Here is a 72,089-nt window from a genome sequence, read left to right as displayed (position 1 = left end):
TGAAAAAGCTCCAATTGTCCAAGAAGAGGAGCGACGGACCTTACTTTGTATGATCTCCTGCTGTGATGGACAGAGGCTTAGTATTCACAGCTAATGACATATGATGAAGAACAGAGTGTTGTATTCAAAAGCTTGACTCTCTAAAACTTCTTTAGTAACCTTGTAGTTTATCAGTGACCGATAGAGAGGTTTCTGATACGCATTATCTTACACTTCTCACTTCAATATGCACAGACCCACAGCTGAGGCAAGAAAAACTCAATATGAAGAGAAAAATCCAGCCATTTTCTCTCTCCATTCTCTGGGCTTATCTGAGGACACCAGATAAAATTAATTTATCTCTAGGGGTGAAAAACAAACTGAAATATAATAGATACCATAGGAAATAGTGATCATTCAATTTCCGTCTAAGTCACATGATACAATGAAACACAAAGCACAGCCAATAACATTAAATGTTGGCTGAAACTGCTAGTAATTTCATATTCTGCTTTATGGTTAAGGAAATCTTGAACTGCTTAAAATAACAAGAGGAGAAGTTGTCTGCTTAATAACACCTGGTGGTCTTCTCCTCATCTAGCAGCAAGTGCTGAACAAAGATTCAATAAACACAAAACACCCTCTTTATTTTTGCTGCAATATCCTCAGTGGAAATCCAGAATTATTTAGCCAGAGGTGTTATTTGGGCTTAACATGATGAACTGACTGAGAACAGAAGGAATATTTGATATTTGCGGTCTTACCTTGAAGCATGCATCTGTAGGCCGATTCAGAGATGGCGTAGATATGAGGTGGCATTTCATGCCTCTTCTTACCCCTGTACATCTCGATGATGTTCTCGGAGTATATGGGGAGGTTTTTGTATGGATTTATGACCACGCAGAAGAGTCCTGAGTACGTCTGCACAGAGACAAGAACACAAACAAAAGATGGAAGTTCATTTATTAATGAAATCTGACAACAATTTTTGGACATCAACGTCACTAAACGATAACTGTGCTATACATGCTATATCATTTATATAAAAAAAAAAGACGAGACTAAATGTAGTTAAAAAATTAAAACTTTACCAAAACCACTAGGCTGACGATAGGACGATATGACGATGGAGCATATCGCCCAACATTAACTGACAAACAAGTAAGATGGAGTTTAGCGATCTTCGTTTGAGATATTCTGCTTGAAAGAAAGTGTCAGTCAGTCGGTGTTCCTTCACAAGCCACTTGTGCTGTTTGCTGCGAACCTTCTCGCAGATGAACTGTAATAAATCCAAACATGGATTTCAAGACTATATTTGCTGAATAGATGCACTAATTCTGTGTGACAATACAAAGTATTTTTTGCTGTTGTTTTAATAGAAAAACATTAATGTAATTTGCAATTATTGGAATTACTATTAGGAATGACTTACACTCCGGGCGTTTTCACACCTGAAAGTCCGCACCAAGGTCCGAACCAAAGTTCATGTTTTGATACATTTTATACATTCGGTTAGTTTTGGTTTGGTTTCACATTGCAATTATGCGAGCGCACTAAAGAACTTTACATGACGTACTTGCGTCCTGTCGTCATCATCTATGTGGGCTGCATCTTGACATTGATTGGTTTGTAAACGGACGTCAGTCTGTAGTCAATTCGGCGGGTAACTTTGACAAGAATGAAAAAAAAAAAATCTTGACAAGAATGAATGAACAGACGCATATTGTTGCCACTTCACTGTTATTATTACGCCATTACTACCTGCAGCACCAACTATACTCGAGGCTAGATCAAATGTGCCAAATGAACATCCTCGTTGTGCGAATATTTTATCGTCGCCGGCAGGAAAGGAGCAGAAGACTGCAAGCAATCCTGCGAGAACCACCGGAACTCGGTCTGAAAGTCCGAACCATACAGAAAATGCTTTCACACTAGAAACGAACCAAACCTTTGTTCAGTTTGATCCGGACCGAGACTACCTATTTTCGTCTGACCAAATTTCGTCTGTTTGGTCCGGACCGTGGTCCGGGGGAGGTTTCACACCTGTAATTTTGATTCGGATCAAACGGAAAAGTCTGAAAATCCGGACCAAACAAGGGCCCATAGACAAGCGTTATGATATAATGCCAACAGAATTCTTTTCTCATTTCAGAACAATTAAATAATGTAATGAGATAAAATGCAGATTATTGTTTATCATGAATTTATGATATTTTTCAAGAAGGGGCAGTGAAAATACTGATATCTGCATTAAGTGTACAGAATGAAACACAACAAAGGTGTTTTTCTTGAGAAATGCTGGTATGCTTTCAGTGCCAGTGCAGCTGTCCCGCAGTATGCACTTCATTACAGAAGACATTTACAAGTTTTATTCATGCTGTTCCACATACGAGACTATAACTGAGAGCATCTTGTGTTTGTTTGAATGTCTTTGGCCACTGCTGTGTGATCCAGACACAAGTCAGGGGAGAGGTAATCCCCGTCTGCTGAAGGGTCTTTCTATTGGCTGAGCTTGTGTTTAAGAGTGGGCATTTATATGGGTGTGCATTCAGGACAGTTGAGTCTACATCCCACTCCCAATTCCCCACTAGACAAAGCAATCCTGCCAAACTAGATCTCAGGCCAGAACAACAGACTTGGGACTCAAGAGACTTGTGGCTGGAAATTTGTTTTTCTCCAGCATCATTCTCCCATGTTTGTCAGGCTATATATGGAAGAAAACTGCTTCCCATTTATGAGATATGCATAACTGCACTCATTAACAGTTTAACACTTAAGAACTTTAATGTACTACTACTGCATGGAAATAAATGCTGTGATGTTATTTCCATCAAGAGGTGCATTGTACTGACTGACAATGCAAGAAACGAGCGCTCTGTAAAGTCTCCTCCAGCACATCCAAAGACTTTGACTCAGAGGAGCCAATTCATGTGTTAAAATTATTCTTCATGCTCCCTCCCAACCATTCTTTCACAATTTGAGCCTGATGAATCTTGACATTGTCCTCCTTGAATATGGCCATGATGTGTCTTCCTACATAGTCGTTTAAGGGATGAAAATCTACACACTCCATCAATTACAGTTAGAAGAACTGTTGCCAAACATATAACATGCTAGAAACAATAATCACTGCAATAATGATCCAATCAGAGACTCTTATTTGCCTATTTAGGCTACATCTACATTTGAAAACGCTGGTTTCATTTCAAAATGCTCTCAGTCTACACTAGCAATTTTCAAGCGTTTTCCAAAAGTTTCTCATCCACACTGAAATATGGGAAAACGCTAAATTCACCTTACTCCGCATGCATAAAACACTAAAAACTCACTGAGATGATACAGAGGGAACAGACATAATAAAGATGTCATGCTATTCTTCTGGCAGGATCATTTTATATAGCAAAATATCTCACCATTCACTAATGCGTCCAGGTCGCACTCGGTCACCTTTACATGTTTGATCTAAAACGCAATGTTTTGCCACAAGACAGCAATTGAGAACAGGCCTACATTTTCTGTCATCTTTGGAGGACTTTGATATGAAGAGTGTACAAGGTAACATATCTTTAGCAACATTGTGAAAGTGAACAGCACACAACAAACATGCATCCATAGTGATAGATGATTTTTACATTTGAGCCCCTGAGAAACTCTCTGCACAGCCATATTTACATTAGATTGATTTTAATCACTTAAATGTACTCAAAGCGTTTACCAAGGCAAGCACTAGTAAATACAAGTATCGGATCGGGACACGGTTTCAGCAGATACTCAATATTCAATTACTTGGATTGGGAGCACACACAAAAAAAACTTGATCAGGATATCTCTAATTTGTTTGTCTACGATGTGGCAACATTGGCCCAGGCGCTGTTTCAAAGGGCATATTTATACCAGGTCACTTCATGCATTTTCTCTAATGTAAGGCCATCCTTAAAAATATTCTTGTTTGCCGTAACCCGACCGACCCAATTATTTATTTATTTTTCCTTTTAGTCCGACCGACTTGCCGGTTGTAAACTTGCGTTAAGACCGGCTTATTATTTTTTTACTCTTCAAACAACTAATACAAATGCAATAAAATAATATTAATCATATTTTAGTAAGTATTGTGAATATAAAATTGCCTAGGCCTACATACAAATGTAGGCTACGTTCTTTCTTTTAAATAAAAACCCGTGGCGTCATCTATGATTATGTTTACGCATGTCACACTATGGCCTGTACGTTCGCTTCGTTTCATTCGCTGTCAATGGTTCACGCTTGGTGATGATGGCTGCGGCTGCAGTAAATAAAATGTTCGCGGTCACCGTTCAAAGTCGTACGGATTCGGGCACCATAATACAACTAGAAAATGCATTAAAACATCTCGACACCGCTTTAAGTTGGCTTAAAGACGACATAGTTTGGCCAGAGCAATGGTCAAAGGGATGTCATGTTAACAGGGTTCCTACACATTCCAGGACATATTTGTTTAATGGATGTAAACATCCCAAATGTTACAAATTAACATGTTTTTATGTTAATGCAATTAACTGTTATTTTAATTTATTTGTTTCCCTCTGAAAATCCACTTTCATTGAAATCTAGTGGCTTCTTTTTTTTCTTGATTCTTTTCCAAAATGAAAGCAGCTGGAATTAATGCGATAAACATGTTTTTTGACAAAGATTTCAAATTGTTTGTGGTCTATATAACCTGCATCAGAATGAGGTTTGCAATGGTGCGCCCGAAGGCACGGGTTGAAGACCCAGTTAGTGACGTCACGATATGCAAATTTGTTTAAATTCATACCTACGCAATCGCCATGATCAAAATTGTCCTTTTTTTTGCTGTTACTGCAAACCAAAATATTTTTAAGGATGGCCTAATTGAAGTAGGTAGAAGTACATTCGAGAGTAACAAACAGATTATCAAAAAAAGAAGACAAATATAGTGTTGTAGTGTGGGGACTTTGTTCTATGCATCTCCCATCATGCTATTCAGGAACATAGGGGCGTGGGAAGGCAGAGAGGAACGCAGCAGCTCCACGGCTCTGCCCACACAGCAGATATGAGAGCACATACCACACACACCAGCCTGAGGTCTGGTCACTATCCATGCACACAAAAGAATAGATAACCTTTAAAGGCACAGTGTGAAAGTTTCACCAATAGAGGTCGCTTATTAAAAAAAATTAACTAAGACGTAGCTTGATGACGCTGTGAATGTGCATGGAATCATGGGAGTTGTCATCTTCACCTCAACAGCTGATGGGCAGAAATCATGTTCCTGGATGAGCTGATGTATTAAAGTTTTATTAACGTTACTGTGGTATGAAGCAGGGCGGGGGCACATTATACATTGATATTTTTATTATGCTTGTTGGCCGCAGTCGGCCTCTGCCGCTTCTTTTGTTTTGTTGTTTTTTCTTTTCTTTTTTTTTACAATTAAAGTTGTTTAACATCCATCTCCTTCTTCCCTGAACTTGAACATTGTTACAGTTATGTTTGATCAGTTAAATTCACATTATTTTATTTCATTCTAATGAAATAGCCGCAATTGCTGAATTACTACTTACTCATACAGGTCAATTTATTTGATGGAATAAAATTGTGGGGTAACAGAGCACTGTTTTACTTGGTCAAAACAATCATACTAAAAACACATTTGAGTACGTTGAAAGTTGTTAACGTTACGCTGCGCGTTCGCTTTGTGGCTGGTATGAGACACTTCTTGAACACTGCAGTAAGCTAGATCAATATTAGAATATCATATTTAAAAAAGCTGGATGACTTGTGTTGCTAAATGGCATTGAATTAATTTAAATATATACTGTATGGTGGAGAAAATTCTGTATTACTGTAACTTCAAATAAAGAGCTCTCTGATTATGCTATGTTAGCAATTACTTGCTTTTGATACTTTATGTAAACCAATTATTATTGCCTCGTTGTTATTATGGGGATATTTTGGGGATATTTAATTTGATTTTATCAATCAATAAATTCCACTAGAAACAAACCTTGTTGTATTATTTTAATTTAATACTGTGAAGCTGCTTTGATACAATCTGTATTGTGAAAAGCGCTATACAAATATACTTGACTTGACTTGACTTGACTTGACTTGACTTGACTTGACTTGACTTGACTTGACTTGACTTATGCATTTTAAGTCGTTTTAAAGGGTATTCACTTCTTAGGTCTATTTTATTACCACAAAAAACTATCCGATTACTCAATTAATTGTCAAAATAATTGACCATTTGCTCAATTACCAAAATAATTGCAAGTAGGGCTGTCACTTGAGAAAAATCTAATTCGAATGGATATCAAATATCCAGCAATGCATTCGAATATATTCAAATATCAAAAAAACAAAACAAAAAAAAACACCGTAACGGACATTCAATCACAAATGTATTAACAGTCTGACAGTCATAAACAGAACTCAAAAAAAAAAAAAAAAAAATTTGACTTAATGTTTGAAACAGCAGGTTATCAACTTAATCTATATGAAGTGCCACTATGCATAGCCAATCACAAAATTAAGCTACATGGGAAAAAAGGTGCAGACCGGTTGTGCAGGAAAGTATGCAGTCATACGATGTTGGACGCCTGGCGATCCTCTGGCCGTCCGCTCTGTCTCTGACTCCGCTGCCACATTTGGATGGTAACTCGACAGGTGAGCGCGAAGATTGGATGTCGAGGATGCGTAGGTAAACCGTTTTTTGCAAATTCGGCAAACTACCTTATCTTTAACGGTGTAGAACCCAAAATATTTCCAGACACTAAAAAGTAGTAACATAGGTTTTGTAACATAGGCTACTTTTTAGATGAGTTGGGGTCGTAATTGTCCGCTCAGGCTGGCTGTTCTGTGCGTTATCTTCCATTTTCAAAACAGGGTGGCTGTTGGCTATTTTGCTGGATTTGGTCATGGGCCTACGCTACAATACGTTTAGAGCGCCTGCTACAGGATGAAATGGCAAACAATAAAATAAAAACAAACGGTCTAATCATAGACTGTAAAAAAATGCGCTACACATGGCACTTTAAAAACCGGATAGTTTATTTATAGTTCGATTACGGATATTTCACGTCATGTTCGAATGCATATTCGAATATCGAATAAAAAGTGACAGCCCTAATTGCAAGTGAAAGCACTGGATTAGTTAAATGCTAAGTAAAATGCACCTGCATTGTTTTGCATTTTGTGAATTTCAGTCAACTAAAAAACTTTTTTTTTTTGAAGATAAAAGTCAGATTTTGTCATTGAAGATTTCTTAAATATAGTGTTTCTTAAAATAAAAAAAAATAACCATCTCATGAACCCAATATCGTGTATCGTCTCATGAGCTAAGTGTATCTTCATACCCCAGTCAACAATAATTAGCCAATTAACTGAGGTACGCTGAGATATGCAGGGCTTGTCAACAGTCAGTCTGACATCTTGACATCTCGCAGATATTACGAGCCAGTTGTAACTCAATGCCAAACAAAGGTCCTGTTATTAAACTTCAGCTTTGGCTAGGCCAAGCATGGGCCTCCAGAGCTAATTACTGCAGCCTATAGGGAGGGAGCACAGCAGCCACAGACACAGGCTTAAATCACAAGGCAGCAGGGAGCAGGCCTTACAATCCAGCCGGACCGTCTTCAACTCTGCTGAGCGGGTATGGGAGAATATGGGAGTGTAATATGAATGACAACATTGCCTGCTTTCATAACGTCTTCTTAAAGTGCTGCCAGTCGAGATGATTTCTTTAACCAACGACCAGAAAACGCTTTCAGTGATGGGAAATTAAAAGCTGAACTGGATAAATTCGATCCAGTGGGGTTTTTTTTCCGGGTTTTTTGAAGTGGTGACTGGGTTGGAAGATCAACAGAAGTGGCTGGACAGTGTGAAGACAAGTGGCCCCTCTCATTGAGACTCCATAATGACCTCATAGGGAAATAAAGGAAATGATGGGGCTAAAACACCAAACAGCTTGCTTCACACTCTCTTTCTCTCTCCTGAACAATAAAAGTCCCCCAGTTTCTCTCTCTGAGTGCATGCTGTAAACCACAAGGTACTTATGAACTCAAACTAGGGCTGCAACAACTTATGCCTAATCGACAAAATCGAAAAATGAAAAAAATCAACAACAAATTGAATTATGGCTTAATCGTGCCTGTGCACAGAAAACATCCTCCAGTCGCGCCACTTTACGGTAGTGAAAAACTATGACTATGAACATCACATATCTGCAATATAGAGGACAATGACTCCTGACACTGTGAAAAAAGTGCATTAACGAAGTTATCCAAACCATGAGATGCTTTATAGTTTATATTATGCGCTTTAAACTCGTAAGCATTAAGTTTAATGCGGCTTGCCCTGTCAGGCGCTATGTCAGATGTGTGTGCTGTTTAATGTGTTTGGAGATGTGCCTTCTACACACAAATGAAATTACATTTTACTGTTATATCCTTATCTGTGAATGTTAGAAGTAGAATGTACCACGAGCATTTCCATTTTGTACAAAGGTTTGTCCTGACAGCAAGCGAGTCTCTGTTAAACTCCACAGACTTCATTGAACGAGCACCCATGTACATGTGTGTGTATATACACACATTAGACACACAGATTTTTATCCAATGAATCGACAATTAAAATAATCATTAGAAGCAGCCCTATCCCTACACTCTCAAAGAAGCCTATATACTCCTATAAAAAAAAAAAAAAAATTCCCTCAAAAACCAAAGTAGACTTCAACTTGAAAGCAAAAAAGAAAGCAAACACCATCACATCACACTTACGTATATGAGCCCAGAGTAGTAACGATCCTTCAGGTTGTGTAAAACCGACGCTTCATTCAGGCAGGTGAGCTCCGCCATATCCTCCACTTTGCTGAACTTGGGTGGGTTCATCTTCTGGATGTCATCTTTGTTCACCAGGGCCTTCTTGCCATTTTCAGCCAGCTCAACAAGCACCTCCTCTCCACGTTCCTCTCGAATGCTGGCCGCCTCGAATCCATGCCGCTCGGAAGGAACCCACACCAGCTTCTTGGCCGTCCAGTCTGCCTGTGAAGCTGGGTTGTAGACCACGGCCCGATCCACAAAGAGGTACCGCTCAGGGTCCTCTTGCCCGCTCCGCTGCGCCATCTCCGGCATGAGGAACTAAAAATAGGCCACCTGGAAAGAGAGTTAGATGGAGTTAGTAATGGAAGAGCAGAGATTCTCTCTGATACGAGACAGCATAGGCATAGGAGTATGAACAGTCAAATATTATATTGGATTTACATGGATATAGCCAAGAACGCAGATACATCATTAAGCAACATGCATTTAATCTATAATACTTGGTTAGTATTTTAAAATAGTTATCATAATAATAAAATAGTAGCTTAAATTCTCTGAATACAAAGACAATAAACTACTGAATTAATTTAAAGTGTGTGGATTTATTCCGCACACCTCACTGTTAGATGATGAATACTTAGATGAGCAAAGCTCATATTTTCAGTAAACAGCTGCTTGTAAAACAGTTTACACATAGTAGATAATATAGGTTTAATATCTCTGTACCACTGGACCACCTCAAAGATGCATTAACGGGGGGGGACCCAACAGAAGCAGAAGCCAGATGGTCTGGCCTATAACTGGACTACAGTTACTGTAATTCTCAAAGAGAGAGAGAAAAAAAAGCTAGAACTAGGCAAGCAGGGCAAAGAAAATGGGTCGTGCCTGTTATTTCACAGATAAGAGCCGTTATACGCGAGATGAATCCCCTGTAAACTGAAGCGGGACTTCAGGGCCAGTCCTTCAAAATTCATTCAATGATAAACCCCGTCCAACCAACTTTCTAACGGTCACGGTCTTACAAATAGTTTGATATTATAGTTTGGTACATATATAAACCATGCGACGGGACCGTTAACAAATAATATTTTCTCCTGCACTGGCTAAAGTTTTTGCGGCCGTCTAGCTCGTGCTCGTGCTCGTGCTCATTCCTCGCGCCTGCAAACCGGGAGCTGAACGCGCCTTCTCCTCCGCATCATCATCATCATCATCTCCCGGTATATGGCCTGTGGCGAGGCGGACAAACGTTTTATTAGTGCATTAGCCAACATATGCTGCTCGTGGCTGCCCAAAGGCAAAAGATCCTACAAATTAAACATGTATTTATCTGCTTTTAAAGGTACCGCAATAACAAGCTCGCTAACATGGGTTAGCGCGCGAGCTTAGCGCGAGCTCTCCCCGTCGCTTGAAAAGTAATGCAAAAAATAATCCGTTATACGGCAACGGGAAAAAAACGGGGCCAAAATTAAAAGACGCATGAACTTACCAAGGGCTGTCAGCGATGAGACCTACGTGCACGAAGAGATGAATGAATTGCAATCCAGCGCGTCCAGTTTTTATTATCCAGTTATTTTGAAAGTCGGCCAAATATTCCCTTGTTTCGCCCCTTCTCAGTTCTCACTGATGCCACTGTCCGCAGCCCTGCCTCTCTCTGAACTCCTCCTCAACCGAACTCAGCATCGCACTCTCTTGCGCCCGCCTCTCCGGTCACACCCACCGGGGCCCTTGTGGAACGGGGATTGGATTGTATCGGACCTTGACCACAAGCTATTGGTTTATTAGCATTACACCCCCCAACAAAACTGATTGTTCATGCAAGCTTTCTTTCTTCTAGCGGGAGCTAGCCTGTATCATATTGGTTTCAAGGCCGTGAGCGTGAAATATTTACCAAAGAGGGTAGGGTACATTATTTAATTTACAAAATAGCCTAAGAGCAAAAAAAGTTAAAAATAATTAATTAAAATTTAATATAACAAAATAAAAATGTAAAGCATGGAAAGTCTACCCATCTTGACATTTACAACCTCGTAGTTGTCTTACATTTTGCGACTCATTCCGATCGATTCTTTCGAACAATTCGTTTCAAATAACTTGCATTCGAAACAGATAAAAATACCGAAAGCTGTAAATATATTCACTACGTTGTATTTGCAATATTTCTGCTATTGGGCTATGGTAACTTACTTTTTATGAAAAAATGTACCATCATTTTACTTCAAATAAAAAATTTAATAAAAACATGATTACAGTTAAACCATGGTAACCACAAATTAACCATGGTTTTGCTGCACTAACCATAGATTAGCCATGGTATTTGTTGTAAAATTGTGGTTACAAATGGTTATCAATCCGTCAAAAAAAAAAAACATGGTTACCTCTCTTTTACTATAATAAAACTATGGTTTTAATTTTCGTAAGGGGACAGTCCCAAGCTCTCGGTTCGAATCCAGTTGTTCAGAATCAGTGATTCGTTTAAAAGATACAACTCCAAACTATGATTCGTTTTTTAAAAAAGGATCAGGCATTTTTAAGGATAAATTTATCAATACATTTCCTCACTGACATTTTAATTGCAATTTACTAAATCCAAGATGTACCTCATGTCAAAGATAAAACTTTTTTTTTTTTTTTTTTAAATAGTCTATCTCTGGTATTTATCGATTTTTATGTTTCTGTCCCTATTAAACAAAGTTATTTTGGACCAAGGATCTAAATGAACATGAGCATGGATCTGAATCATCTGACCCGCACAGCGCCCCCTGTTGCCATTTATATAAATAAATCTACCATTCAAAGTTTCCACTTTTCTTTTGGCTGGAGATTGTTAAATCGGTAGATATGTAATTACCTGGTTTATATATAGTACATCGACACAAACCTCCCAAAAGTTCCTGTTATTTTATCTTAGAGCTCTTACATTCACTTACTGCTATTGAACATAAATTAACTTAAAGGGATAGTTCATCCAAAAATGTAAAAAGCTGTACGAGTTTCCACCGTCAACGGCACCCATTGACTTCCAGAGTATTTTATTCCTACTTTGGAAGTCAATTGGTGCTGTCTGGTTACCATCATTCTTTAAAATATCTTCTTTTGTGTTTAACAGAAGAAACTCATACAGGTTTGGAACAACTTAAGAATGAGTAAATGTCCCTTTAAATGTCTTATTCATAACTTTCCATAGAAGTTGGAATTCAAATGAAAGAATCCTAGTACACCAACGATGCAAAGGCATGGCATGGTGTAATTTCTTACAATGATGACAATCTTAAAGAAATTCTATTCAAAGTTATGTTTTATTTCATTAGTTGTAAAATAGTCCCATATGATGGTTCGTACTACAAAAACAAGATTGTGTCGATTCCAAACCTCCAACCTCCTCTCCCACATAAACCTTTACAATCTGGAAACAGAACAAAAAGTCACAATAACCAACATTTCAAAAGATCTACTGAGCCAACCTCAACTAAACCCCAAATAACAGGGCTGATCCAGAAACGCTCTAGAGCTGCTTCATCGACTCTCTTGAAATAACTGCACTGACGGGATTGTAAGATAATGCTTGGAAAGCTTCTCAATCTAGTCCGAGCCTAGTTTTGATCTGAATATTCAGTCAAACAGACACACTCTATTGCTTTGTAGGAGTAAAGATAAAGTGATGATGTGTTGGCCCTTAGCAAGTGGAAGTTATAACCCGCTTCAGAGGGTAGAAGTAGCTTTAGTGTATTTTGGATCAGACCTTCAACCAAACCCCTAATAAATCGGACTTTTTAATATTAATTTGAATACATCTTAAAATTTGTTTGGAAAATCTCCCTGCATCAACAAAAGATAATTAAACACACCAAACCGTGAATAAAAGGACATGAACAAAAAAAAAAAAAAAATCCCCTAACGTTTAAAGAGTCGTCTTCAGATGCACATACGAAGCATGAAATGTTAGGGATGGCAGTTAGAAAAAAGACATGATCTTCCCTTTGGTGAGACACAATAGCTTTCACTGATTCTGTACATCGAATTCCAATTCTAAAGCCACGGCAAGCCATGAAATTCTCCATGGATGTGCTCTCAATCCTACTCGTACAAAACTACTTCTCAGATAAGGGAGATTTCGTTTTTTTTCTTCGGAACCCTGAGAAATATCTGCAAATCGAATTCGTTTATTTCTCCAAACCACTTAATCTAATCTAGCGTAATGCAGTTTCAAATGAACCTTTGGGCCAAACAAAGCATTTCAAACAGTCGTGTTTATCTCAATTCAGTACATGTGAAAAACGCAACTCTACAAAAGAATTGCGAAGTATTTTTAATTACATTTTGAAAAAGGCATTGCGTTCCAGTTGAAATGTAAATCGAGTGCTTCAAAAGAGTAAACAGATTCATTATGAAAGTACAAATTTGTTGCACTCGCTTGGAGTCCAAATCTAATTTCTCCATTTACAGGGGAAGGCAAAAATGTTTAAACGAGGCTTTAACACCGACTCTTGATTAAACATTTGTTAAAGAAGAGGTTAAAACAGTAGGGCGAGAGTGAAATGTTGAAGTTTTTGCTCTTCGGGGGTTTCATGAGAGAGTGAAGTTGTGTCGCCTCTTATTTGGCTGCAACTTCATTCTCAGCTGGTTGGCCTGTAGCGGTTTCTGCAGTTTTAGAGGCCTGTAACAGACAATACAGCAGACAGAGAAGTGAATCAAGAGACAATTGACTGATGATACAGTCAGTTATGTAAATTAACCAAAATGCTCTAACAAAAAGGTTTACAGTGCACACATAAAATTCAAGCCGTTCCTTTGTGCAGGCTGACGCTATTTTCACATAATTAAAATGAATGGGGACAGTCAGCTCCGTAATGACAAAAGCATCATAAGGCTAAAGGCCGGTTCACATCAATGACAATAACTGTAACGATAAACTATAATATTACACCTGCCAAATGCAGGTGGATTTCAGCAGTGCTTGAATTTCGACATGGGATTGCGCTCGTTCCCGCAGATTTTGCGCTTATACTCAAAGTGCGCGCACCTAAAAGCCGCCTCTCAGTACTAAATTGAGTTTGTATTTGCCGCTTATTGCGCTTAAACAGTCAAATACACACAAAATAACGTCAAAATGCCGGTCTTGGCGAGTATTCACTTAAACACAGTCAGTTATGTTTTAAGTGAACATAAATAGTTGGGAAAGAAAATGCATGTGTAACAGTATAATGGATCAGTGCGTCCGGTCTTAAAGTCAGTGCTGAATACAACGCAAAATCAACAAAATGTCGCTTTTTTTTTGCAATCCTGCATAATTTGTCATTTCAAAAATGATTTTAATCACAAAAATAATTGATAATATTATCTACATATGTATTTATTTAAAGCTGTAATGCATTATTTTCACGAGGATACAGACCATATCCATAGTAGGAAAAAAATATACTATGGAAGTCAATGAGACCAGACACTGTCTGGTTACTGATATTCTTCTAAATATCTTCCTTTCTGTTCAGCAGAAGAAAGAAATTCATAAAGGATTGAAACAACATGAGGGTGAGTATATGATGACAGAATTTTCCTTTTAAAGTGGAGTATCCCTTTAATAATGAGTGTACTCCGATTGTATTCGTCTGAAAGAAGAATGTCATATACACCTAGGATGGCTTCAGGGTGAGTAAATCATGGGCTAATTTTCATTTTTGGGTGAACTATTTCTTTAATTACTTGAGAATATTTTACTTATGTTAGGTAGTTTCTTATTGCTGTGGTTTACTGGTCATATTTCCCACATTATTGCCTTAATCCAGTGTTTCTCAACTGGTGGGTCGCAGTCAAAGTATTTCTGATGCAAGACTTTTATTTTGAAAGATGTTCATGATGACACTTCTGTCAGAGAAAAATGTGCCTGATTTTTTATCTGCGGTCAGATTAGATGTTATATGTCAGTGTCATTATTCTAACGTTATTTTCGTAACTTGTTACGAAATAAAAGTCTCTCACCTCAGAAAAGTGAAAACTTTCCTGTCCTGTCAGCCGTTATACTGTGCTCGTAGCACGCACGCTCTTCAATTGCACGCGCAAATGTGGCGGCGCGCGCTGTATATCACTTCACTATAAATAAAGCGCAAAAGAAATTACGAGCATGCAACGTCGTAGTTATGTTGTCAATTAGCAAGTCATGAAATTATCAAAAAGTACCAATAAATAATACTTTGTTTGTTAGCTGGAAAGATTCGCATGCAGGTACTGTATTCATCAGGAGCAGTTTCCATGTTTCATTAACAATTCATGTTAGTATTGTGCATTTATTTACCATGGTAACTGTTGTTTCCGTAACCCAAAAATGTCAATTTATTTTCACAGTGTCATTTTGTTTATTTTTAAATGACTGTGGTGGCTCGTACCAACTTACTAACTTTACTGTATTAACAAAAAATATTTTGGGACTGCCATTTAATAGCCTTACCATACACTGCTTGTTCATCAGTATTAGTCATATTCTTACAATTTATGTGTTTGTAAAGTGGGATGTAGTTGTGTGTCAACCATTTTTGTGAAATAAACTGGCTTGGTTTTAAAAAAAAGCAAATCTTTAGATTTAAAAAATAGATATTATAAAAAAATTATATTTTTTAAGGAGTTAGGTTAAAAAACAAAAAACAAAAAAAAACTTAGGTCACGGCTTAATGACCATAGGAAAATGTGGGTCCCATGGCCAAGCCAGTTGAGAACCACTGCCTTAATCCATACAACTTGCAGGCCATATTCTAAGTTACATGAAGCCATATAATAGCTTTGTGGGGGAAACAATGAAATAAGTTATTTGCTGAAAATTCCTGTGTATGTTGTACCCAGTTTTTTGCAAAAGTGATCTAGTAGATCTAGTATGATCTATAGATCTAGAACAGACATGGAGATTGTCGATGTATAAATGTTACATTTAGATGTTTTAAATGTTTGTTTTGTTCCTCAAAGCTTCCATACCGCTGTTGTCTGGCTTCTGAAGATTTGTAATATAGCACACAAGACATCTGGACTACCTTATGGAGCTTTAATGGTGCATTTTTGGCTCTTGACAGCATCTGTCCCCATTCATTTTTCATTGTATTGAAAAGTGCATTTAGGAGATATTACTAAAGAACAGGGATGCAAACACATGTATGGTCAAAAAAGAGAGAGGTTATCGAAGCCCTCGCCCCACTGCAAATATCCAGATACTTACATAACTGTGATGAATTTAAGTTATCATTTTGCAGTGTAAGATTACAGTTAACACCTTTAAATGTGACATAAATGTATTTTTATTAAACTTAGTGAGTGTATAAATCAGCAGCAAAAAGTAATTCTTGAGAAAATCTGCACAGTAATTTTATAAAATCTAAACATGTTAATAATTTTTTTTTACTATTAGTACTCTTATAAAATTCAATCAGGCAATCATACATTTCACAATTTTATATTTATATATGAATGTCAAGAATTCAGAAGAGTATATATTTATATAGCCTACACTACACAGAAATAATATACAATTAAATTATGCTTATTTTAAATGTATAGTGCAGGCTAGATATAAAAATATAGGCTTTTAATAATCTTTCATTGCGCAAAACCATGAAAATATGAAATGCTTCAAAACAGAGCGCACAAAGCGCGTATGCGCATCGCGGGTGCAGAATGATGTGCTCAAAGCAACATGGAATCACAGTGTGCAGCGCTGCACAAGTGCGCATTTAAAATTTCACATTATAATGTGAATATATCATATTGGAGAGAGTTTTACTGTGCACCCTGCTGTAACCGGACGAGGCGCGCGCGCTGTTTGAATACTGAATGGAGAATGATTGACAGCCGCAGAGGAGGGAAAACGAGTTTCCGTAAACTTTAATTTAATGATGTAAATAGACTTCTGTCCCTCACATTAAGCTATGGAATGGCTTCAGATGACTTTGTGAAATTATAATCAGAACCAAGTCACCCAAACTGACGTGAAAAAAGCGGGAGGCGCCGAGAAGCGCGCTGTTTGCATCCCTGAAAGAAGAAAAATTCATGTTTGGAAACATGATGAGACCTCACCTTCTTTTTCTTCTTCTTCTGTGCTTTGCGACTTGCAGAACTCTGGATCAGAGACTGAAAATGACAGAGAAGACACCAAAACATCAAGCTAGGAGAAACCTATTTAATTTAAGATTATATTGGTCTAACATACCTTTAGTTCAGGATCTTGAACATCCTGTTCAGACTTGTAGAGTTCTGGTTCAAATGGTCCACTGGTGATTCTCAAGGGCCCATTGGCCATCAGCAGCACTGTGAACTTAAACTGAGCCACGAATTCACCTAAATAGAGACAAGTGGAAAGAGGGATTTACCATTTGAGCAGGTAAAGAAAAGAGATAAAGCAGGGGAAAAAATGGTGCAATGATAATGAGACTGACCTTCTTTTTCATTCAGTACAGTAAAAGGCTGCAGAAGCTCATGTTTAGCACACTCTACCACTCCCAAACGAGCTTTCCCTTCATCCTCAAACGCCCTGTCGGACACAAAGAAGTCTTTACAACCAAATTGCCATGAATTCTTAAAGGGACAATAAGTAGCTTTTTAGGTATTTTATTATCTAAAATCAATGTTTTTATTCATAAATATGCCCTCAATGGTGTACAAATACCTATGCCAATGATCAGACTAATCCTCGTAAACGAAGAATTTATTATCTTTATATACATGGGACGGGTAGGTCCACGGAGGCTCATGTAGTTCCGCCATCTTGAAAAACTATAATAGCAGAGAGGGACAAAAAGTACTAGGCCAACGCGTTTCCACAACGCGTTTCGTTCAGAGCCAGCGTCACGTGACTGAAGCCAGCAGAAGCGGAGGAGCAGAGCAGAGAGAGGCGCTTGTCACTGCCGCGGCGAGTTTAAAAGGATGCACTGCACGGTTATTTATACACCGTTCATTCATACATATGCTGAGTCACAGGATGAGTCCTCGTCGTCGAAAAAGTCCCAAATAGACCGTAAAAGGAAACGTGACCGGAGATTACAAAAACAAGGGTTAATGTCGGGATAGCTAATGCAGGAGAAAGCTTTCAAAAGAGACCCTGAAGTTGCCTGCTTTCTTCTCGACAGGTAAGTCAATGTTACGGTCGTAATTACAAGCTTTTTTTTTCATTGCTTGGTTGTGTACTTTATTATATAGACAGTAGAACATTTATAGTTACAAGTTAAACAGGCTCTTTGATGAATAGCAGCTATTGAGTAAAGTAACGTTAGAGAAGGCACGGATGATGATGATGATATCTAACAATGCACGTACTTCAAAAATATAACGAATAAAGGCGGCATTACTACTAACTACCATAGTTAATGTTTTTCACAGTCAGTAATTTATACTGTAACATTCTTTTTTTCGTTGATTCAAGTTTCAGTTTGTTTTAAATAACAAACCTGTTCACCCGAAGGAAAACTCGAAGTGCTATTATAAGACATCCTGTCATAGCTTTTTGGTACATAACTTCTACCGTAGATGCAACGCGCATTTGAAAAAGTGAGGCGCTGGAGAGCATTATTCGTTTGAATGCAAAATACAATTTCACCACTAGATGGGGGAAATTCCTACTTAGTGTCCCTTTAACCATTGATCTATCCAGCAAGTTTTAAATTCATTCTTCTAGCATTCTCATGTGCCAATACAATTACAAATATAGAGCACATTATCAAAAACTCCAGAACATCGTTCACGAAAGTTCTCACAGCGTTCTGTACATCACCTGCTTCGTTCATTTAGGAACAGACTATCTAATGCAGGTGCAGCTCTTTGCTAGCAACATGATTTAGCCAAGTTATGAACCTAAGGACTGAAGAATGGTTCTGCCCACCTAAGAGTGAAGGGCATAGCGTCAAAGCGTCTCTCCACCTCACTGAAGAACATTCTGGAGGTCTTCATCTTTAGCCCATACTGCTTACTGGGGTCCCGTTTGTAGATGGTTGTCCTCTGGCCTCCATCTCTTGCCTATGGGAAAGATCATTCAGACTAAATGTCCCTTTGTCTCCATTGTTTGAGATCTATGGGATTACGATCAAGATTTACAATGGCAGGTGTCGTTCGTATAGTGTGGGTATCACTTACCTTCCCCTCTCCTGTGCTGATCAGCACATCCACGGCATAAACTTCATGAACCTCAAACTCTGCCTTCTCATGGTCCTTCCTGTTATGAGACAAACATGTGCTTGCAAATTTTGCTGCAAAAAGTTCTGAGTGGCATTTCATTTGTTGCTATGTGGTTGCTTGCTTTGTTAAGTCAAAAGAGCCTAGCCCGAAACTTTGTCCACAAGATTTCATCCAACAGGCAAAAATCTTACAGATAATCAGCCATTTTTAATAATACTAGAATACTTATCCCACCTTTACAAGCTGATACTGCAAGTAAACCATTTGTTGATCACTTTCCCCCAAAAAATGAAACACTATGTATCTGTGGTGGCATAAACACCTGCTTAATTGAGAAAATAAAGGAACAATATTGTGTTTTGTTCTATACCGTTGTTGATCTGTAGGGTTCTGGATAATGGTCTTCTCTCCATCAATAACATGTTGCTTTAGTTGATGGGACAGCATACCTATCCATGAGCAAAAGAGGAAAACTGTGAATAATGGCACATGCTTCAAAGAACAATGGGCAGATCACAGTCAGATATTCATATTGGCTTCTGCAGGTACTTTGAATTGCTTGGCTTTCATGTTTTGCGTGATTAAATGTGATTAACGGGTTAGTTCAGCAAAAAATTAAACATGTCTGAACTTCCATTTATCATATTGGATGTGCTCTATTGTATGCGTGTTGATCAATGTTTATATGTGAATAAAAGCCTAAATTAAATCTGTTCATCATATAAAGCAATTGTGTATTCAGAAGACTTAATTAACCTCTCAATTCATATGGATTACTTTTATGATCTCTTTATGAACTTTTAGAAGCATCAAGTTATGGATGTGTGGAATCCAGAACCCAACCAAGGAAAAAAAGTTTCATTAACTACACAATTTAGAATACACGATATCAGGCCGATTTTGGCACGGTCATTTAAAACGACAATGGGCATTGAGACACAAGAATTGATCATTTCATCTCGTATAGTGTCATAGCGGATGACATCCAACGCCACGTCTGCAACGCTTTACAGCGTCCCGACAGAAAGACTAGTATGCGAGATCCGTCACATCTGTGGCACTGACAATAGAGTGGTGCAGGTATGACGTCACTTTGTAGGCCAACCGGCAGTTAGCATCACATTGGTTCCCTTGACAAAAACCCAATAGGATTTTTCCATAAGCTTTTGGATTATCGCTAAATTAAAATTTTGTTCAACAAAAGTTTGATACTTGCACGTTTTGTCCATCGAGATAAATATCACAGATGAACACAACTTTTATGAATTTTGAAGCCTGAATGCCGTAGCCAGAAGTAAAAAGCTAAAGGTAGTCTATAAACGAACTACACCACGGTCCCACGACTTCAACATCACCATCACTAAGCTTCTGACAACTCTTTCAGTTATCATCTAAAAATATTTTCCCAGAAAGTTTAAGTTAGAATAGTTTATAAGAGCTCAGTTATAAGCATAACGAGACCGTAAAAGTGGACTGAGTTTACCAGTTCGGCGTGGTGACGTTTAATCTCCTCGACAGCCTCTGTAGTCCCATTTAGCCACTTGTTAGCAACCGCCTTTTTAACAGCCACATAACAGTTTAAAAAGAATCACAAGTGGGGTAATACTGATGTATTTTATGTCGTAGAATAAAACGTGAAAGTGTCTTGAGCTTGTGTTCACCACAGACTTTTTTCAGCCATTTAACCAAAACCCCATTCAAAAAACCCATTGACTTCAGGACGATGGAGCCGGAAGCGCTAAAACGCTAACTCGCTTCCACGTTTTGGCCAACAAAGTGATGTCATACATGCACCGCTCTATAGGAGCACAGAAGCTCTCCCGTACACCGCTTTCAAACATGGCGAAACTAAAGAGAGACGATGGTATTGGTGCTCTTAGGTGGAATTAGGCAATAGAGGAAAGGTTCATAGAGCTATGGCAAACATCACTCCTGCCTTTATGATGTTTCCTTGAGGGACTACAACGACACAGTGAAAAGGATAAATGCTGGCGAACGATAGCAGAGGCACTTCAGCAAACACGGTGAGTACCGTAATTAGTCTGTTTTAGACTGGAATTAGTCTGGAACTGGTCTGTTTAATTGTGGTTGGTCTGTCCCAAATGAAATAATAGCAATAACTCACCCTCAATTGGATTGCACTTGAATGAATGGGCAATCTTGTTCCAGGCCTCAGTTACTTGGTTGTTCTTCAAAAAGTAAATGGGGCAGATGGAGAAGATACAAGACTTTGCATGAGAAACAAACCATCACTATATTTGAATAAAAGACATACTGCCTATTCTCTACGATCTTGTGTTGAGGGGCTGGCTAATGGCTAACAGCTAATGGTCTTAGATGTTAAAGAGTTCCAACCTTATCTATTTTCCACTTTAATAGTGTGAAGTACGTACTAACCTGGTTGCCTGGTTTGACGAGACGCAAAGCTGCTTCGGCACACAGGTGTGCTGCTTTGAGGACATCAGCTTTCCTTCCTGTCACAGGTGCTTCCTAAAAGAAATCAAAATGGTATCACAGAATTAGGGGATAAAGAACAGTCAATCGAAAAGTCACTTGTTTTGTGTCTGGGTTTATGTTGCAATTGTCATGACATTTCTTACATGGACATAAAATTATTATTGAATTATTCTATTAAACAGTAGAGGAAACTAGTAACTGAAATAAACTAGTATATCTATGTAGGAATGAGGAAATTGGCTGCCTGGGAAGGGACATTTTCAAAACTTTGACCATTAAGGGACTGACCAACCAGAAATATTCCAGAGAGGCTTGTTATACTTTATTATTGCACTTTAAGAAGCTTTATAAAATAAAAAATGTAGAAACAGTGGGGGGGGGAAAAAGTATATATGCGTGCACACACACCTTGGTAGCTCCAATAACAAAGCTATGTGCCACGTTGGAGATGAAGCCATCAACATGTACTCCTAAATCACTGTTGAGAGAATAAGAGATATTTATGAGGGAACAGAGAACAGAGAATGTAGACACACAGGGAAACCTGAGCAAAGCCATTAAACTGTGTTTTCAGAGAGCATCCAAAAAAATGAACATAGTAAATCTAGCAAAGTTTTTATATATATGCGTGTGTGTGCGTGCGTATGTATATATGTATGTATATATATAAAATGTACATCTATAACACTAAACATTAAACTTCAGAAAACTAGTTAACAGCGCTGTGTTAAAACTAGTTAAGGGACTGATGGCAAATTAGACATCTTTCTCTCTTCTGACCACTTTAATCAATCTCTCGCTATTTTTTTTCCTCTTTTGGAAAGCCGTAGAAACGCCATTGTGGATTTATTTTTCTATTGCTAATTGAGCAAATGTGAATGCAAAAAATATATTTGTTGTAATTTCCATTCACCACAATAGAAGTTTACCCAACTATGACGACTTCCATCATAGTTGAGAACCCTGGGCATTTGAGAACCCTGGAAATGTGGAAATGTCCATTGCTGTAAACCTTTGAGCATCTCCAATTGAATACAATAAAAAATGCCATTTTTAAAATGACATGGTCCGTTATGGCCACTTCAATGTTTCATTTTTATTTTTGAATTTCACCCCGAATTATGATACATATTAATTTATTTGCATCTTTTTGTATTATTTACTTGTGTATTTCATGTATATTTACATGTGCTTATTGCTATTGAACTAATATTGGCACTCCTTTAGTGACATATTTAACTAGTGACAGGATATGGCACTGAACCAGTTTTCAACAGCAATGTAAATGTGCGGGTGTATGCCGTACAAAGGAAATAAGAAAACAAACTGTTTATTTCAAAGATGAATAAAGGACTGCTTGTTGATACTAGCCCCCTGATGGTAGAAGTCAAAGCTTAAAGGGATAGTTCACCCAAAAATGAAAATTGTCATCACCTAAGCCGGGCGCACACTGTACAATATATACAGTAATAGTCCTTTACAATTGTTGCTTGTCAGACTGTACGAACATGATCCTAAGCCATGTCACACTGTAAGATCCCAGCTGTCATTAATGTCAGACTGTACGACAGTCAAGACGAGTTCAAATCAGACACGCAAGGAAACTCGTCCGGAGTTTTACATCAATCAATGACACGTTCTGTGACCGTGAGATGCATCACATGCGGGATTGAAAGAAATCTCTAACGTTAATTTTGGTCATGGCTTGTCTTGAAAAGCAAAGACAATTTGACGGTCGTCATAGGAGAAGTCACACAGCAGGACTTCCACAGTAGGAAAAATACTATGGAAGTCAATGGCTACCGTCAAGTGTCTGGATAACAACAATCTTTAAAATATCTTCTTTTGTGTTCAACAGAAAAAAATAAAAAGGTTTGGAACAACTTGAGGGCGAGTAAGTTTCATTTTTGGGTGAACTATCCCTTTAATGTTCCAATGCTTCTACAAGGTCTATAAAAGAGATTTCATAACAATTGTGTTGCAGAATCTACCTAAAACACTTTATTAAAACCGATTAAGTGTGACATTAACGTGCAGTGTGAAACACAGAAAACAAGGGAACAAGCAGGAAGACACAATCGGAAGGGGCAGAGACGGCATTGGGATGTCACTGAGGGATAGAGTGGAGAACACTGCAGACAAGATGGGCAGAGGAAGGAAAAGACACGAGGAGGTCAGACAGACTCAGACGAACTGGAGAGGGGGTTTGCCTACATTTTCACCAAATCTCCATCTTTCATCGTGTAGTCTGGGTCGCTCTTCAGGGGAGAGAAGTGGCAGACACAGTTATTGACTGACACACTGGTGGGGAACGCAATGCCTGCAAGAAAGGACAACCACCAATCCTCAACAAAAAACTTCTGCATAATTTGTGAGGAGAGAAATATTTCAAATTAGACCAGCAGATTTCTCTGAAGGAGACTAAACCTGAACCGATCTATTCCAAATGGGCTCAGTAGGACGTCTCTTCATTTAAAGCCCACTCGCTCTCTTACTAAACCACAAGCGTTTAGCAACATCTACCTTTCTTCATGTCCTTCTCCTTCTTAAAGATCTTCCCAGTCTCTGCCATGATGAAAGCATCTCCTTTCTCGCAGAGGCTGAGAACTGATACTCCTGGTTTGGCTGCCTCGATGACCACCCTCAACGCCTCTAAAGAGAGAAGAACATAAAATAGAGACTAAAGGTGGGGTACAAAAATTTCAAAGAAGTTACTTTGCAAATCCATGCGACCAACTTGAACCTGCTGTGAAATTTGTGCGGGAAATCTTTCGCTCTCACTGGAAATTCCCAATAGTGTGGATTCCTACTAAAATAGCTGGATTCCGTACGAGAAAATTTCAGAATGCTAAAACTACATTTGGATTTACTTTTTCAAAAGTATCTACAGACTAAAACATGTTTCTCAAAGGGGTAGAAGTATTACAGTCCAGCAAAATATGTTTAATGGACACTGGATTCTGACAAGATGAACACTTTGGTGAATTTTCTCCTGATAGTAAAAATTTCGTATTAACTTTTAAAAGGGAGAAGAAACATTTCTCATATATTTTGTTGTTGATGCCAAAGGCTGTTCTTCAAATCAAACTGTACAGTATTTTGGTGTAAGTCTAATGCAGCATCTTTTTTAAAAACATTTAAAAAAAAATTAAGCGGGCGGTCACACTACAGTTTTTGTTCCATTGACTTCTATTCATATGCATGCAGGAGACAGGAAACACAAGCTCATGCAAAGTTTGGTGAATATATCATATCACGTGAAGACATGTGACCAAAAAAAAATTATACATCACGCCGTGATTTCTTAGCTGAATAAAAGGGGAGGGGGACTGTGAAAAAGGTGCTGTATGTAATTTTTTGAATGTACTAAAGCATTAAAATACCAGGATTAAAAAATCTTGTTGGTAACCAGACAGTTGACGGTAGCCATTGACTTCTATAGTAGAAAAAAAATACAATGGAAGTCAATTTGGTGCCGTCAACTGTACGGTTACCAACATTCTTTGGTTCAACTTGAAGGTGAATAAATGATGACAGAATTTTATTTTTTGGGTGAACTATCCCTTTAATACTTTTTAACATCAGATTTAAAGACATTGTTTACTTAACAAAAAAACAGTTCTTGCACTGTGTTGGGACGTCACTTGAAAACAACGTCCTGAAAAAAAGAAGTTGAGAACCACTTATAAAGGACCGTCACACTTTTCATTCTATTGACTTCCATTCATACTCATGCAAATGCGCGATAATCAAGATAATGTGAATTTCACTGTTTAAATGTTCAAGTTTGTTGAACTCTGACATGTGAATTCATATCACATGATGATGTGTGACCAACAGAAGAGCGTTAGTATTACAACCGTCGCAGTGTCCATAGAAATTGTGTGTGCTTGAAGTCTGCGTGGCTGAGGCTTAAAGGGTTAGTTCACCCAAAAATTAAAATTCAGTCATTAATTACTAACCCTCGTGTCGTTCCAAACCTGAAAGACTTTCGTTCATCATTGGAACACAAATGAAGATCTTTTTGATGAAATCTGAGAGCTTTCTGCCCCTCCATAGACAGCTACGCAACTACCATTGTGACGCTTCAAAACTTTCATAAAGAGATTGTAAAACTAATTTATATTAATTGAACTAATCCATGAGACCCGATCACTTTATATGATGAACAGATTTAATTTAGGCTTTTATTCACATATAAATATTGATCAGCGAACATAAACAGAAGCTCAACCAAACCTGCTTGATGCTCGAGAACAAACCTTATTGGTTCTCGCTGAAGCTCAAACGCGCTGCGTAACACGAGAATAAACCTCATTGGTTCTCGCACGTCAAGCGAACATGCTTGAGTTTCCGTTTACCACAACTGATGTGCGCACTGATGAATGTTTACGTGAATAAAAGCCTAAATTCAATCTGTTCATCATATAAATTAAAGCGATCGAGTCTCTTCAGAAAATTTGAACTAAACCACTCGATTCATATGGATTATTTTTACGATCTCTTTATGAACTTTTTGAAGTGTCAAAGTGATAGTTGCATAGCTGAGTACAGAAAGGTCTCTTTATTTGTTTTCCGAAGAAGAACGAAAATCTTACTGGTTTGGAACGACATGAGTAATTAATGACAGAATATATTACTGGGTGAACTATCCCTTTAACTCAAAGAAGATATGCAGATAACAGGTGCTTGAGCTTATATGATGGAATGAACTTCTCAACACATCTTCATTTCTTTTCAGCAAAGACGACAAATGTGGCAAAACTCAATGGAGCTCAAAGAGTAGTGCACTACCATTCAAGTTCACTGTGCAAAAAATACAATGACCTATAGTCATTGACACCAACTGCTCTGGAGTGATAATGTCAAAAGCCCCGTCAGCATCCCCTCAACATCTTCATGAAGTTCACTGTCTGTGTAAGCAATGCTGACAGATAGGATGGGAAAGCTCTCAAGGCATTGATCTGCAATAGTGGACATATACACGTAGAAAGCTCACAAATATGCCATGCCTTTGAGGACTAACCCCTAACAGCTGGCAATGCGAGAGCCACAAGTGTCCACTGACATGCACTGAGGGCTAATGCTAGCTAGCATTAGCTCCAGAAAGAGTCCCTTCATACTGTAGCACTGCAAAAAGTGCACAAGCTTTATAGACGTGCACTGGAGGAACAGCCATGCATTTAAAACAGGTCTTAAGCGGCTGCATATTGCATAAGGTCAGAGCGCTGGGATCTGATGTCCCACGCTGCTCATCTCGTCCTAACACATGGCATGCACGAGAGAGCAGCGTGGAGGCCCGTGTCACCGACCCAACACCTCCATCACTCGTAACGTCAAACTCACGGTTGGCGATGTCACCGCCCATCTTGTATTTGGTCACGACCAAGTCCTCGGCGATGGTCTGCTCTTGCTGTTCGTCGTCGGACATAGTTGCACCGGCTCTCAAAGCGTCTCTCTGTCAATACGTCGTTGAGCGGACAGCAGAAATCAGTCACGCTACCACAGCGACTCGCCGTCCGTCAGGCTCCGCCCACAGCCTCCACGCACAGCGTAGCCACGCCCACTACGCAGCCACAACTGAGGTGTCGTCATATACGATGGCGCCAAAAGCCAACCGAGGCTTTTGGATATTTTCCAACAAGGTCACAATAGTATAAAAATAAATATATTGTTTTCTTACATTTGTCCTATCTATCTATCTATGCGCAATCAGATTTCACAGTACGTTTTTTAAAACCTACACTTTAGGGGGTTAATCAGTATCTATGGCCGAGTCCGACTGCATAGCCTACTTTAGAGAGTTTTAAGGCACTCCTCTTTTTCGGTTGATTTAAGGATTGAAAATGCCACAAAACATTATTACATCTACATGTATGTAAATAAAAATGACATATAATCAAATTTATTATAGGCTATAATATATATAAATATAACAATAAGTTTAATTTGTCAACATAAGAGTACTTTTCTTTTCAATTGAAATCTATTATATAAAAATGAATCATAAAAAGGCTTGCATCTGCAAGAATATGCATTTTATTCTGTTGTAAATTACTTTAATACAGTCAGTGGCATCTGTGAAAATTAGACCAGTTCATGGGAAGCATAAAGATCATCAGAATTACTCACCCACTAATAGGTTCTCCACCTATAACCATTTGAAACACATAAACACACAGAGCATAAATCTGTCTGTTCAGGAATTGTCTTTATAGTTCTTATAAACTCATATTAAAATATGTGTTGAGAAACTACCACAACAAAACACAGAAAGCAGAAAAAATGTGGGAGTATGAGAGCAAAGGTTTCAACAGTTTAGTTCAGGTTTATATAGAAACATTTTTATTAAAAGTGTAAGACAACAGGTTTCAAACAGTAAATATAAAATAATTTCAAACTGTTACAAAGTTGAGAAAATACTTTAGTTCAATATGTCTGTACAAAACTATAGTTTCGCTGTAAAAGCTTGTTTACTGGCCATTTCATTTGAAACATAATACAAGTACTTCATTATGATTTGTTCATAAGGCATGCACAACACCTCTCAAAGAAAAACAACTTCACCCAAATTCAATCAACATGCTATTTTACTGACATTATCAAATAATTATTTTAGAAATTCCAAATGTAAATACCCCAGATTTGACATTGGGGGATAATTTTTGAGTGCAATCTGAATGGTATGGCACAGATGCACAGTGGTATGGCAGTAACAGCTGTTGACTGAATTGGGCACTTCATGAACACACTAGATAACATACATTTAAGAAGAACACTCACTCTCAAAAGCACAAACAACAAACTTATGGCTTCACTCGATGAGTTACACAAACTTGGCATTAACAGAACATTTTAAGTAACCACACACTTACATACACACATCAAGATGTAATGTAAAAATCAGTGCTTTCAATGTGAAGCTCATTAATCTGGTAATTCTGGCACCTCCACCATACACTCTTAAAAAATAAAGGTTCTAAAACAGGGTTTTCACAGTAATGCCACAGAACAGGGGTGTCCGATCCTGGAGATCAAACACACCTAACTATCAAGAGTTCAGCTGCTTCAGTTGGGTTTGATCAGGGCTGGAGCTGAACTTTGCAGGGAGGTACATCTCCAGGAACAGGATTGGACATCCTTGCCATAGAAGAACCATTTTGGGGTACCTCAAGCCAATTCACACTGCACTGACAGACGCCGACCAATGACAACAGATACTTCGTCAGGTTTGGTTGGATGTTGCTGTCGGTCGGCTTTTGTTTTTGCCGATCGATCGTGTTCAGTTGGCATTTGTTGGGTTGTGGAATGTATAAAAATTGGCGTACTGTAATCTGGTGATTGTCCGTGTTAGTCGGCGTCTGTCGGTGCAGTGTGAATTGGCCTCTAAAAAACCTTTCAGTGACTTACAAGAATATTTTTTTTTCTTAGTTGTGAAAGAACCTTTTATTCTAAAGCACTTTTATAGTTTCCACTATTGAGAACATTTTGTGGAATGGAAAGGTTCCATTAATGTGAAAGGTTCTTTATAGAACCATCAATGCCAATAAAGAACCTTTCCTTTTAAGACTTTATATTAAAAAAGAACAAAGCTGCTCTGGCTTAAAGATATTTAAACCACTTAATGGCACATTTTTTTTTACATTAAGAACACATTTTACATCAAAATACATTTATTTAGTCAAGGTTGTATCAGTTTTATCATGGATGTGTGCCAATAGAGTGCATTATTGAATAATATCCTGAACATTGGTCGCGGAAGACAGTTCAACCTGCATTGGTTCATTTGCATCAAGTTCCTTCAATCCATTCTCCGCCTCTATGTGCGGACAGCACTGGTTTTATGAAACGACCTGCTGTGCCAGTAGTCAGGATTATCAAAAGCTTTGTGTTCCATCCCTGCACGCACTTTTACATACGCTCCAGACCCCGGTCCCCCTGAACACTCTCCGTCCCTCAGTCCAACACTCTCCTCGTCTTCTCCTTCCATGTTCTGGTATTCAGCTTCCGAGGCTCCACCTGCAGCCAACGAGTCCATATCCTCATATTCATACACTTCTCCTTCCCCTTCCATTAACCCCTGCACCCTGAGCGAATTCCTCAGCCGAGGCTGGCTGTTCGTGTACTGATAGTCATCCTCCACATACTCGTCTTCATCGTCTTGTGGCGATCTTTTGAGAAGAGGGTGGGAAACTGGTCTTGGGAGGTGAAGTTTGACAACCATGTTGGTCGGTGGTGCTCCTCCTGCTCCTCCAGCACGGATGTCCATGTACTCGTACTGAACCTCCTGAAGATCTAGATCAGCATCCATGTACTCGGCTTCACTGGACAGGAAATCGCCGTCGCTGTGACTCCTTTGGTCAGTCGAGGACTGGGAGAGACCTCCGCTACTTTCTGAGCCCTCGATCGATGATCTCTTACTGGGTCTGCCGGACCCTTGAGATTTGTGATTGCTGTACAACCCGGCAGGGTTGAAGGAGGCACTGCGGTTTCGTGGCGGTCGCTGATTGTAATCTTTAAGCTGCCCTGGTATATGGCTGAGTGAGAGAGTCTGGTTGTTCATATACTCGTATTCTTCACCTGGCCCGTTGCGGGCTTCTAAAAAGTCGCCCGAATGACCTCTTGACAGTCTCCTTTGAGAACGTATTGAACGTGATGATGGTAATAGAAGAGTTTCTGAAGAAAATCATAAAACAAGAGATGTGTTAACACGAGTACTCATGAATTTGAAAGTCAATGTCCACCTCCTTATAAAAAGAAATTGCGATTACGACTTTATTTCTTAGCTTTTTCAGCAACGTTGGTTCCGGAAGTATTTTTATCCATTCATTTTTTCCCATAGGAATGTTAAAAAAAGTATTGGTTAAAGTGCCATGAACCAAGCCAACCAGCTATGATGTGAATCACAACAATTATTTGAAGCAAAAAAAGTATTTGAAAATCGGACAAAAAGACAAAAGTTCAAGACTTAACGACTTTAATGAGGGAAAGAATTACAATCCCATGAAGCATTGTGACCAACATAATCGAATTAAAAAACGATGGAGAAATATAAAACTATTCATTTAAAGTTGTTGATATGAAGTATAATAATAAGTATAAGTGTTTTGAGAATATAGGGAGACCGACTCGATTACGTCATTTGCAGTGCTTCATGGGAGTGGGTGGAGCTAAGAAGCTCTTTTGGCATGATTTTCTTGTCGCAACTCGCAACATCATGGGTAATGTAGTTTTCACCCCAAATTCAGCTGTTAAACAGCAGACTGATGGCTTTAACAAAAGCAAATACCATTGATTAACAACCTCAGGGCTCACAAAAGGGCTGTCACATCATCATTATCAATGGAGAAAATGAATGGAGTATTTACTTCCAGAACCCAACTGTTGCACTCAATTCTGAATTTAACGTAATTGACCTGTCAGGTTAGACACGATATTGAATTTAAGGGATGAGAGGGATGGACTTATGGACAGTCTTTACAATGGCATGTACTGTATTACGGTACTAGATAATCATGTAATTTTCAGAAGTCAAAACTTTCAAAACGGAGATTTTGTCTTCTGAACGGTTTTTCAGAATGGCGTTTTGTCCGCTGAACAATCAGTATATTGTTAAACAACAGTACAATGGTTTGAGTGTACTTGTCCAAGATAAAAAAAAACAGTGCAACCCTGAATAACATTCATTGTGACTTCATATGTCATAATTATATATTTATATTTCAGTGTAATTTTATATCTCACAACGTAAATGTATTTCTTATTTTAAACATTATCTCACAATATTTTTTTTACTCTAAAGGCAGAAATGGGCTTCCGCAGATATTTCATTATGGCTTCACAGGACCTTAAAAAGTTGACACATCAACATTTTGCAGAAATTAATTGATATTAATTAATTTGCTTATCCTCACCTTTCTCTGGACTTTCACCAAATCCAGGCAACACATATTCACTCTGGTCCTCTTCTCCTTGAGTGCCTGTGGAGGTTGTTTCCGGAGGCCCTGATAGGCTGTCCCGCTGCGACATGTAAGCGCTGTCCTCGCGATGTGTGACCCTCCTCATGTTGCCAACCAATGAGAAGTCATCGTTCATTTCCAGTTCCACTGCAGTTCCCTGTCCCTCCGAGCTCACAGAAACAGTGCACGCAGAGTCCAGTCGGGAACGAGAAGCCCATCCCGTCTACAGCAAAATGAGGTGGACAATATATTGAGCTATTATAAGTGGTGTGTTAAGACATATGCTGTAAGATATGTGCAAGTCCATTATATGGATGGTCTCAGCCTAAAACTATTGTACTGAAATGAGCTTTAGACATGATTGTGAAACACTGACCTGTACAGAGCCCTCCACACCAGGGGTCATTGGTAGATATCCAGCAATATTGGAGGGAGTCAGACTTGACTGGTGTAATAATAAAAAGAAAAGTGTCAAAGTTATGCTGTTTAATTTGTTATTCAAACAGCCTCCACAAATCATCTGACGATATGGGTCAGCACGTTTTTGAAAGTGTGTCTTTGAAAGAAATTATTACTTTTATTCAGCAAGCATGCATTAAATAGATCAAAAGTGACAAAAAAAAAAAACCTTATCAAAGAATTCTGGAAAAAAAATGTGTAATGATTTCCACAAAAATATTAAGCAGCACAACAGCAAATCATCATATTAGAATTATTTCTGAAGGATCATGTGACACTGAAGACTGGAGTAATGATGCTGAAATTTCAGCTTTGCCATCACAGGAATAAATTACATTTTAACATATATTAAAATAGAAAACAGTCCATGTAAATAGTAATAATATTTCACAATGTTCCTGTTTTCACTGTATGCAGCCTTACTGTGCATAAGAATCTTCTTTCAAAAACATTCAAAAATCTTATCCCACGTTTTTGAACAGTAGTGTATATTAGTCAATTTTCAAACCATTATGTATTGATCATGGTCAATATTATATAACGTACCCGATAGGAATCTAAACGCAGTCTAGAGACGTTTCTAGATGGTGTTACATAGCGTGGCATGTCTATGGTATCTTCCAAGACTTCATCTTCCTGGTCCTCCAGGGCCACCCCTAGAATGTCCATCTCAGTTCCTCTCTGATGGGACTCATCTGAGGCCGAGTCAGGAGCTCTGTACTCCTCCTAGTGGAGGAACATCAATTAACAACAGTCATCCAAACACTTCCAAGTTCTGACATGACCAGAAAACAATGAGGTACTGTGTTCGTTTGCCTTACTCTGATGACAAGAAACCGAGAAGGGTCTCTGGCCATTCGGGTAAACTCATTGGCTAGCTCCTTAAAAGTTGGCCGAACATTTTCATCAATCATCCAACCTGTTGAAACATTTGCATTAGGAATGCACTGATATATAAATATTCTGACTGATACAGATAATTATCTTCAAGTTATGGCCAATAGCCAATAGATGGAAGTTCAAAAATGTCTTGAGATGCTGAAAATTCAGCTTTGCATCACAGGAATAAATTACATTTAAAATATATATCAAATGTTTAAACTGTTTTTTACTACATTTACTATATTTTACTATATTTAAGAGACTTCTGTCAAAAATGTTTGAACGGTAGAGTAAATTCTATAATATTTTGTCAAAATCCATTAAAAATAAAACAAAATAAAACAAAAAGCAATCATTTTAAATGCTACAAGTGAATTGAGACTAACAACACTATAATGTACAGTATGAAAATGGATTACATTTAAAAATGTTATTTAATAGGCCTAATTAGTGTTTTTAAAAATTCACGTTAAGTGTGCATGAGATGACGTCAAATGTAAAAATAGCGGAGATGAGCATGCACAATTAAATGTTCCAAACTGGCCAATACAGATTTGGCACTGATATATTGTGCATCCCTAATTTGTAGGGAGCTTTCGTGCAAACATGCCCTGCTAGATGATATATGAGATGGGATCAAATTCAGAAGCATAAGATCAGTTCCACTTTGCATTATGGGCTATAAGAATACTTACATTTGACCATGACCATGTAGACATCGATGGTGCAGATCTGAGGTTGAGAAAGTCGTTCCCCTTTCTCTAACAGATCAGGTACTTCTTGTGGTCGCATAGCAGAGTATGGCTCTGCCCCATATGACATCATTTCCCAGACTGTCACACCTAGAGATAGAGAGGGCTTTTATTGATTCTCCAGCTCCAAAGTGCAGTTTTTTACAGTACCATTTTATCTTGCAACACACGGACTCACCGTAGCTCCATACATCACTCTGGTGTGTGTATCTGCGGAACAAGATGCTTTCAAGAGCCATCCACTTAATTGGCGTCTAGGATTTAAAAACATTAGGAAAAATGTCAGAGACACAGAGCAGAGATTACTGGTTCGGGAACTGATTGGAATATAGTAGCAGTACTTTTAAATGTTGTTAAAAGAAGTCTCTTCTGCTCACCAGGGCTGCATTTATTTAATCAAAAATAGAGTAAAAAGATACAGTAATATTGTAAAATGTGAACTGTTTTCTATAGTAATGTATTTTAAAATGTAATTTATTTCTGTGATGTAAAACTGAATTTTCAGCATCATTACTCCAGTCTTCAGTGTCACATGATCCTTCAGAAATCATTCTAATATGCGGATTTGATACTCAAGAACCATTTCTGATTATCATCAATGTTGAAAACAGTTGTGCTGCTTCATATTTTTGTGGAAATTGTGATTTATATATTTTTTCAGGATTCTTTGATGAACAGAAAGTTCATAAGAACAGCATTTATTTGCACTAGAAATCTTTTGTAACATTATACATTTCTTTACCGTAACTTTTGATCAATTTAATGCATCCATGCTGAATAAAAGTATTAGTTTTTTTATCTTACTTACCCCAAACTTTTGAATGGTAGTGTATTATGGTTCGAGCACAATTGCTTTCAACATTGATAATAAAAAGAAATGTTTCTTTCGAATTTATTTGTTTTTTTTATTGTAATAATACTTCACAATATTGCTGTTTCACTGTATTTTTGATCAAATAAATGCAGCCTTGGTGACCATAAGACTTTAAAAAATCTTTATTATTCCAAACTTTTGACCGGCAGTGTAACTTGTAAGTCTCCATTACCTTAATTTCATTGAAGAAGTATTTCTTGTCGTCAGGGTAAAGGAGGTCAGCGATGCCATAATCCGCTATTTGAACTATAAAGTCACTCTTGAGCAGAATGTTGCGGGCAGCCAGGTTCCTGTGGACCATTCTCTGCTCCTCTAGATAGTACATACCCTAGCAAGTGAGCAAGTGAGGAAAGACTTGAGTTTGTTTAAGTGGGCTTGAAATGATCTGAATACCTGAATACCACAAAACACAAAGCCAGACTTTCTGACCCTCTCACCTTGGCAATCTGCACACACCAGTTGAGCAGTCTCTGAGGGTTGAGGCCGTCTCTGCGCTGGCGGATGTGCTCCAGCAACGACCCCTGTGGACTGAGCTGAGTGACCAGCTGCAGACTGGGTCCCGGACAGATGCCCAAGAGCCGCACTATATACGGGTGGTCCAAACTCCCCATAGCCAACATATGCTGCAAGACAACAGAAATCATTCAGAATGTCATTTTGTGTGTACGCTGTTTTTTAATGTTTTTATTTTGTTGTCTTGTAAAAGGTATTAATGACTGGTTAACGTATAATAATACGTATTAAAGGTTGTATCAGCGATTTCATCACACAAAAACAATTGGTTTCACCAACCACTCAAAACCAAAATAAATAGTGTTCCAACCAATCACCGACAGGGGGTGGGTGTTGTGAGGTTTTGCCACCCCCTGTCGGTGATTGGTTGGAACACTATTTATTTTGGTTTTGAGTGGTTGGTGAAACCAATTGTTTTTGTGTGCAGATCTCAGAGCCTAGGCTGCCTACAGAGACGCGTTTGTTTGACGGCCTGCTTATGGGGCGGGCAGCTAGCGGATCGTTAGGAAAGATTAGATGAATGTGATCATTTATGTTTGGGCCTTTTTTGGGCCTGAAATCACTGATACAACCTTTAATAATCTTATAAATGTCTTATATATGTCACTATGAACAAATAAAAATGTAAATTAAATTAACATGAATTGTGTTCATTTATTAATCACAGTGCAACCCATTCAAAAGTTTGGGGTTGGTATGATTTTTAAATGTTTTTGAAATAAGTCTCGTAATACTCAACAAACTGCATTTATGTGATCAAAAATACAGTAGATCTGATAGAGAATTATATTTTTTAATGAAATAAAATAAAATAGTAAACAATTAATTAACATTTTAATAATATTTCAAATATTGTACAATTTAAATTGTTTTCTTATTTAATAAAAAACATTTATTTACTTTAAAATTAAAAACAGTTCAGCATCATTAGTCTTCAGTCAGTGTCACATGATTCCTCAGAAATCACACTAATATGCTGATTTGTTGCTCAAGAATCATTTCTTACAATTATCAATTTTGAAAACAGTGCTGCTTAATATTTTTTCAGTATTCTTTGATGAATAGAAAATTCAAAACAATAGCATTTATTATAAATAGAAAGTTTTTGTAACATTGAAAATGTTTTTATTGTCACTTTTGGTCAATTTAATGCATCTTTGCTGAATTAAGAAAAAAATCTTACAAGCCCAAGCTTTTGAACAGTAGCGTATATAGGCTATGTGTGTGTGTGTTTGTGTGTGTGTTGTAGTATTATTTGCTCTCTGTCTTTAGCTCACAAACATGTGCGCACACACACACATCACTCTTTCCTTGCTCATTTTTTTCACTTCTGTCTGTTGATTTTTAAATGCACTTGTAATAAATAGAAGATTGCGAGTATCTCAGTGTGTAATCCTTTTTTGAATACGCAGCAAATGAATTTCAAGTACTGAGTTTTTTTTACACTTTTTGGTGTGTGTGTGTGTGTGTGTGTGTGTCGTACATCTGTAAGTTCCTGAAAGGTCTGTCGTCCTGTACGGTCTTGGATAGTCTTGATAGCCACTGGAATCTTTACTGTGTCTCCTTCTGGTATCCAAACTCCCTGTGAAGATACAAACGAAAAAGGAGAACTATACAAGGAGCCAAAATAAGGAAGAAAACAATGTGTTAGGAAAACACCTAGAGGAAATGGTTCAGTAACTTATACGAGCTATTGTCAGGTTTCAGTATGAGCTCATGTAATGACATCAGAGTGTGTAAGTACCTTGTGCACAGAGCCAAACACTCCAGAGCCGAGAAGTTTGATCTTTCGTAGTTCAGACCCCCTCAAAATCCGAGCGTGAACTTTTACGCCTTTTTCTCCGGGTTCCAGTGGTTCAAAACTCTAAATGCATTTTTAAACGTTATAAATCCTTATATACAACACTTCAATAATTCAATTTGCTGAATTCATTTTGACTATACGTATCTCTGCACACACCTCTCCACTCTGCAGATATCTCCTCATGGCACGTTTCTGGCGGATGGCAACACTTCTGCGATACAGAACACTCAGCACAAACACTGAGAATGCGACCATCACCCCGAATATAACGCTCAGCACTATTGCTGTCACCGGCAAACTGCAACACAACATGTTTACACAATTACATGCCGGCTGGCAACTGCAGGTGATACATCGATCGCACCAGCAGAGGGAGACACTTACCCAGCAGCCGACCTGGATGAATCCACACAATCATTCTGACCTGGACCCAAACATCTGAGACAGGAAATATACAGAATTATAGTTACAATGACATGCACAACATGTATTTTATTGCACTTTAATTGGCATTCTGAGCCTCCTCACCCCAGGGTGCAGTTGGCATGGCATGGTTGGCATTTGTGCTGGCCACTGGAGAACTTATAAATGATGAGCCCATTTTCCCCCTGAACCCCCTCTGGACACGAGGAGACGCAGTACGGCCCGTCCTGCAATTGCACACATGCTTCACACTCATCAGCACCCTGCAGGACAAATGAGATGGAGAGATTATGTAATAAATCAAACAATCCGTGCAAACAGCGAGTGACATTCTACCAAAGATCAAAAGATTACCGGTCCTCTGCAGGTGTGTTTGTAGTGCTGCACCGCGCACTCCTGGTGACACGGCATACACTCTCCTTTAGGTCCTGCAAACTCTCGTTTTTCACTGTGGAGAGGTTCAGAAAATCTATTTTCTCACAGCAATGAATCATATATTGTTTTCTTATCTACAATACACACATCAAAAGGACCCTTTGTTTCAATGCCAAAATCACTGAAATGTTCATTCCAGAGAAATTCCTGTGAGCACTGATTTCTCAATAGACTGGAAATATCATAACCCCTTAAGGCTTTTTGTCATCAGAAATGGTCATACATTTTTAACAGTTACAATGATGCATGAAGATGCATGCTAAACAATACAATTCTAGTTAAATATGGTGCCGAACGTGAGATACTGACCCTGACATAAAGTTGCAGTGTGGTACACATGTTCCTCCTCTGCTGTAGTTCTTGCAAGACAGACACTGACTGGGTCCCGGACCCCAGCAGCCCTCAGATGAACACAGGGGATCACACACATGGCCTTCTTCAACTACAAACACACAGCAATACTGAATTTGAGATTTTCTTTTCAGTAGTCAGTAATGATTTGATTAGTGATACAGTTATTTAAAGGGTTAATTCATCCAAAAATTCTGTCATTAATTATTCACCCTCATGTCGTTCCAAACCTGTAAGACTTTCGTTCATCTTCGTAACACAAATGAAGATCATTTTGATGAAATCTGAGAGATTTCTGTCCTTTCATTGACAGCAACGCAACTACCACTTTGACGCTTCAAAAAGTTCATAAAGATCATAAAACTAATCCATAAATTGAGCGGTTTAGTCAAAGTTTTCTGAAGAGACTCGATCACTTTATACGACAGATTGAATATAGACTTTTATTCACATTTAAACATTGATCAGCGAACATAAACAGAAGCTCAACCGAACCGGCTTAATATGTGAGAACAAACCTCTTGCAGAAGCTCAAACGTGCAGCGAGAATGAATGAGAATGAACACAAGAATTAACCTCATTGGTTCTCGCACGTCAAGCGAACATGCTTGAGCTTCCGTTTACCACAACTGATGTGTGAGTTGATCAATGTTTATATGTGAATAAAAGCCTAAATTCAATCTGTTCATCAAATAAAGCGATCAAGTCTCTTCAGAAAATTTTGTCTAAATCGCTTAATTCATATGGATTCCTTTCACGATCTCTTCTATGAACTTTTTGAAGCGTCAAAGTGGTAGTTGCGTAGACTGTCAATGGAGGGATAGAAAACTCAGATTTCATAAAAAAGAACTATCCCTTTAATATTTCATATTCATTAATATATATTAAATTCTAAATCATGTATTTAATATTTTTAGGACACTGTCAGACTTAAAGTCGGCATAAAACAAAAGTTGCAGTAGTCTTTTCTAATTGTGGCATATATACGAGTGAAATGGCTTCTCAAACGAGAAAAAATGTTGGGTGGGACTTGATTTTGTCCGTCAGGAATTGATCGGATCGTTGTGGTTTGCTATTGGTCGATCTCATGTGAGTGACAGGTTGCCCCGCCCTCACACCAGTAAACACATCATCAGAGAAGAGAAGAGAAGTCGTTACAAGGAGAGGGGGAAGTTATTTTGATTAAAGATTATGAGGGCACATTAATAAAAAAAAATAAAGATGTGCATGGATAAATCATTTATAATAAATACTGCAATATTCCATAAAAAAAATAATTTTCCATTTGGATTTTATGGTGAATTTAAAACCACTTCCCAATGATTAACTAGTCATTCAGACAACCCACAACTAGTCGATAGTGAAAAACTCATTTTGGTAATACGCCACATGTACTCACTGCACAGCTCTTGTGGGTGGTTCTCTTTGATGTCGAGGGACTTCTGGCGGCGCGCGGCCCTGGCGCCGCTCCCGAAGAGACGTGTCCAGTTCACTGTGTGGTGATAGCACAGCTGCTTGTTTCCTGTAATGTAGATGCCTCCGTCACCGATTCGTCTGAGAGAGCGAAGACCCAGGGACTTCAGTGTGGGAATCTTCATCACCAAAAGCGAGTAACCTCTGAGAGAGAGCAAGTGGAAATGTCATTTAAAAGATAAACGAGAAATAAAATGACATGGTACTTAAAGTCAACATGAAATTAACTGACCCTATTTACTTGCTTAATACAAGTTGCTGGTTTTATTATGCACAATTTATCGGTGCACATTATTCTAAAGAAGAAATGCAAAAGTCCATAGACCCCCCCAATATAGAAAATCAAGTCTAATTGAATATCCTGTGTATGTCAGTTAGGGAGTACTGTTTAAAAGTTTGGGGTCGGTGTGATTATTTTTATGAATGTATTCAAAAACAGTAAAAACTAATCAAATATTTATCAAATACAGTAAAAACAGCAATATTCTGAAATATTATTACAATTATTACAAAATGACTGTTAAATTTAGCTAAATCTTCATCAGGCATTACTCCAGTTTTCAGTGTCACATGATCCTTCAGAAATCATTCTAATATGATAAAGAAACATTTTTCTGCTGCTTAATATTTTTCTGGAAACCATGACACATTTTTTTCAGGATTATTTGATGAATAGAAAGTTTAAATAACCCATTTATTTGAAATATAACTATTTTGTTTCATTATAAATGTATTTACTGTCACTTTTGATCAATTGAATGCATCCTTGCTGAATAAAAGTATTACTTTCTTTAAAAAATATATATTTTACTGACCCCAAACTTTTGAATAGTAGTGTATGTCAGATGGGTTGCGAACAGCATTTCATGTTGACTTTAAGACTCTTAAAAAACAAATGCAAAACTGCTGCAATGGGATAGCTGGGGATCAACTATAAAAAAATAACATTGCTCCCATGTACTGTACTTTCATGAAGACTCTACACATATTATTTAAACAACGTCTCAAGAGCTTCATTCCTGGTGATTAGGTGAAATCAACATTGTAAATGAGTTTTTTATGATAAGCAGAAAACTTTCCATGTTCTCCATGCAAGATTTCCCACCACCAATCTTTCCCACCACCGTTAAAGCACGTTTAAGCAATGCACAATGTGATATTCTAACGTTTTGTATATGAATATATAGAACAATTAAGTATAGAGAGAAAAGGGGTACAAGCTGGACACACAATCCTACCTCTTAGAGCTTACTCCTCTGGAGGAAGAACAAGACAGGAGCATGAAAATTAATAATTTATATAACACAACTTCTAGAAATATCAGGCATCAATTATTATGTTATTGTAATATTAAAAATATTTTTTATTATTAATATCACTGCTTCTAAATGGCTGCTAGGCTGCTATTTACATCTTCATCCCAGTCAAAAAAGCACACCAATATATCCTGGTCCAAACCTAATACAGTACATATCCTACCACTTTAAATGTAATTAAGGGATTTTTATTTAAATGGTTTAATTGTTGGCTAGCTAAATCCAATCTCTGTGAAAGGTTATAGCACACCTCTCCACAACAATTTGAAGTCATTGTTTGAAGTCATATCATTGTTGTTCGTAGCACAAACAGTGCACATGCTACTAGTAATAACATTAATACTTTGTTTACGCTGATGCATTCAAGTGTTAAGAAATAAGGAGACAGGTAAATTATTTTTTTCAGGCTGTATGCTCACCTGTACAGCGTTCGTCCTTGTATTGTTGCTAGATTTGAGAAGACAGAAAGATCTTCCAACTCTTCGGGCCAAGACTGAATACTCAGAATGTCTATCAAGCAGACAGAAGGGTTAGTTAGATGGTAGAAATGGCAAAAGCACACACACACACACACACACACACACACACACACACACACCTGTGATTTCTCTGACAGTGTTGAAGATCTTCAGTTTCTTTGGATCAAGAGCACTAATATTTTTGTAACTGTCTCTGTGGAGGAAAGAGAGACACATGAAAGGTTGGATGAACCATTTCCCAACACCTTCAACTATGGACACTGGCCTTGTGAACCTTTAGAAAATAAACTCCTTTCACAAGTTTATGTGCCTATATCATCCTATAGCGTATAAGTGATAAACAGATTTGGCTTGCTGTCTACTATAGAGGGGCTTGTAGAGGATATTCTACTCAAGCTCAGATTGACCCCTATTACACATAGGCAAAAAACATAAATAGTCCAGGCGTTTTAAGCCAAAATGGGGGTCAACTGTGAACAAATTGCAACAGAAGCAAACTCAACTGATTTTGTATCCTCAATATGTCCTGAGTAAGGGAAAAAAAGCCCCGAAGAATCCCATTAGGGGAAAATTCCGAAAAAGACCCAAATATATCCTATTCATACGCCTATTCATTATTTTTCTCACATGAATAGGGTAAAAAATGTAACCTTTAGATATCACCATGAAAATGACTGAGTTGATTACTTGTATCAAGACAAACAAAAAATGTATTACAAGTTTTTTTAAATTGTTTGTTAACATGGACAAACGGTGCATAATCTAATTACAGATGTGCTAATTTGCATAAATACCACAACAGATCTAAACACTGGGTATAGCCAGGTGAAAATGTCTTGTTGAATCTTGTTGACACATAACAGTAAAAGACTAAATGTTAAGGTCTGAATGGAACCCATTTAGGCTACCCATGAGCATTAATACATAGAGGCAGGAAGAAGTACTTTAAACCAGCTTTTATTAATGTTTAAGAGATGGGGTTTGGGGCTGGGTCCGTGGGACTGTTTCTGGGGGACGAGTCTGAGGCAAGAACAGGAGACAATGGTGAGTAGAATGCAGAAGACAAAAAGGTAGGTAAAATAAAAAGTGAATCCCCAGAAATAGTCCCATGGTCCCAGCCCCAAACCCCATCTCTGCAATAATAATGAATAAAGGCTGGTTTAAAGTACTTCTTCCTGCCTCTATGTATTAATGCTCATGGGTAGCCTAAATGGGTTCCATTCAGACCTTAACATTAAGTCTTTTACTGTTATGTGTCAACAAGATTCAACAAGACATTTTCACCTGGCTATACCCAGTGTTTAGATCTGTTGTTGTGGTATTTATGCAAATTAGCACATCTGTAATTAGATTATGCACCGTTTGTCCATGTTAACAAACAATTTAAAAAAACTTGTAATACATTTTTTGTTTGTCTTGATATAAGTAATCAACTCAGTAATTTTCATGGTGGTGAAGGTTACATTTTTTACCCTATTCATGTGAGAAAAATAATGAATAGGCGTATGAATAGGATATATTTGGGTCTTTTTTGGAACTTTCCCCTAATGGGATTCTTCGGGGCTTTTTTTTCCTTACTCAGGACATATTGAGGATACAAAATCAGTTGAGTTGTTGCAATTTGTTCACCCTTTTTTCTTAAAACGCCTGGACTAAAAGGAGGAGGAGAGGAGGAGGAGGGATGCCGAGGCAGTTGTAAGAGGTTGTTTTTACACCCTGGTAACAATTAGAAGATTAGATGGGCGTACTCCTCTTGAAATTACGTTTAATAACTTCACATAAAAACACCCTTCACACTCTCACTTGTTTATTTAATTTGTCCACTATTTCCAGCAGAGGATATGAAAGGAGAACTCATTTTTGTCATGAACATTTCAACCACCCGGCTTTTCAAACGATGTATTGTTTAATAGCATTCTGCGGTGGAAATGTATATGATATGCATTTTAAACATTTTCTTTGTGAGGTTCATTTCTTAGCCAGCATACTCTAAGTATTCTTAATAAACACAATGAAACAATATTTGCTAACTTGATCAAATTACAGCATGTTTGGAAATGGCACACAGTAAAAAAACTGCTTACAACTGATTTAAAATGAAAATTTACACACATTTAATTTCAGCAGATTTATTTTAAATCAGAATTTTCTTCCACTCACCCTCTAATTCCTGTTACAAGGAAATGCAGGCTGCCCTGAATCTTAGTGCAGTTTATGAAGCTGTCGATGTTCTGTGAGTCTACGGTCTGTCTGGAAGGTGTACCAGTGCCAACACATGCTGCACAAAGAGAAGAAACAAACAAGAAACACGGTTATGATTGAGAACACACTAAGATGGACATAAAGGAGATTTTATTTACTTTATTTTACAGTCCTGTTCCCTATGTACATATTATGTACTGTACTAAATCTAACCCATGTAGTTACCTTATATTACCCAATACTTTCTTAAGTTGACTGGAAGTACACGTAAGTGCACACATACTGTAAATGCAGATCATTTTGCTTATTTCTCAATGAACAGTGATGCAACTTTCAATAAAAATTCCATATGACATAAATCTATGAACAGGAGTGCCATACATTTTTGCTTGTGTTTTTTCCCAGAAATGCAAAATGCTTTTTAAGGGTTGGGTTGGAGCTAGTCTGTAGTAATTTTGATTAGGTTTACATACACTACAGGTCGAAAGTTTGGAATAATAAAGACTTATTTATGGTTTTGAACTGGTTTTGTCCTTTACAGTAAGCTCACTAAGGCTGCATTTATTTCATAAATAAATAGCCTACTGTAAAAACAGTTTTATTGTGAAAAAGAACATTATTATTACAGAGTCAAAGAATAGTTTTTCATTTTAATATATTTTAAAATGTAATTTATCCCTGTGATGCAAAGCTGAATTTTCATCATTACTCATAACATTTCTTCTTCTTATTACAACTACTAATGCTTTTTTATTATTATTATTGCGGCTAAATATTTTTGTAGAAACCATGATACATTTTTCAGGATTCTCTGATGAATAGAAAGTTCAAAAGAACAGCATTTATACATTTTGTAACATTTTAAATGGCTTTACTGTGACTTTTAATCAATTTAATATATTACAATAGAATACAATTATTTTAAATTGTGATAATATTTCACAATATTTCTGTATTTTTGATCAAATAAATACAGCCTTGGTGAGCATAAGAGACTTCTGTCAAAAACATTAAACTATTCGAAACTTTTGAAGTCGATGATATGTTCCCATTGAAGATAACTAGGTAAATAAAAGTGTGCATGTTACCTTTTGGACAGAGTCCACCACACGGCTCACATCTTTTCATCCCCTTTTTATCCACCTCCATCTTGTTTGCTGGACAGCTGCTAACACATGAACTGCCATCTACAAGAAAGTTAGCTGAGGTACAAGAGAACAGAAGTCAAACAATTAGATTACACCATAAATCCTTCAAAAAGCCTATTCAGGTTTCGAGACTCGAGAGTGCGGGATATTCAGTTGACATCAACTGAACCATAACCCATAACCCATGAAATGACATAGGAATCACTTACTTGGACAATGTGATACACACATTGTGCCGAACTGGTATTTTGCATTAGGATTCGGTTCCAATTTGAACGTCACTTTATTATAGATGAGAGCCTGGGGACACTGCGGCACACACGACCCTGAGTTGTTAAAATTTCTGCAGGCCTGTGAACACATACATAGTCAAATCAAAGCAAGCAAGGCTGTTGTTATGTTAACCTAGAGTGGTGCATGTTGAAGAACTGGTGTGAGTTTATTGAACATACAAAGCAGTTGGTGTCGAGGGGTCCGGTGCAGCCCCCGGCACACTCTATGTGACAGCACTCGCTGGGGCTGCGTCCAAAACAGCGGCCGTTACACTGCGGTGCACACACTGTCTTCGTCACTGAGAACGGGAGAGAAACAGAGTGAGTAGTGTGTGTGTGTGTATGTGTGTGTGATATACAGAAAGCTGAGCAACATGTGTGTGTGTGTGTGTGTGTTTATGTGTGTGTGTATAACTACTTAACCATGTTTTGGGGACAAATTTGTACCCAGAAACGAGCTAAACCTGATAAAACCTCATTTTCGGGATGTCCTTATTTGTAAAACAGCATAAAAATAAAGCAAATAAAGTTGTTACAAATTGTAAAAATTAAGAATGTTTTCATTAGAGTTAGTGTGTGGGTTAGGTTATAGTATTTATTGCTATATGTAAAAACAATAAAAGTTAGCTAGGTAAGTAAACTGCTGCGTCCCAATTCAGAGGCTGAATTCGAAGGCCGACTGCGTCACCGCTGCGCGACGAAGGCTGTCCCAATTCGAAGGCTCCTTCAAATGCAGCCTATAAATGCAGCCTTCGTTTCCCGTACAATGAAGAATTCAACAGACAGAGCCTTCGCAGCCCAGAATTCATTGCGTGCCAGTGACTACAGGAATTTTTTTAGAGAAATCGCGGGATTACACTTTTAACGTATTGGGTTTCAGTTTACTCAAATATCTAATGACGCAAATGTAAAAAATAAAAAAAACTTTAAAGCGGCTCAAATGTTGACATATGGTAATTAGATGCGATTATATATAGTTTATACTCTTTATTATACAGAAATGGACCATGGCGAACATATTTAGACAGTTTGTGAACCCTGATTTGTTTTTTGACAGTTTCAAAAAAGTCCAAAAGTTACTGCCACTCATCAACGGCAGCTGTCACATTTGCTAGGCGACAAGAACAATCTTCTGTAGGCTTTGACTGTCCCATTTAAAAATGCTCGGTCCAACCTTTACGGCCTTCGAAAATTGCAGCCTCTGAATTGGGACACAGCTATCGTGTGTGTGTTTGTGTGTGTGTGTGTGGTCCAGGTAAACCATACGTTATGAGGCCAAAATGTCCCCAGAAATGGCAATATCCAAAATCCCAAAAAAACATTTTTTTGTTCCCATGAGGGAAACAGCCTATTAATCAGACTAAATAATATTTTTTGAAAATGTAAAAATGCTGAAAGTTTTCTGTGATGTGTAGGGTTAGGGGTAGGTATAGGTTTAGGGGATAGAATATACAGTGTGTACACTAGTATAAAAATCATTATGTCTATGGAACGTCCCCATAAAACATGAAAAGATAACATGAGTGTGAGTGAGACTTACAGATTTGACAAGTGTCATTTCCTGGACCCCAACACCGGGCGCTACAAGACTCATGACAGGGAACTAAACAGAAAATGCATTATAATTTATACATTTCCAAATTAAAACTGTTTCTATCTATTTTGCTACAATATTAAGCCTTCTAAACTATTTAATATCAACCTTTGATCCTCTGATAACATTTATTTATTAAAATGTATTAATAAATATTCATTTAAATATAGTTATCTATTAAAAATATATACACTACCATTCTAAAGGTTGTGGTCAATAAGTATTTTGATTAAAAAAAGAAAAAAGAAAAAAAAAGACAACAAAGTTGTGCATATATTATTGTCTCCTTACATTCTGGTCCATTGTCTTGGATGATGACTTCTGCTCCACTGTCTTTCACAATATCTAACCAGTTGATCTGCGGCGCATAACTCAAGAATTTATTCTGGATGATCTGCACTCCCCCCTCCAGGATCTCTGTAGATCATAATGAATTTGAGAAATATAGAAATATCAAAGACAGAATCAAATACCTTGTAGAACTCAAAACATGTTTTCTGAACTCTCAAAAGAAATGAAACCATATTAAAGAGTTTTTACGAAGGATAGAATTTTTTTTCTCAGGATTTTAAGATTTACTGAAGACAATTTGAGTGTATCCTCAAAAGTCACTGCCGCAATACAAGGGTTTTATGAATGTTTGCTACGTTTTTGTTAGGGGATTGTTAGGGTGTTCAAGGTGGTTGCTTCAACAAGCCACATTAGAGGAATCATTTAAGTTCATAGCACAAACCGTACAGAACATTATCTGCTTATAGAGATTTTGAAAAACACCCATGAATAATCAAACATTACAGCTGTGCTCGGTTTTAAAAAATATGTAACATTCATATTGATTCTACACTTTGAGTCAGGAATTAGTAAGAGGTTAAAGGAAGGGCATTTTAAAGGATGACAAACATGTTCATTGATTCACACACTCAGAGAAACACAATGGAAAGATAAAAGCACATGGATTGTATTTCACATCAGACATGTCGTGTTTGCTGAAGCCGGTCGGGACATGCTCTAGCCTAACTGTAGCCATCTAACGTCAGTCTCCTGGAATTTTTCATGAGGAGCAATATCATAAAGGATTTTTCTATAAACTACAAGGTACTCAAGGCAGTCACAAGAATGCGTCAGTCCAGGTTTGGGTTCGTGATGGGAGAGTGCTCATTTATGGGTGAACTATTTCTTTAATAAACCACGCACAAAAAATCGTTCTTCTGTCCGTTGACTCATTCTTCCATACCACACCCTCCAGAGTGTCTTGTTGCCATGAAAACTGTGTGGGTGTTTTGACAGAATGGGTTTCTGTGGGTGAGAATGTGTCACCTGTCACGTATGTGTTAGCGCACCTGTCAAGTGTGTGAGGCCCAGCTCCTTTAGTCCATACACTCCATCCTTCTGGTAGTTGACGAGGACGGCCAGAGCAAAGCGATCTTCGTACAGTGACGTCCCTCGGATGACTCGCAACTGTTCCAGCGGTAAACGCCTGAACTGGTTTATAGCGATGAGGATGTACCCTGTTACCTCACGGATAGACTGTGAAGAGACACATCCATAAAATGAAACATATACAACACACTCAGACATGGGCCCACACATGTGAATCAGGTTGATCAGACTGATTTTGCTTTATTCATGTCATAGCAGATCTATTGTTAAATCCTTTAAATCCTACGAACGTCGTCTCTTTTCCCCACCTGTAGGAATGAGAAATCACGGTTGTGCTCCATCTGTGTGATCTCCAGGTTTCCTATGACAATCTGGCAGCCCGTGTACATCTCCTTCATGAGCTTGTACTGGACCTCTGAGGTTCCTGTCACACTCAACAAGTTCTGAGTGCCGGTGCACATCGCCACTGTAGAGAGAGAGAGAGAGAGAGAGAGAGAGAGAGAGAATGAACGTATTGTTCCAAAAACAAATACACTACCGTTCAAATGTTTGGGATCGGAAAGATTTTTAAATGTTTTTGAAAAAAGTCTCTTACACTAAAAAATTATCGTGATTTTTAACGGTAAAAAACTGTTAATTGGTTAACAGAAAGTTTCCGTACTATATACGGTAAATAACTGTGATAGATCTAATGGTACATTTAATGTGATTTTACTGTAAAATACCGTTAAATTTACCGTTTTTGAAAGTGAAAAAGAACAAGTCATTGTATAATTTACAGTGAAAAACCGTAAATTGACATTCCCACAATTCCCTGCGTGACACTAAACATTTGATCTATTTTTGTTAAAATAACTATGTTTCTTCATAGTTTTCTTAGTTTGTTCTAATCAGTTATGTACATTAGGGTTTTATGTTACATTTAATGTTGTTAAATTAATGTTTATTGCATTTTTTAAATTTCATGTGTGTTACCATGATGGTGTTTAATGTTTGTGTGAATGACACTGTGCAGCTTCTATTACATGTCTTATGTAAGAGCTGCTTGTGATGAGGTTTGATTGATCATGTGACTCTCATCACTGCTGTGATTGTTGATTATCAGTGTATTACAATAGAACAAAACAGAATATTTCAATAGGATGTTAAATTCACATTATATCAGATAATTAATTATGGTTTATTACTGTAAATTTTAAGTTAAGCCTGTAAAACCAATAATGTTGCTACTGTATTTTTTACAGTGTATGCTAACCAAGGCTGCATCTATTTAATGAAAAAATGATTTGAATATATTTTAAAATTTAATTTATTCCTGCGGTGGCAAAACTGAATTTTCAGCATCTTTACTATAGTCACATGACCTTCAGAAATATTTCGAATATGCTGATTTACTGCTCAAGAAACATTGTTATCAATGTTTAACACAGTAGTGCTGCTTAATATTTTCCAATATTATTTGAAATATAAATATATTTTTTATATGTATTTACTATCACTTTTGATCAATTTAATGGATCTTTGATGAATAAAACGATTACATTCTTTAAAAAATAAAATAGAATAAAAAGTTTGTACTGTCCCAACACTTTTAAATGGTTGTGTATATAATACATTTCTATTTAAAAGAAATATGTATGTTCATTTATAACTGCATAATGATTGCTAAAGTGCATCATGTCTATCTCAATACTCCCAGCTAATATTTAACATGCACATTTATATATTTATGCAGTAAGAAGCCTTGAATTAGGTGGATAATGATGAGGGGTCATTTTTTTAATAATAACCGACTGACAGCACATTATGCCTTATTTAATGCAAAAAAATCTTAAAATGTGCATCAGCCGATGATAACGCTGATACAGCTGTAGTAATTTCTCTTGCATTGTTGTTCATTTAGTGACATCAGGAAAGACTGAGGTAGTTTGAGGTGAAGCTGTTTTGCATTTCAAATTTTGCCCTTGGTTCTGTCACGGTCAAAACAAAGCATTACCGAGTGGGAGTCTAGGAAAGAATATTCCCGCTAATACTCCAATAGTTACTCAGAAAAGGCCCCAGGAGCTTTTACAAATTAAAACTCAAAGAAACAGAGTTCTTAGGAAACTGGTCCATTTATGATGCATTAGGATCAGAATGCAGGTTAAATAATAAAGCATTTGATATAGCAGAATCACTCGTCGATGATGGCAGGTGTGTAAAAATGTTTTGGTTAGAGCTATGGTGTAACTTTGCCATCAATCTCCCATTTATATGACCAGTATCTACAATCAAAAAACAGTGTTGGGCGAAACACATTACAAGTAACGTGGGTTAGAAAATCAGATTACTTTTTCAAAGTAACTAGTAAAGTAACGCTATACTTTTAAATGTACAACAAAATATCTAAGTTACTTTTTCAAATAATTAATGCACGTGTTTCCATGTATTGGCTTATTCATTTAACTTTTGATGTGAAAGGGCCTTTGCATTTACAAAATAGGATTTTTGTCATTAAAAACAAGCAAGAAAACCCAGCCCAGCCCAGGTGAGAAAAAGTATCACAAAAGTAATAAATATAAAGTAACTAAGTAACACGATTAGTTACTTTTTTAGGGAGTAATGCAATATTGTAACGATTATTACATTTTTAAAAGTAACTTTCCCCAACACTTTCTATATATATGTCTAATCTCAAAAATAAAGCAATGCATCTCTTCATTTCATAGGACCTGAGAAACACAGACACTTACTGATAACTCATAACTCATAAACTGTTAACACTACAGCATTACAGAGTCCAACAAATGAACTTAAAAATCTCTTGTGAAATGCAAACAGGTGTTCAGTCCACGAAGGTGTGATGTGTGGGTCAGACATCGCGCTGATATGCTTTTCAGAAAGAATTCCCATCAGTCCAGGCTCGGAAACCTTTTAGCTCTTATCAAACTTCTTTTGTAAACGCAGTGAATGTTTCACACAGACATACACCCATACACACAACACAGTGCAAACACAATTCACAGCAGTGTTATACTAATTTGTTAATATTTTAAATTAGATTTTATGTTTATAATTTCTGTTTTCTCTTTTGGTTAGTAATTTTGTGGTGTTTAAAAATGTTGTGGTATTTTAGTGCTTCACGTTCAACTAAATAAGAAATGTTTTCTTGGCAACTAGCTGAAATAAAATAAGTGTAATTTTCTTTTTATCTTTTATTTTATTTCAGTTAACCTTTATATTGTTTCAAATAACAAAAATGTTTTAACTGTAATATTAGTTAACAATAAAAACCTTGAATCATAGAACACTGAGATCCTGAAATGAATATATGGTCTTAAATGTGTCTTTCCACTGGGTACAAAATACATGTTAAAACAAATTCAGTATTTCCTTTATCCTTTATCCTATAGATAAGTGAACTGAGAACCTGAACTGATAAGATCTTGAGTTAAAGCTCAGACCTTAGGGTGAAATGGCCAACAATGGGCCAGTAATGTCAGAAACGGCTTCAAACCAGTCAAACCAGACGTTTGCATTTCTAAAGTTAAAAACGTATTGAACTTTTGCTTGCTCAGATTATCTTGAGGAAAACGACCCCAGTAATCTCACACGTCTCCTCGGAAGTTTCAGAACATAAAGTGTTACACACTGTGCTCAGATCTCCCAAAACACTAAAGTCTGCAATCAAAAGTCTTCAATATGAAACTTGTCATCACGTTGAAGCTATATGCTATTCCCATCCATGTATGCCAACATTTGTTTAAAAATGTTTTCCCTTAAGGAACTTTAGGAGAAACATTTGATGTACTTAGTCGCTACCTAAATGAACCACAACTGCCCAAACTCCATTACGTCTCCTGCGTTATGAAATAGCAATTCTCCTTTAAGTTCACAGAAATCATTCAATGGAAGCAGCAACTCTGCATTCCACCTGTAATTGTCCAACAGCTTTGAGTCAAAGATCATTTCATAACTCCCCTGGTGAAAAATAAGCTTTTTTTAAACTGGACTTGCAGATAATATAATATAAATGAAATAAAAGTCCACTTAAAGAAAAAGTAATAATTTAAAAGTTTTACTTTAAAGTACTTTTTAAATCAATATGATTAATATTTTGTCAGGCTTTAAAGAAGTACACTTAAGCACATGTAAAGTACTTTAATACAGTTTTAACTGTAGTGTATTGGTAAATTTTAAAGTCAATGCATTTTAAATGTACCAAATTGCAACTTCATTACAAATGTGTTACAATTACAAATATATTTAAGTACATGATATATAGAAAATGTTACCATAAATGCTTGTATGTACAGTACATTTGAACTATATTTCAAAGACAATAGTAGTAATTTAAAGATGTACTTAAGTTCTACTTAAGTTACTCAAACAAGTTCAACTGCATTTTATATAGGCCTACATTTAAAGAATAATGTATTTTCATTTAACTGTAAATAACATGCAATTAGTGTCAGAAAATATTACATTCAGTTTGCGCTTAAGTATTCATTTAACGTATAGGCTAATATTTCCATAATAAGCACTCTTTTTAACAGAAAGCATACTTCTTTTTTACAGCTTCATTGGTTTTTAATTGTTTTTGTACATTTCCAGTAGACCAGGGGTGTCCAATCCTCCTCCTGGAGGGCCAGAGGTTAAGGTGCGTTCACGCCATGTTCTAATCACAGTAACTACGAAATTTCACCTTGTAAAAAGCATTCACGTCCTCGTTGAACTCGTAATTACAACTCATAAGCTGGGAATTTTCGGAGAGTTCCTACTTGTACCACGTGACCGCTGCAGATTCATTTAGGTGTTGACAGGGTTGATAGAAATGCATGATTACCAGTCGGAGGATGTGAACAGCTCCAAGAACGTCAGGTGTTGCCATCTCGAAAATTATGTTAATTACGCCATGACATCAACCCCAGTTAAACACACCTGAACCAGCTCTTACCCTAGTGCAGTGGACACCAGTGTACTGTGTCTGGAGCATGAATTCACCATTTTTAAGACAGTATGCTAACAGCAGAAAGAAGGTTAAAAGAAGTCCAAATTAAAAAAAAAAGCGTATGCATACTTTTCCATTGTGCTATGTTAAACGCAAGAACGTGTTCGTTTGAACGGCCCCTCGGTGTCCTATGTGCACTCAAGTGTGCACACAATGATACAATGCTCCCATTCAACCAGAGCGCGAAAACAAGTGTAGGAATCCGCCAAATCTCAAACAAACGCACACAAAACACACACGCTACACTATCAGGTTTACACACAGGTATAGAGACAGGTACGAAAAACAAAAGCCAGGGGAGGTCTGAAGCTGCACACAACAGACAAGACTTAGCTGCCTGGTAAACAGAAACTTGGCCATGATCACAAAGGGATTATGCAAACCTGACAGATTGGTTCTCATGAGCATAAATACACATAAATATACACACTAATGTGTGAATCATTTATTGTCATTACTGGGTCAGCTAACAAACAACACATAGGCATGCACACACACAGAACCATGCCTAGCTTAATGACTTTGTTTTGCAACTAAAAGCCATTTTAAGTCACAGGTTACTCCTGTTCCCCAGGCAAGAGAAGGCGTTGTGATTTTTCAGACACATGTTTAGGTATGTGAGTTAAAGTATTGTAAAAAAACAAGTTGCCATAGCTTACTGATCATTGTAAATTATACAATTTTCTGGTGTTGATCAGCTCTAATGAATACTGGTCACTGAAATATGCTGCCTCACATAATAATTAGCAGTTAAAAACAAATTACAATATTGTCTTATTTGTTTCATTATAAATGCATTAGTTACTAACTATGAGCAATATATTTTTTTTACAGTTTTTATTAACCTTTTTTAATGTTAGTTAATAAAAAATACATTGTTCGCGTTAGTTCACAGTAAATGAACTAATGTTAACACGTACAATTTTGGATTTTAAAAACATATTAGTATTAGTACTAAAAAGCTGTTTTAACAAAAGAAACATTTGTACTTCACTATTGTAAATTGCTACCAAATATTGCTCTGTCTGAGCATCTTGATCAGCCCTAAACAGCAACGATCTGTTTGTTTGAGAAATGAGATACGGGGTGAGTGTTCGGAAACCTGTTTGAAAACAGTGATTTTTCTTTTTCGGACACTCGATTTACTAAAACACTGTGGCATCGATTTATAATCTTCTAATTAAAGGTGCAGTAAGCGATTTCTGAGAAAACGCTGATGAAAGTGGATCGGACCGAGCGCCAAAACACACTTGTAGCCAATCAGCAGTAAGGGGCGTATACACTCATGATGGGGGGGAGGTGCCTGTGTTGCATATGTTCGTGAACTTAGGGGGAAGGACATCAAGATTAGCCTGACTACGTCAGACTTCTTACTTCCGCTCAATTTCATTTCGCTTCGTACTCAGTCTGAGACAGCGTAATAGCTTTCCGTTTTCCTCCGGCCTGAAAACAGCCGGCCAATCAACGAACAGAGGGCGGGCTGAGAGCCGTGACGTAGACACTGATTGTACCGTGGATGCGTAGATTTACTTCACATAATCTGCAAAAGTCGTTCACAGCCATGTTCACTCCGGTATTTCGCTCAATGGTTTTGTTTTCGCATCATACTACATGTGTTTACAGTGGAAGTTAGATGCGGCTGAGCATGCGCATAACACACGCCATAGACAAGCGCCTCCCCGCGAGAAAGAAAACGCTTTTCAATTATGCCATGCCAGACTCTGTCTACGAAGCAAAGCGAAGTAGCAGAGTTTGGTATTACCAGGCTACATCAAGATAGGGGTGTGATCCATTTGGGTTTGTTTATGGTGATTTCAAATATCACCTTTAAAGGTTCAATATGTAACAGAGGTCAGCTAAAGAGTTGGCTGGGCAGGTAAACTTCACTCCCCTGACCCCGAATCTTGCTCGTCGCTGTGCGAGTAGGCCCATTTACAAATAGGTTTCACATAAGGATTGAAGGGTTTTTTAAAACATTGGGCCTAACTGTTTGCTGTTCACTCAAATGATTCTTTGACGTAATCCAAGAGTATTTCCATAAATGAATGTTCAATGAATGCAGAGGCGATGGCAGAAACAGAGAGGCTACACACACGCGCTTGTGAATCTATTCAACACTCATGGAGGAGCGGCCTTCAGTATGCGTGTGGGAGCCTTTAACAAACGCTGTTCTACTCATATTGACGTCTGCAAACTCTACTCAGAACACTTAACAACAATGCCAAAAGAGTGACAATCTTGGGACATTTTAAATATGTCTGTTTGTACCATTCAAGTGTACTGGTCATCTGAAAAGTATGAAGTCAGATAGGACAGTGTTGAATAAAATAATGCATGAAGTGTACGGCTGGTGCAAGCGTTCCTGAATACGTTCTTTCAAACACGTTTTGCAGAGAAACCGAGCATAGAATGATACTCAGTATGTTCTGCAGCAGTTCATTATGACATAACATGACAATGGAAGTCTGTCACCATGAATACTATTCTGTACATAGTACATTCAGTACAGCAGATTAGCTTGAAACATTCAAACATATCTCCTGTAGCTAGATCAACATATTGTGCAGTTCAACATTAGAGTGCCATGCAGAGAAATTACGAGTGTTATTCATATGAAGATGAAATTCTACAATGACTGCAGAAGTAACAGTTAAAAACATTTAAAGTGATAGTTCATTATTTAAGGTTGTAATATACACTATACGTGACTTTTGCACACATTTCCCCCCGATTTTTGCAGAAAATCAGAGCCAGTCTGCAGATTTGGGGCATTTGGAGTTGACAGATTTCACAGAAAATCATGCGGGCACAAATTCTGCTTTGATTCCATCCGGATATCAAACATGTTTGATATTTTGAGATGATATTAAAACATATTGTTTTCATCTGTCATGCGTCTTCTTCTTCCTTCTGTTCATATTTTAAAGGTTGTGTGCGTAGTGTGTGTGTAGCGTATTCCAACCTTTCCTCTTCCTCATGACGTTTCAAACAACAAAGAAAAGCAAAGCTAAAGTTGTTATTGACTGATAATCATCACCTCTACTGAGTCATCAGAACATTGTCACATTTCTCTCAAGAACACAACAAGAAGAGCTAGGACGGAAATGGCAAGATTTTCTCCAAATAACAAATACAATTTTGATCAGTATGCTTCAGTAAAAATAAAGGTTCCAAAAGGGGGATGCCATAGAAGAACAATTTTTAATTCTTTTAAATTTTTTAACAGTTCTTAAAAGAACCTTTTTGTTCTTAGAATAAAGAATATTTTAATATTTTAAAGAACATTTTTCCACATACACACACACACATTTGGTGTTAAATGGATGTTAAAGGTTCTTCAAGGAACCATTGACGCTAAAGGACCTTTACTTGGAATAATGCATTAGATCTATAATTTTATGGTGTTTTTGTGTTATTTTTGAAGCTTGACAACCCAAGTAAACACTTGCATGCAATTGCATGGATGAAAAGTACATTATTTAAAAAATAATTACAAAATTACAGTCAAATAAGACTGATCTGAGCGATGACGTGTAATTTTGTGACTCTATCCAGTAGTTTCACCTGTTTCCAGTGAGTTCCCCTGGACTATACACCTGTTGTTGTTCATGCCATTGTGCTCCACCCTTTCAACTCTACGGCAGAGGCCAAAGACCAACAAGTGCATCAAATCATATCTCACTTTATCTGTGTGTGAGCCAAAACAGATTGTTTTCCTTGTGTTGTGTATTGTACTTTCTTCTTGGATACTTCCTGTATCAGATAATTCCTCGTTAGCAAAATGAGCTTATGTGCACATGCACATAATCTACAACATATTTAACCATGAATGTAACCAAATATTTTATATCGATCAAAATGTTTTATTGATCGATATAAAATATTTGGTTACATTCATGGTTAAATATGTTGTAGATTATGTGCATGTGCATGACCATTGGACACTGAAGTGCTCTTATTGAATAGAGGCATTACATTTCAACAAAACCTACAACTATACAAATGTGCAAAATTTAAATAAATAAATAAAATGTTATGAGATTCAAAAGAGGAGAAACAGTGAAACACAGTTGGCATCACGAGTTTAAACTCCTCTGTAATTCTCTCCTTTTTGAGGACAGCCGTTGAGTCAGGAAACAGGTTTAACAAAATCTACAGGTTGAGTCACTTGTTATTTGAACTGAGCACTGATTTAGTACAGGAAAAAATCTCTCCTTTTACACTCCTAGTCTAAGACAAAAATACATATCTCGCTTAAGACACAATGGTGCAGAAACAGGTTTTCTGAATGCATTACTGACAGCAACATCACTATTTGGGGTTATTTATTTAGGCAAAGTGCAAGCACATTTGGATTTAAAAACCCATTTGTGGAACTGTTTGTGAATATTCCTTTTTAAATTAGATAACATAATTATATTTATATGCAGATTACACTTTATTATTAAATTACACTTAATTATATTTGCATGAAATGTATGCAGCTTGGACACATAATGTAAAGTATCATTCTAAGTGGAAAATATGAAGATAATGCAAGATTCAAATGTTGTTTTAATGTATTCACAGACAGGTGCATCATGCATGAGTGTAAAAACAGATTTACCTTCAGGTTTCCCGTCCTGCGTCTGAGCGCGCGCAGGTGAACGGAGCGCGAGACACAGCGCGAGCATCTGCAGCGCATTCATCTTCATTTTCATTCTCAGAATATTCCCAATGTGAAGTCAGTCCGTCAGGATGAACAGTCAGTTACATATCCATGGCGAAAGAAGCGTGGGAGAAATGATGCTCCCTTCACTTCGGCTTGTCCGAGACTGACAGAAATTCTCATCAAAAAATATCAAGTAGCCTAGTCCGTTTCCGTCGGTAACGAAAAAGTTTATAGACTGTTAAATCCTTCAGTAGCCTATACGTCAGTTAAAAACAAATAGTTTGACTGAAACAAAAACGATAATACAATCAAAATGTTGGGGGGAAAGCGACCAGACATACGGGACAGGTTAAAAGGTTCGTAAACATGAAAACACTCGCGCACGCATGAATGTTGTCTCGAGGTTTGTTACCTGTTTACGAGGACAGGTGAACGATGCTGAACGTTGATTGGCTGTGACGTCGACCGTGTAATTCCAAAGCCCGTGCATCGATTTATCTCAAACATGTAAACAAGTCATTAAGCCTTGATAGTGAACTCTTGAGTCTTGACCACTATAAACAGGCAGTGTTCAAAATTTCCCTCAGTAACCGACAGTCCTCACAGCCTACACTGAAAGCACCGACGAGATTGTGATACATGCATGTGCCAAGATTCTGCGCTCTCTCTCTCTCTCTCTCTCTCTCTCTCTCTCTCTGAACAAACACACATATACACACATCTGGGCTTTGCTGTATCGATAATAATGTCATCTTTGAGTGAGGGGTCTCATTGTGTGCAAGTCAAGGGTGGCATTGTGTCCCGGTATCGTCCACTAGTTTATCACTGTTTCTTTGATGGCTCTGGACTCACAGTCTCACAAAGGCAACTTTGTCCCTCAGTTCAGATGGCTGTAGAACTTTGAGACAAGAAAGTGTTTGAGTTTAGAGCACACATCATGTTCAGATACAAAAAATAACTGCCAAAATAATACTTTTTAATTGTATTTATTGTGATTCTTTAAATTATAAATACCTCAACAGTAAATCCTACATTTTTTGTTTAAAGTTCATATCACTCTCAGAAAAAAATAATTAATTAAATTAATCCTCACATTAATTCAATAACTGACAAAATAAAATGAAAAATAGGTAACACTTTATTTTACAGTGTCCTTGTTACATATGTTACATGTAACCCTCAACCAAACTCTAACCCCATAGTAAGCACATGCTGTTAATTAATTTTACTCAATAAAAAGAAAAGTACTTAAATATATAATTACACTGTAACAATGATACCTTAAAATAAAGTGTAACCAAAAATACAGAGTATATTTATTTTTGCCATTTTAATGTCTTTTTTTGTAATTATGGCTAGTCATTGTAATTTCTAAAAATGTAATTGTCTCAACAGTAAACATTTTTGAGCACTCATCACATACTGTGCCTCACAACAATGCATTTAATTATAATCCTTAATAGATATTAACAATCATTTATTTAAAAAAATAATAATATATATAATACAAAGTGTCTTTTAACACTTTTATTTTTAGGTTTCTTTCTTAATTGCTTTCTTATAATTACTCAAATTCTACATGCCCCAAGACATAAAAAAAATAAAATAAAAAACTTGATGTTGAGTATGTTTTTCTGTTCATACAATGTGTTCATACTGGTACATTTCCAACAATTATCTTTCCTCTTGTTCTCTGTTCAAACAGCATTTGAGTGTGGTAGTCACAGTTGGAAAACAGGTTTTAAAGACCAGCTCTTCCGGCACTACCGGTCTATGAGGCACTGATTGAACAAACAAGTACACAGACAAAACAGACAGACAGAGAGGAAGACAGTCAAACAGATATTCTTGCACAACAAGCCCTAGTGAATACTTCTATAGCCTATGTTCTTATGTATCACTTTTTTTCAGAGACATGCACTGCATAAACAAGTTTTTTTTTTATGGTTTTGGAGCACATTCCTTGTTCGTTAATATCTCACCAGCAAAAAGAATTATGGGCCAGAACACACCCTGATTCATTGAGCTCTCTCACACACTTTCTGGTCTGAACAGATTGTGGGTTTGTATATTTATATATATATATTTTGCACTGCCGGATATATGAATATATTATACATTAGCGAAGACACAGACTATTTAAGCACATATGACATGATGAGAATATGCATTTGAGATTCTTCCTTTCCCGTACTGAAAAGTGTCTGAAACTGTGTGTGTTCTCATAATAGTTCTGCCCTCTTCTGGCTGACATACGGGACTGCAGTGCATAAAGACAACAGGAATCCAGCACAGACGTTTCAAGGCTTTGCGAGACATTTGCAATAAATAATGCGACGCATTATTTAAAGGGTTAGTTCATCCAAAAAATTAAATTCTGCCATTAATTAGGCTACTCACCCTTATGTCATTCCATACCCGTAAGACATTCATTCATCTTCGAAACACAAATGAAGACCATTTAATGAAATATGAGAGATTTCTGTCCTTCCATTGACAGCTACACAACTTTAAAGCTTCAAAAAGTTCATAATGAGATTGAAAACTAATCCATATGAATCGAGCGGTTTAGTCCAAATTTTCCGAAGAGACTCAATTGCTTTATATGATGAACAGATTGAATTTAGATGAATTTAGATGAACAGCAAAAATAACCAGAAACTGAACTGTACATACTTGATGTGTGAGAACAAACCTCATTGGTTCTTACAGAAGCTCAAACGCGCTGCACGAGAATGAACCTCATTGGTTCTCGCTGAAGATCAAACGTGCTGCGTAACACGAGAATGAACCTCATTGGTTCTCGCACGTCAAGAAAACATGCTTAAGCTTCCATTTACCACAACTGATGTCTGAGTAGATGAATGTTTATATGTGAATAAAAGCCTAAATTCAATCTTTTCATCATATAAAGTGATTGTGCCTCTTCCGAAAAATTTATGGGTGAGTTTTACAACTTTTTGAAGCGTCAAAGTGGTTGTGAGGACTGGCAGGGACAGAAATCTCTCAGATTTCATTAAAATATCGTACTTTACTCACCCTCAAGACTTTCGTTCATCTTCAAAAACAAATGATGAGAGGATTTTCAACAAACTATTAAAGACTGTAGTCTAAATCTAGGATTAGACTTGATCCATTTCTGGCACCAGTTCACTATGAGACATTACACATATACAATATCATGGCTTTACTAAAGCATTTTCCAGACCAGGAGGGATAGGTTTATTAAACAATGCAACAGAATCCACTATAATCTTCCAGCAGGGGTGCATCCATTATATACGATTTATGTATTATGTGTGTTTTTTGCATATTGGACACAAATGTTGCTCATAAGATTAGTTGCAAGTAGCATTAAAAATGTAAAATAGAACAAATATAAATTAGAAAAGAAACAGCAAAGTATACGGTAATTTCCATGTTTTTATTTGAGTGTAGTGTTACAGTCAAAGGATCAGAGGGAGAGAAAGATTTTGGTGTCTACATAATAATCAACAATAGTATTTTTTAAACCTGCTGTAACAGATAATTACACATTTCATCCATGATTTCTAAGAGCTCTATTTATTTATTTATTATTCATTGAGAAATTGTTTTCTCCCTTCATTGATTATGTTCACTGACACCGTAAGCCATCAAAATGATTTACCCAACACAGTAAAAAAAAAAAAAAATCAAGAAAGAAAATGCATAAGCACACAGAGGTAAAAACACATTCACCAAAACACTCACCAAAATAAATACATAAATAAATATATAATGTTGAAGAAGATAAAATCTTTAAACCCTAGCTACTCAATAAGCACAAAAATGGTTTAATGCAAAGAACAAATGCTTTGAAATCAAGCAAACAATATATTTGAGATGTTTTAACCCCTTTTGTTTCCAGATCAACTAAAAACTAAACAAGTAAACTCAGTGACCCAATAACTTAGTTAATAAATAACCATGTGAAAACACTTTAGTAAGAAGATAAGGCCACGAAACTTAACAGACTGGACGATTCACACTGCAGACTTGTGTAGAAATGGCCTTGCAGACAGTTTGTTGTTTGCATTCGATGCTAATACTACTGAAATGTAGGGTGTTAAGCTAGCTATGCTTATGTTCCATAGTCAAACTGAATCATTTGATGTGAAGTGTCTTGCTAAATAGCACAATTGTTTAGGTAACTCTCCCATTCCTGCATCACCCACACGCTACAGCACGCAAGACTCTATTCCAACCATGTCCTAGATTGAAAATACTTGCCTTTTTAAAATGTGCATGATGATGATGATGATGATGATGATATAACTTCATTGTCAGACAAAGTCTGAATTTCCTCTTGTGTGCCATTATGTTCATTCACAAATCCCTTTTTTTTGTCTCACAAAGGATATAAAGGATGTAGACAAATGGGAACTTGTCTTTTAACTCTCTTGATGCCTTGTGTTATGCAAAATATAACATATTGTTGACTTAATATGTTATAACTTTTAGTTGAAGTCTAAAAAGCTGATTTTACTGGTTCACAACAGTGGTAAGAGTCATAATAATTGGTTTTAGTGTACATGAAGTGGGAAAATGCCACAAATGTGTTGCCTGGAATAATATGCAAACTAATAGCGATGCTATTCCCAGAAACGAATACAATTTCAAAGAGGTTGTTTTGCTATTAGATTTGTGTGAAGGATGGATTAACAAATATGCAATGCAGGATAAGTAGTTTTGTTGTTTGTTGCATTTACACTGGCTAGTATTGTAATACACTGTAGTGATTTTCCATTTGTCCATGTAGTTTGTAACACATAGGTTATGTTAGAACTAATCTAAACATCACTAGTATCTGTGATGTTTACTATATGTTATACACAAAACAAAATACAAAATAAATATATATATATATATATACACATCTATATATTTTTCGTTTCTGAACTATACTAATAAAAAAACATCATGAATAAAGCCAAAATGTGTCAGCCTACCAGCACTGATTCAACAAAATTCACATTCATTGGGGGTGATATGTTAGTCTGAACCCACAAAACACATTATGCGCATGAAACAAGCAATCTAATACAGAAGGAGATGCGATATTATGCAGTTTGCCGCAGACCACTGACATACCAAGGTTTTGTGTACGTGTGTGTGCTTTTTTATGCTGTTTGCTAATATGATTCAAATAGTCAAAGTGCAAAAGCAAAAAAAAAACAGCCAAATGTTTAGTGTCATCATTACAATCTATTCATCATGTCAGTGGCAAATTAGTACTAGCAACTATGTTAAACAGCATTTCACTATCTATCTATCTATCTATCTATCTATCTATCTATCTATCTATCTATCTATCTATCTATCTACCTATCTATCTATCTATCTATCTATCTATCTATCTATCTATCTATCTATCTATCTATCTATCTATCTATCTATCTATCTATCTATCTATTGGACTAACAGCACAGCATGCATGCCATGCAGACAATGCTAGTGATTATTACGACACAGTACCGTTTTACCCATGCAACAATTAGCCAAGTCAATTCTTCAGTACAACAAAGTGAAGGTGGGGGGGCGTTTGACAGGAAAAAAGCTTTATTTACAGCTTTACTCGAATGTGTTCGTTTATGATGGACTACTCAAAAGCACCATGTTTGACTCATAATTTAGGCGAGGAATGTTTGCAGAAACACAGACTCTGCATTCGTTCTAAAGCATCCAATCACTGTGTCCATTCTAGTACAGCAACAAAGCAGCATGCAACACCAACCAACCAGCTCTGTGTGACTAAACACACACATGCAGATCTAACCTCTACTACACCACAACGCTTAACACACGACACAGAGAGAAAGAGCCATGCAAAACACAGCAGGGTATCTAACGCAATCACGGACAGCGGGGCTCGTAGACTGTGGGTATTGTGTGTGCGTGAGGAGGCAAGCTGCATTATAATCGCATCTACTGAAAACAGAGCTTTTCGACAATACCAGGAAATACAGAAGCATATTACATAATACATGAGCATGCCCAGACCCACAGCTAACTATCTTTTTCATGGCAGTCAAAGACAACACTGATCACTGATTGTAAACATGGAAAGATTGAGTGAGAGTGGGAGAGGCGGAGATGACATCGACCAAACGTTGATGCTATATACCGACACTGTACTGACCGGCGTTCATCATACAGTGAAAATGGAAAGTCAACAGAGAAAATGAGATGCATGTTGATCTGCGAGTGTGCGTAGTGAATGCATGTGCGTACAGATGATTTACACAGAGCATAGAAGGCTCTATAAACCACATACTGTATTTGCCATTATACAACAAAAATAAACTAAATCAAACAATGACAAATCAAACATAACAATTCCAAAGGCCAAATTAGTCCCACCCCCTTCCCAAAGAGAGAAACGGCCACAGAATGAAAATCCTGCCCCTCACTTCTTATTCTTGAGCTGATTGGCGAGCCAGTCGAGCCCTTCGTACAGACCGTCTCCGCTGGTCGCACAGGTCGCTTGTATATACCAGTTGCGGTGGCGGAGTGAGTGGAGGCCGAGTTTATCTGTGATCTCAGCTGCATTCATGGCGTTTGGCAGATCCTGTAGTCAAAACAGTCCGTAAAATACGATGACGAGTAAATGCTTTTAAACAGAACCATAGATTTTTATTCTGAAATAAGCACACAATTTAGCAGCAGAATTATGGACAATAGAATATGATTAATTGAAATTTAAACATATGTACTATCGTTCAAAAAGTTTGGGGCTGGTAAGAACCACATTTTAAAGGGGCTGTATGTAAGAATATAATATTAATATTAATCACTTTTAAATTGCCAATATATGAACAGCTTGTAACAAAACTTAAAAAAAACGTTATTGAGAGGAAAGTGTGAAAAATAATGAAAAAGAACTTTGCCTTGAGTATATCGTTGCCTTAAAGCTACACTGTGTAATTTTTTAAGTTGACTCTTAGCAAAAAACACTTCCATTTCACCATTTCAAAATGGTATGTGCTCATTAATGTGTAATTACTTCCACCAACTAATCAAGTATTCTCGTAAGCGTAGAATCTGCCATTTAGAATACATACGAGCGAGTCGCTCGAATGGCGGAAACCATGTTGCGCCTCCATCTTGAAAATACATTAGCCAAAGAGGAACATACCTGGAAATTCAAGCTTCGCCTTTCGCGTTTTTACACTCAGTGGCACCGTGACGAATGCGAGGGGGAGATTACTCGCGACTGCCGGCAGATTTGAAATAATACGGCCACCGTAGGAGTTAAAACGCCCTCGGAATGGGAGGGGCTAGAAAGTAATATTCAGTTGGTAGTCATAAACAATTTCACCGCTAGATGGGAGAAAATCCTACACACTGTAGCTTTAAATAACTTTCAGGGCCATATTTTAACGATCTAAGCGCATGGTCTAAAGCGCACAGCGCAAGTGCACTTAGTGTCCGAATCCACTTTTGCTAGTTTAGAGTCAATTAGAGTCTCATCTCCCATTCCCTTTAAAAGCCAGTTGCGCTCGTAATTATATGTCGGAATTTGCAAGTGGAAAAACTGAACGCTTCTCTACCGTGGAAACGGATCTGCTCGTGCACGAGGTTAAAGTGCGCAGGCAGACCATCTACGGGACAAAGTGTACGCACGTTGTGGACCCGCCTATAGGCGCATATTACTAACACGCTCTTTAAATAACAAAAACAATATTGCGACTTTAGACCAGGTTTCAGTTGGTCAATGGTGCAGTCTATTTCAGTTGCCTCAAAATAGCAATGCGCCAACATTGCGCCTGAACACACCTCGTTTTCAGACCAGCACACCCATGGGCGCACAATTGGGCGCAAATGCATTTGCTATTCAAACAACGTGGCACAGAAACTAGTAAAAAACACTTGCATCGCGCCTGGTGCCGCATTACGCCAGGTGTATGATAGGGCCCATAGTCTCTTGTGTGTTACGAGTGCACGAACACGAGCAAGAGCAATAAGTTGCTGGCTGTAGTTCACTAAACAGCCACCGGTGTCACTAATAACAAGGGTTTCTGAATCCTACAAATAGCCCCTTTAAAAACTCCAGCTGTAAATATGTCAAGAATATGTCACTTGAAGATGAGGTGCAGTACCTGTTTGTTTGCAAAGACAAGAAGAACAGCATCACGCAATTCGTCTTCTGCGAGCATCCTCATTAACTCCTCCCGCGCTTCGTTCACTCTCTCCCGATCGTTACTGTCAACCACGAAAATAAGACCTACGATGAGAAAAAACAGCAGAGATGAATACAGAGCAACATTAACGCAACACGAAAGCATACGCAGTTTGTATCCAACTATGCAATGTTTTGCTTTAAAAAGAAAACATACATTGATTTTTATTTTTGAATATTACTTCTGAGCTATTTTGCATTAACATTCTATGTGGACATGTTAACCAGTGTTGTATAATAACATTGAGATACTATTATAGTTTGTTTTTTTAATATACTTTATTGTGGTTAACGTTTATATTATTTAAAGTAACAAAACATTTTTTTAAATGAGTTTAGTTGTAGTTAACTATAGTAACCCTGCTTCACCGAGGTTTCCAAGGTGGCTCTGCACAGTTTTTGCTCGCTAAACACAAGCTACACAGGCGCACTAAATCTACTCAATGCAACATGTGTTTAAGTGGGAGAAGTTGAGTGTATGTGTAACTCACCCTGTGTATTTTGAAAGTAGTGTCTCCAGAGTGGTCTGATTTTATCCTGACCACCAACATCCCACACAGTGAAGCTGATGTTCTTGTACTCCACTGTCTCCACATTAAAGCCTAACACAAACACAAACACAAACATTGTGTGACCAGAATCACAACATCATTTTACTATTTCAGATGGTACAATTCAATTACAGTGCATTCAACAACTGTACAAATATAATTGCTCTAGATGTATGTAGGGGACACCAGGCAAATTTAACAATTCAATTTCTTAAAGGGATAGTTCACCCAGAAATGAAAATTCTGTCATCATTTACTCACCTTCAAGTTGTTCCAAACCTGTATGAGTTTCTTTCTTCTGCTGAACACAACAGAAGATATTTTGTACAATATGTGTAACCAAACAGTTGATGGGCCCCATTGACTTCCATAGTATTTTTTTTCCTACTATGGAAGTCAATGGGGTCTAATCAACTGTCCGTTGAGGGTTAGCAAATGATGACAGAAGGTCATATAGGAAGCATTTTTTATGTGCCAGTAGTAATAAAGTGCAACATTCGGGTTCTCAAAGTAAAAACTCTCCATAGATAAATTGATTTTAATGATAAACCTTTAAAGACAGCTCTACTGTGAGCTACGAGGTTGTTAAAGGTATAGCGGAGGACTTTCCCGAATTTTAGAAAAGAACCGCCCTCTCCACTTTTTGAAAAAATGCACATGCGCAACACTCTACCTGCTCCCGAGAGGGAACGCCTATTAAACGTGTGCACGAGAGAGCATGCACGAGCTAATCATAGCTTACATTAACTTTTACTAGCAGTGATTTTAAATGGATTTCTCCAAATAGCATGCCAAACTTTACCTGTCAAGTAGAAACTTCGCGACTGAGGCATCAGTGGGAAGCCCAACCTGTGTTTTGAGCGCACGCCATCGTGTGAATCGTGTGCACGAGCACGTACGACGGCCTTACGTAAACATGTCACCAGAATGATTGACACTTAGGAGGACCAATAGTCTTGATGATCCACCCGGAAAAAGAAAATCCTCCGCTATACCTTTAAGCGACGGTTAAAACTGTGTTTAACAGCTGAATTTGTGGTAAAAAACTACATTACCCATGATGCTGTACAGAAAATTCTAACAATCAGAGAGTTGAAACAATCAAAACGAGTCAAAAAAAGCTCTTTAGTTCCCATGAAAGTCGTTCTCAAAATACATATATCTGCATATTTTGCAATAAACTTTAAACATATTGTTAATATATATAAAATCAACATTTTAAATGAGCAGTTTTATATTTCTCTATCGGTTTTAATTTAACTTTAATTATGCTGTTTCGCAAAGCTTCATGGAATTGTAGTTCTTTCCCTCACTAAAAAGCCGTTAAGTGCACAGTCTTGTATTTTTGTCAGATTTTCAAATACTTTTTTGCCTTACATCAATGTTATGATTCACCTCGTAACTGTTTGGTTTGGTTCATGGCTTCATAGCGCTTACAGACTTTTTTTAAATCCCTATGGGAGAAATTAATGGAAAAAATACTTCCAGAACCAGCGCCGCTGAAAAAGTGGACAGGCACTAATGCACATAGAAGCAATCAAATATTCAGCTATATGGAAGCTAACAGCTTCAGTGCAACAGGTTTACACCAAATTCAGGACTAAAGAATCTTCTCCTTTTAATTTCATGAGAATTTTTTTATTTAATTGGCCTCATCCCACAAAAAGAGAAATATACTTTTATTTATGATGAAGTACTTATAAATTTGTTTATATTGTGTTTGAAATGACCATGAATTCTGTCTGCGGATGTACAGATACCCGTTTAAACAGTATTGTAACAAAGTCTACAAAACAGTCAAATGAAGTAAGAGCATGAGTTTACCAATGGTTGGGATGGTGGTGACGATCTCTCCCAGCTTCAGTTTGTAAAGGATGGTGGTTTTACCAGCAGCATCTAATCCAACCATCAGAATTCTCATCTCTTTCTTCCCTATCAGACTCTTCAGCAGATTGCCAAAAATATTCCCCATGATTCAATGTTTTGCTTCGTCCAGCCAATCACAATCCAGAAAGCTGTGAGTCCTTTTGTAGAACAATCCACTGAGGTAAAAGACCGAAAGCCTTGAGAAATAATGCTCGCAGAAGAAATAATAATCTGGAGTCCTGCAAAGGGAAAAAAAAAGAAAATCAATGTGGATGACATGTACTTGGTCGCCAATGAAAATATATTTGTTATATTCATTTATTAATTTTGTATATTAAAATATGAAAATATATAAATCGAAGTTAGGGTTAGGTTAATATTTCACAATTGTACTGTTTCACTGTATTTTATCAAATAAACAGCATGTATATATAGAGTTAAAATTTAACATTTTAACAGATTTTGTTAAATTTGTTCATTTTAACAAAATTTAACATTTTAACTATATATATATATATATATATAGTTATATATAGTAATATACTGTATATATAGTTATTTTAAATTGTAATAATATTACACTATAGTACTGATTTTTTTTCTTTTTTACTTTATTTTTTATCAAATAAATGTAGTGTGTGTGGTTCAGGGTATATCCCCACAAGGATGGCAATACTTTTGGACATTTTTGGTCACCATGAGGAAAACAGCTTATAAATCATAGTAAGTGATGCTTTTTGAAAACGTAAAAATGCAGAAAGTTTTCTGTGATGGGTAGGATTAGGGTTAGTGTAAGGGGATAGAATTTACAGTTTGTACAGTATAAAAATCATTATATCTATAGAAAGTCCCCATAAAACATGGAAACCCATCATAAGTATATGTGTGTGTGTGTGTGTGTGAGTGAGTGAGTGAGTGAGACAGAGATAGAGATCAGCATGGAAAAAAGCAACTTGGAAATTTAAAACTGATTCCAGTGGAAAAGGGGTTTCAGTTTAAAGCAAATGATCTTCATTAGATATTATTTAATTCGACTGACTGAATTTGGCATGTGAATGGTGAACTGTGTAATCTGAATGTTTCAGACAAGCATTCTTTTACCCACTGTAATCGTGCAACTGATTATCAGAGAGGCGTTTGTAAGTTGAAATGAAAAATACACGTCTCAAAAATCTGAGGGGGCGGGTTAAATGAGCATTATGCTTCTGGATGTGTTTTTACATTTCTTATTTTCACTAGTATGTGCTTCATGTGTAGAGGCTACAAGAATGTTAACAACTACAGTACACACACGGACTGAACTGAAGAAACTATGATCCTGCCATGTCTTCAGGCTGTATACAGCAATCTGTTCATCCCTCTCATATCCCTCCATCACATAAACCCCCTGAACATTCCCAGATGGAGTTATCCAAGATGTAGAACACATTTTCTGATAACCATTTTGTCCTAATTCATGATGTCAAAGTATAACACGTATATAAAATTGCGAGTCAAATGTCCAATTACACAAATGTGTTATTTTTTTGTTTTGGTTTCAAACAACTAGTTTTAATCACTTTTAACTTGAATTTTTATTTTATTTTATTTTTGCCCTCCAAATTAAAATACCAATCACTTTATTCTTGCAATAACTGTGGGGTAAACAAATCAAGGCAAAACAAAACAAAATAAAACCACATTGACACAAGAGTCAGCTATAATGAAGGTAGATTTGAACCAAAATATTGAACTGTGTGTACTGTGGACATGATCGGTGTGTTCTCAAATGTTTTAAATTTCGTAATTTTGTAAAATCAGATTTTACTTATGTGTTGTTTCATGACTTGTTTTTTGTTGCAAACATTACAGCTTGCTCAAAAACCTATAATAGGCTTTTTAATAGCATATTCATATTGTGACAGCTTATAATGTCACAGTCGAAATGTTCAATAACCCTGTGTAGCAAATACTGTAAGGTACGTGCCTAAAGAAAGTAGGCTAATATGAACAACTAACTACATAATGGTTTCCCCTACATAAAATCAAGGCAAAAGGTAAAGTAAAGGTGCATAACCAGCAATAAACTGTACTTGATGCACATGCAAATTTGTCCATTAAGACAGCAATAATCTCTTATAACTGTCTTAATGGACAAATTTGCATGTGCATCAAGTACAGTTTATTGCTGGTTATGCACCTTTACTTAACCTTTTGTCTTGATTTTAGACAGGTTATTAGGTTAGAATTAATAATCTGATAATGATGCTTTAAATCATTATTGTTTGGAGCATAAGAAACAAATTGAATAGACATTAAAAAAAACAAAAAACAACAACAACATACAGTATATTCCTGTTATATTATGTCCTCTGTAGAGGACACCAGGACCCATTTATTAAAAAAATTAAAAGACACGAAAGGATAAGGCAAAACCAATGTTTTTTTTAATTCATCAGTCAATTTTTAGGTTTCAAGCTTTTTTTTTATCCAAACTTTGTATAAAGATGATTCTCAATTATGCTATCAAATATATAACAGAATTATTTGATATAGGCTACCATTTTAATGTATGCAATATGCATGTAAACATGGCCATAAATGCCATTCCCGCATGCAATGCATCTATACACTGTATCTAATTTGCATATTAATGTGTTCTTCGGGCAACATAATGAAAAAATACATGTAACAATGGGAGTAATATAAGAATATCTCATATTTAATGGGAATATCGATATATTATTTCTTTCCCTATTCACATGTTGTGCCTCCAAAATGCCTGATATGCAATGCTGTACGTCCTGCTGTCTGATATATGAAATCGATGCCCTGTTTCAAAACAGAAAGTCATATTCTGATTTGAAACCCCATAGCATTTCCCTGAGATGCTGATTTCTGACAAACAATTTGAAAATTAGTCAGATTTAAATTATAGCCTACTTACAAAATTTTATCATATTTCCATAAGCGTGCTAAATGTGATCCTTCATTACTTTTTAAAGACCAAGAAGAGGGAGTTGTCATGGTTACACCAAACATTTTCCTGCTGAAAACCCTCCCCTAAAACCAGCCTAGGTTGGTTGGCTGGTCTTAGTTGGTTAAAGCTGGAAGTAGCTGGTTAAAGCTAGTCAGCCAGTCAGCCTGGGAGACCAGCTCAAACCAGCCAAACAGCTTAGGCTGGTTTTAGCAGTTTTTTTTTTTTTTTTTTCAGCAGGGAATTGGTATCTCTGCAAAGCCCTGAATGCGCTCTTTACAGGAAGTCCAGACTTAAAACTGTGACATGCATGTTGTCAGAGAAATGTGCTGAAATATAATCTCCACTGCTGGGTCTCCGGAGGAACGGAAGTCTGACTGCGGGGGTCTGACTCCGGGCGCGCTGTCCATGGTGCTGACGCCCCGACACACCAGGAATATTTATACACGGGTTTTTGTAACAGACTTCTTCATTCTAAAGGCTTCCTTCGTTGTTTCCGAATGATTCGAGAAACCCAGGCTTACTCAAACCCGTGCAAGGGACCCCAACAATGTATTTATGTCACGAGACAACGAAATACTACAGCGTTACTACTAGACGGTTGTCCACATTGTATCTAACACGGTGATCTTTAAAAACATTAACAACATGGTTCTCAAATAAATATTTCGAATACTGCCGGTTTGCGTATAAAGGCCTACGACCCTTTGACAATGTCGGCGTAGGATACAAAGATCGGAGCTTCTCCGTGAAGAGATGCGTTTGGCACGAAGCAGAAGGATGAAATTGTTCTTATGCAAGACCACCACAATTCATGCAAAAGCAAACCGGAATCAATCACAACCCAAGCGCAACACAAGCCGTCTTAATGTCTGAAGAGGCGTAAGGCAGCACATCATGTGTGATACTGATCTTCATTCATTTGGAAAGATAGAGACGCTACGCATACGTGCCTCGCGGAAGGCCTGTCTAGGTCTCTCTATTTCCAATAGCAATATAAGACGCGCTGTCACAGTCTACCGAAAGCACAAGCAACATTTCAACCAGTCAGAACCACTCCGAAGTGTTTCATTTTAGAGCAATCACAACAATTGTACGTATCCGGATTACCTTGCGAGATGACACCAGCCGATTTTGGACACGGAGAGACGGAGAGAAGATCTC

General features: G+C 37.2%; 4 protein-coding genes across 7 annotated transcripts in view; all 4 read right to left on the bottom strand.

The window, feature by feature from the left end:
* Nucleotides 1–10,526, bottom strand: part of myh10 (myosin, heavy chain 10, non-muscle) — a 63,389-nt gene extending 52,863 nt beyond the window's left edge. For 2 of the 4 annotated variants that reach the window (XM_084425455.1, XM_084425457.1), the window contains exons 1-3: nt 10,282–10,470; nt 8,754–9,128; nt 744–900 (exon numbers count right to left, since the gene is read on the bottom strand). In XM_084425455.1, coding sequence (XP_084281581.1) covers nt 744–900; nt 8,754–9,107 — 511 coding nt within the window. In that variant the 5' untranslated portion in view covers nt 9,108–9,128; nt 10,282–10,470. Of the gene's footprint in view, nt 1–743; nt 901–8,753; nt 9,129–10,281 lie in introns of all 4 variants that reach the window. The other 2 variants (XM_084425458.1, XM_084425456.1) reach the window with 2 other exon arrangements.
* A 1,546-nt stretch (nt 10,527–12,072) lies between these two features.
* Nucleotides 12,073–26,963, bottom strand: pa2g4a (proliferation-associated 2G4, a). The gene is made up of 13 exons (XM_084426066.1): nt 26,742–26,963; nt 23,919–24,047; nt 23,610–23,715; nt 21,804–21,873; nt 21,336–21,428; nt 21,064–21,127; nt 19,309–19,387; nt 18,897–18,975; nt 18,646–18,779; nt 17,207–17,301; nt 16,981–17,108; nt 16,848–16,901; nt 12,073–13,449 (listed from the first exon to the last, which is right to left on the bottom strand). Exons 1-13 carry the CDS (start codon nt 26,824–26,826, stop codon nt 13,387–13,389), a joined length of 1,179 nt encoding a protein of 392 aa, XP_084282192.1. The 5' UTR covers nt 26,827–26,963; the 3' UTR covers nt 12,073–13,386.
* Nucleotides 26,964–28,812: 1,849 nt separating this feature from the next.
* On the bottom strand, nt 28,813–57,740 carry erbb3a (erb-b2 receptor tyrosine kinase 3a). The gene is made up of 29 exons (XM_084425454.1): nt 57,308–57,740; nt 48,020–48,177; nt 47,672–47,858; nt 46,623–46,748; nt 46,278–46,340; nt 44,918–45,036; nt 44,675–44,816; nt 44,406–44,519; nt 43,276–43,393; nt 41,235–41,308; nt 41,056–41,146; nt 40,559–40,576; nt 39,247–39,464; nt 37,806–37,938; nt 37,416–37,509; nt 37,167–37,324; nt 37,023–37,076; nt 36,795–36,936; nt 36,579–36,698; nt 36,318–36,416; nt 34,759–34,944; nt 34,494–34,649; nt 33,626–33,701; nt 33,391–33,537; nt 32,635–32,732; nt 32,360–32,539; nt 31,731–31,799; nt 31,310–31,577; nt 28,813–30,071 (listed from the first exon to the last, which is right to left on the bottom strand). The coding sequence occupies exons 1-29, from the start codon at nt 57,399–57,401 to the stop codon at nt 29,215–29,217; spliced, it is 4,359 nt and encodes a 1,452-aa protein (XP_084281580.1). The 5' UTR covers nt 57,402–57,740; the 3' UTR covers nt 28,813–29,214.
* Nucleotides 57,741–62,917: 5,177 nt separating this feature from the next.
* arf3b (ADP-ribosylation factor 3b) overlaps nt 62,918–72,089 on the bottom strand; it is a 9,222-nt gene continuing 50 nt past the window's right edge. The window contains exons 1-5 of the mRNA XM_084425899.1: nt 72,036–72,089; nt 67,928–68,208; nt 66,044–66,154; nt 65,473–65,597; nt 62,918–63,941 (exon numbers count right to left, since the gene is read on the bottom strand). The exon at nt 72,036–72,089 is cut by the window's right edge and continues 50 nt beyond it. Of these exons, the coding sequence (XP_084282025.1) occupies nt 63,780–63,941; nt 65,473–65,597; nt 66,044–66,154; nt 67,928–68,075 (546 nt within the window). The 5' untranslated portion in view covers nt 68,076–68,208; nt 72,036–72,089 and the 3' untranslated portion in view covers nt 62,918–63,779. The remainder of the gene's footprint in view (nt 63,942–65,472; nt 65,598–66,043; nt 66,155–67,927; nt 68,209–72,035) is intronic.

Source organism: Rutilus rutilus (genome assembly GCF_951802725.1).
Source record: "Rutilus rutilus genome assembly, chromosome: 12".
Taxonomy (NCBI): Eukaryota; Metazoa; Chordata; class Actinopteri; order Cypriniformes; family Leuciscidae; genus Rutilus; species Rutilus rutilus.
This window is presented reverse-complemented; position numbering and strand designations above follow the sequence as displayed.

Bases quoted from the DNA above. Each gene is read 5' to 3' on its own strand.
- pa2g4a (XM_084426066.1), bottom strand. From the start codon at position 26,826: ATGTCCGACGACGAACAGCAAGAGCAGACCATCGCCGAGGACTTGGTC. The intron at 19,388-21,063 runs GTGAGTTATTGC...GCTCATGGATAG, and splicing joins CAAGTGCAATCCAATTGAGG to GTATGCTGTCCCATCAACTA. The intron at 17,302-18,645 runs GTGGGCAGAACC...TGTGTCCGACAG, and splicing joins GCTATGCCCTTCACTCTTAG to GGCGTTTGAGGATGAAGGGA.
- erbb3a (XM_084425454.1), bottom strand. From the start codon at position 57,401: ATGAAAATGAAGATGAATGCGCTGCAGATGCTCGCGCTGTGTCTCGCG. The intron at 45,037-46,277 runs GTAAGTCTCACT...TCCCGTTCTCAG, and splicing joins AAATGACACTTGTCAAATCT to TGACGAAGACAGTGTGTGCA. The intron at 30,072-31,309 runs GTGAGGATAAGC...GATTTTCTTCAG, and splicing joins TGGTGAAAGTCCAGAGAAAG to AAACTCTTCTATTACCATCA.